This window comes from Periplaneta americana, chromosome 11 (genome assembly GCF_040183065.1).
Source record: "Periplaneta americana isolate PAMFEO1 chromosome 11, P.americana_PAMFEO1_priV1, whole genome shotgun sequence".
In the NCBI taxonomy this organism is placed as follows: Eukaryota; Metazoa; Arthropoda; class Insecta; order Blattodea; family Blattidae; genus Periplaneta; species Periplaneta americana.
The window spans coordinates 171884043-171956131 of record NC_091127.1 but is presented as its reverse complement, the minus strand read 5'-3'; positions in this window follow the sequence as shown (position 1 = coordinate 171956131).

Sequence of the window (72089 nt, the reverse complement as noted above, 5' to 3'; positions counted from 1 at the left end):
TACATTTATTTTAACAATATTTCCGTTCTCGTTTTCGTTGTCGTTTCCGTTTCCGATTCATTGTGAACCAGCCTTTAGTTGTAGATCGTTCAGTAGAAATAAGACTGTGAATTGTGCTTAAGCGCGCATTAATGAAAACAGCTTCGTCTCTGATGGAATTCGATGTTTTGGTAGCATCTGAACAGTCTGTAAGGGCAAAGAGACATAAAATGTGTCACCTTACGACACGTTCGTGGTTAATTGCCTTGAATAATTATCACTGGTTTGTAATTTTGAGACTAATTGAATTATGAAATGTGCGTGTTAATTGCAAGACCAATTACGTATTTCGTGACGGCCTGTTTAGGAGAGAAATTGCGCGCAGTATGTGTTTTTCTTGTAAATAACAGCGTCGTCATAGGCAGTGAAGTGCTTGTCTTTTAAGCTGAAGCCCTGCGGTTTCCAACCATGCAGAGGGCGCTGAAAGTTGTCAGTACGACTTTGTTTGGATTGCAAGTCAAGCCGTCATGCAAGGTAAATATGCCACATAGTTTAACTATCTGTTATTGAGTAGGCAGCAGGCAAAATGTTGTCAAAAGTAATCAGACTAGACCCCTTTACCACACCGATATTTTATAGTATGAGTGTTAACCTCAAAATTAATTTACTGCAACATCGCTGGTAATGTAAATCATTGTTGATTAGGTTTTCATGAATGTCCCTAATTGGTTATGCGGATGAGAATTGTGACTTGCTTGCAGACTCTCATTCAATCCTGAAGAGATGAGAAAACTATTTTGGGCAACTACTAAATATATATTATTTTAATGTACCGAAGTACATATGATATTTCCATGCAGATATTCTGCGTCATCATACGATGAAAGAGTAATGGAACGGAGAAAAATTCTCTCCGGCGTCGGGATTTGAACCCGGGTTTTTAGCTCTACGTGCTGATGCTTTACCCTCTAATCCACACCGGATACCCACCTCGGCGTCGGACAGAATCGTCTCAGATTAAGTTCCAACTCTTGGGTGCCCTCGGATCCCGGCCAAGTAGTCACTCATAACGAGTGCACCTCAGCACATGTGTGGACTTCAGTCCTACGTTCATAGATATCTATGACGTAGTGCAGAGGGCGGCCACTAGAGGGAACCCAAGAGTTGGAACTTAATCTGGGACGATTCTGTCCGACGCCGGGGTGGGTATCCGGTGTGGCTTAGTGGATAAAGCATCAGCACGTAGAGCTGAAAACCCGGGTTCAAATCCCGGCGCCGGAGAGAATTTTTCTCCGTGCCATTACTCTTCCATCGAACTACTAAATATACATAGGCCAAATAGAAGTGATCGGGACGAAATTGAAATACAAACTGCTGGGCCTTTTATACACGAACCCACACTCTGAAGGGGAGAGGATGGTATTTTTTTAAACTTTTTTCCTATTTGGTGTAAAATATTAATTTTTTGTATGTAGAGAGCTCATAGCTGTAGGAACTCAACCAAATATAAATATTTTGAAAAAAAAATTATTTGGGGGCCCAAATTTGAAAAAAAAAAAATATATACCCAATGCAGGATTGTACTAAAACCGATATATCTAAACCGTTTTTAAAGATAGATTCAAACTTTTTTTGCAATGTATTTGCAAGAGCATGTTCTACGAACTGTCTGTAACAGAATTTTGATATTGGTCCTTACGTTTGTAAAATAAACAATTAAAATTTAATAACAATTTTCTGATTTCCTTTCTTGCAAAGAAACGAACGTATATTTAAAATGAAATCAATTAACAAAATTCTGTTACAGAGAAACGTTTCCTAATAATCTAAAGAATGTGTGTTCTAAATTTCATGCATATATCTTTAATAGTTCAGAAATTATATCCATTTTTGTCTGGCAATGTAGCAAAAAAAAATGAAGTTACTGGAAACCGATACAATCGGGCGTATGATTTAAAAATCCATAGCGCAGGAAGTTTAAAAATGACGTCTCAACATCCGATAAGGGCACACATACAAAATGTTATGCAATGCATTCCACACATATAAAAGGGTATTTTAAAGAAAAAAAAATTGTTTTTGAAAATTTAATTTACCGAAAACAACAACAAAAGTGGGCGAGTGATTTAGAAATCCATAACGCAGGAAGTTTAAAAGTGGCGACTCAACATCCGATAAGGGCACAAATACCCACAAAATGTTATGCTATGCATTCCACACATATCACAGAGTATTTTAAAGATTTTTTTTTGTTTGAAAATTTACTCATTTTTCACCAAAAATATCATCCTCTCCACTGAATTCGAAATTGCGATAGAAAATCTGAAAAATTATAAGTCTCCAGGTATCGATGAAATTCCAGCAGAATTAATACAAGAGGGTGGGAGCGCATTATCTAACGAAATTTATAAGCTTGCACTTGCTATTTTGGAAAAGGAAATTGTACCAGAACAATGGAAGGAGTCCGTAATCGTACCTATCTTTAAGAAGGTGGACAAGACTAACTATAATAACTTTCGAGGAATATCACTTTTGTTGACGTCGTACAAAATTTTGTCCAATATTCTTTTGAGAAGATTAACTCCGTACGTAGATGAAATTATTGGGGATCATCAGTGTGGTTTTAGGCGTAATAGATCAACTATTGATCAGATATTTTGTGTTATAATTAGTTCTACAGTCCACCATCGCCTTTCTCAACTAGACAGGCTAGTCTTAGTAGAATATTCTTTGCCCAAAGCCCTGAACTTGCATTTCTCTCGATTTCACCAATAATAATAAGAATAATAATAATAATAATAATAATAATAATAATACTTATTTATTTACAAGTGATTTTAAGGAAGGTGCATTGCCGCCCTCACATTAGCCCGCCATCGGTCCCTATACTGAACAAGATTAATCCAAGCCCAACCATCATATCCCACCTCCCAGAAATCCATTTTAATATTATCGTCCCATCTACGCCTCGGCCTCCCCAAAGGTCTTTTCCCCTCAGGTTTTCCAACTAACACTGTATATGCATTTCTAGACTCATCCATACGTGCTACATGCCCTGCCCATCTCAAACATCTGTATTTAATGTTCCTCATTAATAACAATAATAATAATAATAATAATAATAATAATAATAATGGTTTATTTAATCTGGAAGAGTTAAAGCCATACGGTCTTCTCTAACAGTCCACCAGGAGTAAAACTGTGATACTAAAAACACTACAAATTTGCAAAATACAGGGCACACAAAAAAACTGAAGTAGATAGTCATAATAATAATAATAATAATAATAATAATAATAATAATAATGATTTATTTAACCTGGCAGAGTTAAGGCCATACGGCCTTCTCTTTCACTCAACCAGGAGTAAAACTGCGTTACAAAAACCACTACAAATTTACAAAGCACACTACATTTTTACACACAAAACTGAATAAGATAATAATAATAATAATAATAATAATAATAATAGTAATAATAATAATAAGATGTAAACCACAAGTAAGTAGAAATCAAACATAATAGGCCTATATAACATACAGAAAGAAAGAAAAAAAAGCATAATAAAATGTGAACAGCTGGTCAAAATAAATTCGACATACAAAGTATAAAAAAATAAGACAATTATTGATAATAATAATAATAATAATGATAATAATAATAATAATAAGAATAATAAAAAATAAGAATAGTAATAGTAATAATAATAATAATAATATTGGTAATAAAATAGTGCAGTACAAAGCATACAATGAATACAATATTTTAGGTACACATAGTAAGGAAAAAGGTACACACAGTAAGGAAAAATACAATGTAAACAAGAAATCAGTAGAAATCATACATAATATATAATATATAGAAAGAAAGGAAATGGCATAATAAAATTTGAACAGTAAGTCAAAATAAATGAAAAACACACAAACTATAACATGGCCATACCATTTGAAACTGGTGATTTAAATATGATTCAATATTGAAAGCTCTTTCGCCACTGGAAAACGCGAACATATTTCTGGAACGTACTATACTCACTAACTCAGTACTGTTTACTGTATGCGGCCTTGGTTCTGTGTGGAGGACAGTTGGAGCTTCATTAGTAGAAGGGGTGGGAGTGAAGTACGTTCAAAAACTCAGGTACAATAAAAATTGAAGTTAAAATAAAATTATGTCCCTGTATAAGTCAAGTTCACGGTAACGGTGTCAAAGACACGCATAATAATGGCGATAGTGCGGACTTTGATAACAGAGCATGTTCTGAAATGCATCGGGACATTTAAAAGTCTCGTCAATTCTATTTTCAGCTGATGATATCCGGTTTGTTAATATGCATGAAACTGTTTTCAGACGATACTTCTTACGAATAGAATAATTTCTTCGTCTCAGCGCTGGCGAATAGAGTGGAGCCAAGGTATTGCATTATGTTCGTTGAGATTCTGGCAGTGACGCTGCCCCGGCATCCTGTCCCATTTAAATTGCTTTTGTCGGGAAAGCTACTGGTTTATATGTAGGAGAGCGGCCTTGTTCTTTACGTATTGACTTCCTTGCCGTCTTTCTAGTTGTCAATTTTCTCTTCCTTTCGACTGTTTCTGTGATTCACTTCCTTGGGTTCCTGTCTTCTCAGTAGTTATCTCTACCTCCGCTCACCGTGTCGTCCTTTTACTTGCCTTCAGCTGCAGTTTGTGTTCATCCTTCCAGTCCTTTGTAATAAGTCGTAGATTCAAGTGAAGTTGGCATTCCAATAAGCGTACGTCATCTCAAAGTTGTTTAGATAAAACTATTTTGAGAATCGGACATTTCTTTGTAATCTAGTTATTGCATTCTTATGAATGTTCACTGTACTTGGTTCTTTTCCAATCATTTGTATCGAAAACAATTACATAATAATTTATTTGGAATCTGAATATTCTAATCTGTAATCTGCAAATTATACAGGGCATATAAAAAATCCGGTAACACTTTCAGTATTTTATTACACAAAAACTACTAATGATAGCACTTTCAAACACACGTCAGTTTAAAGTCAAACTCTCAAAGTTCGTTTTACACCTTACAGAGATTCAATGTGTGAACCACGAGTGACTCGGCAGATGTCCAAACGATAATCGAACTCTTCCCATACCCTTTTCAACATATCCTCTGTGACCGTGGCGGCAGCTTCTCGAATTCTGGTTTTCAGTTCCTCTAAATCACGTGGCAAAGGCGGTACAAACACACGGTCCTTTAGTTACCCCCCATAGAAAAAAAGTCACATGCAGTCATATCGGGTCACCTTGGTGGCCATGTCATGAAACATCTGTCCCTTACTCCAGCACGTCCTATCCAACAATCAGACATCTCAATGAAGAAGAAAGGTTCGTACAGTTTTCGTTGTCACAACGCGCAGAAAACATTCACCTTTGGTGAATCACGCTCATGTTCAATGATTCTGTGAGGTTACTGTGTACCCCAAACACGACAATTGTGCTTGTTAATTTTCCCACTCGTATGGAATGTCGCTTCGTCGCTGAAAATTAAGCAGCTGAATAAATCATCGTCGTCTGCTGCCTGTTGTTGTAGCTGGCAAGAAAACTTCTTCATTGAGGCTACTGTGACTGGACATTCATATCTGGACATGTTGGAGCAATGGTTGGTGCCTCAACTTAGACAAGATCTCGATGACGATTTCATCTTTCAGCAAGATGGAGCTCCGCCACATTTCCACAATGCAGTTCGTGCTTACCTGAATACGGAGATGTCTGATCATTGGATAGGACTTGCTGGAGTAAGGGACAAATGTTTCATGACATGGCCACCAAGGTCACCCGATATGACTGCATATGACTTTTTTCTATGGGGGTTTCTAAAGGACCGTGTGTTTGTACCGCCTTTGCCACGTGATTTAGAGGAACTAAAAACCAGAATTCGAGAAGCAGCCGCCACGGTCACAGAGGATATGTTGAAAAGGGTATGGGAAGAGTCTGATTATTGTTTGGACATCTGCCGAGTCACTCTGGTTCACACATTGAATCTCTGTAAGGTGTAAACAGAATTTGAGAGTTTGACTTTAAACTGACGTGTGTTTGAAAGTGCTATCATTAGTAGTTTTTGTGTAATAAAATATTGAAAGTGTTACCGGACTTTTGATATGCCCTGTACATATTTTGTCACCTTCCGTACATCAGTGCCATAGTCTGGTTACGATTGACGTTACGTGGAAGTACCAATCTTCGTAACCTAATACTCCTCACTCTCTTCCACGCAGATAGTCTGGTAATCACGAAATACAATATTCAATACATCACCATTCTGTACCTCAAACGTATTACGTGATAAGTAAATTTTTTCAACTTTCACGTATAGGAAAAAACAAATTTCCGTCTAGTCTCTTTTCGATAGCTGGTAAACATACAAATCTGTTCCTTTTTCTGGTATAGTGGGACTATAGCATACCGCAGCCGCGGACAACCTACTGTCTGTCTCCACATTTGCAGGTGTACACGCGCTCCGTATTCGTCCAGGTGATATCTTCTTTAATGTTGAACCTGTGGTACGAAATGAAGTCACCCACCGCAAAATTGTATTCCGAGTTGGAATCCTAGCGTGACGTCCGATGTCGAAATGAGTCCTGAGTGGCGATCACAGACTCTTCATTTTTTAAAAATGTCTCTGCGATGAAAGCACGTTGTACACCAGACCAACACCATGTTCTCAACTGAAACTGCATTCTATGGCTGACCCAACAGTCGTGGTCCCCCTCACTCTATCCTTCCCCTCGCTGCATATCGATAGTTTGAAATCCATCCGTATAACAACCACAGAAACAGAGTTATGCGGGATTTGTCATAGTATATCCCAAATATCTGATAATTTTCTTTTCCAAAAAATCCCTTAAATCCTAAATCAGTCGTACCTAGGACTTAACAGAATATACCGACAGATAGACATCGCTCTAAGGCAGTGCTTCCCAAACTTTTCAAAGGTGCAACCCACTTCTGGGCAAGCCTTCTGTATGTGAATCCCTTTAAATTTGTAGCCTACGTACCTACTGATGTGATGTTGAAACTAGGCTTTTTTGCAGAGTGTAGACCAGTTGTGAATCAAAAGAAGCTCTTAAAATTTTTATAGGATTTGCAAACTCGTATTTATGCAAAATAAGTTTCTCATTTATGGCTGCCATCAAAACCAAAGACGGGAAATCTCATTGAACGTGAAAGTGATATCATTATGTGTAGGCTATATCGAATACAGATTCCAGATTAGCGAGCTACTTTCTGAAAAACATACACATTTGTCGCATTAATAACATTATTTTTTTACTTTAGTGCAGACCTGCAGAACTGTAGCTCCTCAGAGTGACTGCTTTACTACCCCTTCTTACCCCACCTTTTCTATCAGTGCGGTCATGACGTTCTAGTTACGCTCGGCTGCATCAACATTCCTTCTCGCGGCGGCAGGTATACAATACTCTATCAACAATTACATATGAACAGATAATAAAATCCTTAGGAACATACTTTTAGAAAGTAAGAGAAAAATGAATGAGGGAAATAAATAGATTAAAAGACATGTAAAATAAATTTTAAAATGTATGTATGCATATAATGTAAGAAGGTCTACCTATGTATATATCGTCATATTACTAGTAAAGCCGATTAAGTACACTCTTTGTGTAAAATAAGTTAAGTACAGTCCGCGACTTGTCTTTCTGTGTTCTCTATTCCGTAGCGAGTGGGACACCAAGTATTGTGGACAAAACGGAAACAAAAAAAGTCACAGTTCTTCATCCCTTTCATTCATTCATTCATTCATTCATTCATTCATTCATTCATTCATTCATTCATTCATTTTATTCCATAAATCTTACATGAGCAATGAAGCTTTAAGATGTGGAACAAGTCAAAATTTTACAATATTACAATTACAATTTTTACAAATTTTTACAGTTTTACAATATAGTAATTTTCTACAATTTTTACAATTTTGTGCAATTTTTTACATTTTGGCGAGATGTAGTGAGATGAGGTGAGGTCCGAGGATTCGCCAAAATATTACCCGGCATTTGCCTTTTGGTTGGGGGAAACCTCGGAAAAACCCCTACCAGGTAATCAAATCAAAGGGGGGTAATCAAATCAAAGAGGTTTATGCCAAGGACTCGCCATAGACCATCCGGCTTCAGTCCCACGGCTGTGGAAAACCTCGGAAGAAACCGAACACCAAAGGTGGAATCCAATCCAAGCCCGAACGCAGCTCCGGATCAGCAGCCCAGCGAGTCTGCCGACTGAGCTACATCGATGGCTCTACTAAAAGTATACAATACATAGCCAATCAGATTATTAATTAAATTTACAAACGCAAACGATCATTCTTCAATTGAGCTATATGTATAATACAAAACAAGTAAGTTAATTAAATTTAAGGCATAAATAATTCCACTAGTTGTGATATACAGAAATTGATAATACATATCATGCAGACTATTTCAAATTACAAACACAAACAATTTATCAATATAGCTATATTGTTGTATTTGTGCAGAATTACGCTTCGGACGAAATAAGATTTTTATGAAAAATGTCTTTCAAGAACTGGAACTGCTTGTGATTTCATTTTCAGCAGTGGGGCATTAAAGAGCTTAATGAGTAGCAGTGATACCTGCAACCAGTTTTAGAATTCCATATTGTTTCCACATCGTGCCCAAGGACCGATTTAAGGCACAATATGGCGTCGGTGTATTGAAAGTGACATAAGCAGCAATTTGCATTGGCAAGCGAAGCGGTAAATGACGTTAATTGAGTACAGTGTTTTGCGTGCAATTCACATTTACATTCGCAAACAGCTCGTTTGTTTTGTCTCTCTTTTTTTTTTTTAAATAAACTGAACTAGCAATGCAATTTGCAAATGTTGTGTCATGAAATGACGTGATATGTAGAAATAGCCGAGGCTTAAATTACCCATGTATACTTTTTACAGCGATCCCCTTCTCACACACATAGTTGTTAAATTTTGTTTGTTCTCGCGTCCATAATGCATTTTATTTTGATGGTTAGGTAGAACACCTAGTAGCGGAAGTGGGTACAAACAATACCTTTAGAATTGCGTTTTCATTCATATGAAAACATGCTTACAGGATTTTCGTCGCTCATCTGTTCGCTCTAGCGCCTGCTTTATTCATTCCAAAACACTCAAGCGGGTGAACCTTCCATTTTGCACATTATTCAAGATAGTTTTATTCAAACGGTAGTTTAGAAACTGGATGTTGCACACAATGGCTTGCTGGGACATTATATGCAAAATAAGTTGCATAATGCCTATTTTTAATATTGCCGTGTTTATGAACAAGTTAATGCGTAGATTCATTCAGCTCGCTGACTTGATTATGTGCTCGCTGTATTTATTTGAATATAGTGAGTAGGGTTGGCACTTTATCCTATACATTAGCTTTATAACTTTGCTTTCTATTTTTTCATATATATTACTTAAAACAGTAATATCAAAGCCTACGGATCGCATATTATAGTACGCATAGACCTGCATACATGTATACATTGAAATTAAAAATTTGCATAGAAGATAATCCTATCTTTCCTTATCGTATAGCAGTGATATCAAAGCAAGCGCATTTTTCTCACCTTGACGTCGTGCGCTTGCAGCAAGCGCTAAGTATGGAAAGAGGAAGGGTTGTGTATATGAATAAGCAGCCTGTTGGATTAAGAAAACAGTGGTGCACAAACTTCAAACGGAACGTGAAATTTTATGTCGTTATTTTGAAATGGTTTCTTTCTGTTTAATATTATCTACGAGGGGGATCCAGGAAATAACGACCGTTTTGTTGTAATAATTAAAAAAATATATATTTATTTGAAAAAACAAAGTCTGTTGCATAACTGAAGCTTCCTTTACTTCTCTACATAATCACCACCTACATTTAAACATTTGTCGCATCTGTTCACTAGCTTTAGAATTCTCGTGTTATACTCCTCTGCCGCCAGTTCATTAAGCCAGGTGTTCACTGTCTTCTTCAACTCTTCATCACTTCCAAAACGCGTGCCACCCAGAAAGTCTTTCAGCTTAGTGAAAAGGTGAAAATCGCTAGGAGCAAGGTCTGGACTATAGGGCGGATGATCAAAGATTTCCCAACCGAATTGATCCAGCAATTCTCGAGTTGAAGCAGCAGTGTGCGGGCGGGCACAGATTTTGTGGTAGCCAAGATGTTGCGACACAATTTCACCAAGCAAAGAACGAGAAATGTCAGGAAAGGCAATATGCAATTCGTCGAGTGATGTGCGCCTGTCTTGCAAGATTCTGTCGTTCACTTTAGTCTTCAGGTCTTCTGTGATGAGTGATGGGCGTCCGGGTCGAGTTTCATCGTGGACATTTGTTCGCCCATTGTTGAACATTTCGCACCATTTTCTCACATTTCTTTCATTCATTACAGTATCACCATACACTTCTTTCAATTGCCGGTAAATTTCTGCAGGATTCAAATGTCGGGAATTCAAAAGTCAAATCACACTCCTCACCTCACAGTCGGCGGGATTATCAATCACGTAGTTCATTTTGAAGTAACACAAAATGCACAATGGCGACTTGTTGCAACCAGTACTCACAACATTATGAGAACACATGTTAAGGAAGTCAGTTGACCTTCAAACAAGGAAGGGGAGTCAGCTGCGCGGCGGGTATGCGCGAACGGTCGTTATTTCCTGGATCTCCCTCGTATATTGTCTGTAAAACAAAAGTACTAACACTGATTTCTTAATATTGCACTTGTGTTTTAAATCTTAATAACATAATAGAGAGTTAAGAAGGAATATTCACTTAAATTCCATAGTAGTATATTATTATACTGTATTAAGTGGATGAAACACATCATTAATAAAGAAAGTGATATTCCAAAGAAAGAGATTGAGTATGACATGATAAGTTAGAATTTATATTGATAGTATCTTTAGTCTTACAAAGGTAATCAATAAACTAATCAAAACAATATTACAGTACAAAGCAAAGTTACCTACGTACTGTATCTGTTTTAAGTGTAACTAATGTTACATAACAAAACTCTTATCGCATTATGCTTTTCAGGTGATATTTGTGAGCAACTTCCTATCATCAGAATATTAAATTATTTTCTCGAAATGTGCTGAAGCTATAGAGCTGACATTTTTACAACACATGGGTACGTATCTTTTGCTTATGATGTAAGAGTAGTTGCTTTGTTAATTCATTTCCTTACAAACAATTTCCATGCGAATATTTTCAAAATTTTCAATACAGTATCTTCAGTAATACGTATATACGGTATATTAGATTTACGAAAACATTCTGTAAGGCTACTAAATAAATAGGCCTATACCTGAAAATTTCACTTTTCTATATACGAAATGTTGAGAAAATATTTCTTTTGAATAAAAAAAAATCAAACTTGTGAAAAATGAGCATTAAAATTAAAACTTGCATTCTTATAATGCATGGATACAGTTTTAATAAGTTCTCTTCCCTCTATCTATTGAATCAGCGCTGGCCATCCCTGAATATAGCTCGACCAAGCAGCATATACTACCTCTTTCGTCTGTCTCTTTCCTTTCCGCTGTAAAGCGCTCAGGATCTCCTGGGCTCTAATGCACGCGCTTGCTCCTGTGGGCATCAATAGACATGCCTGTCGTATAGAATCACAATACGTCGTGTATTCATCTACTGGCACTGTTATTAATAGTATATTATGCAACAAGCCTTTAATGGTATTAATTCAGACGCGAGTATGTTTATGAAACTAGCGTAAGCGATACAACTATTTTTTTTTCGACCGTAATTAAATGTCTGAGTTTCGAGTTTTTACAAATATCTTATCTTGTTACTTTAGTGATAATGAAATGGTGAACATGCGTGTAACATGACGGTGCAATTATCGTTGGATGAACGTAAGTGGATACTGAAATGTTATTGGAAAGTGGAGAATGTAATGAGGTTCAACGACGTTGGAGGGTTGAATTTGGAACACAACCACCAACAAGGTTAGCTATCACAAGAATCCGAGACAAGTTTGAAGTCGCAAAATGTGTTGAAAGGGCGGTGCGGAAGAAAGAGAAGTTCCACCGATAACGAGAGTGTTGATGCAGTCATGCAGGCTTTTGCACAATGCCCAAAGAAGTCAACGAGGCAATGTTCTCGTGAGAATGGTATCAGCAAATCCAGTGTTCATCGAATTTTGCGAGCTCAAAAAATGTCAAAAATGGAATCCTTGCATTGCGAGAAACAACATATGGCAAACACTGGAGAAGGGGTCTATCAATACCTAACGGACCAAGAAGATTGGCACTTGCGCATTTCCGCCTTGCAACTCGACATGACTGCTTGGCGCAGCATCTCCACCGTTTCGGTATTTATCAACATCCAACCTGTACCCTTTGTGACCTTCAAGAAGCGATGAATAGGGATCATATGCAACGCTGCCCAGCTCTAAAATCACTGACTGAATGTGCCAGATACTGGGAAGCGAGAAGCCTCATGTCTCTGTTTAGTTCTTAGTTTTTAGTTCGTTAAGGTTTTTGTTTAGTTCCTTTATTAGATTTAATTTTAAGTTGTATTAAGTTAATTGTTTTAATCTTGAGGTTTTGTTTAGGTAAAAGATAAGTTATCTATATACCTGTCATTCGAATAAATAAATAAACATTCCGAGACTTGTCCACGCATTACCTAAATGAGAACGACCCAGTAATGGATAGGACGAAGAGGAAGTGCTGCGGAGTTCCCGCGGTCTTCGGATTTAACCCCTTCGGACTTCTACCTATGGGGAGCCATAAAAACCATAAACACTGGAGGAACTGAGAGTTCGGATTGAAAATGTCTTCAATGATATTCGATCAGCAACAATCCATTTGGTATGTCGCTCTGTTGTACGTCGTTGTTGGGAGTGTACTGTATCGGAAGGGGCCATTTTGAAAATGTACGAGCTTAAGGAACACGAAATCGCAAAAACCGTATTTCTGTCTCATATCGTTGCTGAGAAACAGTGTTTTAAAATGTGTATACATCAATTTGGGACACTCTGTACATAGTGACAAACGGCTGCATTTTGTTTCCTTAATTGTTTTCTTGCCAAAGACCTCACAGTATAGAAGATATGCTACTCTTACAGTGATGGTAAGCATTTTGCTCATTACTCAGAAGATATTAATTTTATAACCCATGTTTGGAGAACGTATATTTCTTGTTTTGATGTATACTACCTCCTCTATAAATATTGTAAACTTTTTTCAAACACTCTGTTTGTAAGAGCTAATAGCGGAGGGAGGGTGGGCCTAAACAAAATTTTATCGTTCGTATTTTCCTTTATTCATGAACAGAAATATCTTTTATAAGGAGTAACTTTACTAGATGATGTCCTCGGCCTTGTATCCTCAATCCCTTATTTGTTTTTCCTGTAGGCCTAACTCCATCACCTTTGGCTGAAACCCAATTCGTATTTTGTGGTTGAGAGGCAAGTGGAGTGTCAATAACAGAATACCGTATAGGCAGTTTCCTTGTTCTGTAAATATATAAAAGCTCTACCTGTTCCACAAACTCCTGGTTCATATACGGGTTTTGAGTTTTTTCGGGAGGGTAAGGGAGGATACGTTGATGTTCAGTATTGACAGATGCAGGTTTTCAGTCGAACTTCAATGGAGGGGATTTTTTGTATTCATTGTAGACATGGATTGCAAATCTGGCTTCATTATAGATTTATAGATTTTAGGCGTATTTTGCATCCTCTGCGGTCCATCACTACCAGTTCTGTCTCTGTTACAAATGAACGACTTGAGAACGAATGAGCGTTTTGTGCTGAGCGAAATTAATTCCCGTTCGATCAATTTATTAACAGTAATCTCACTAGACGTTTTGATTTATCAAAACTCGAGTGGGATTTAATTGACTATTACACGATTAGAAGAAAGTATATAAAGATTAGAAGTAACGAAGTACTCCAATACAATACAATATTAATTGACCTACGAAAATACAACTGTCTTCAAATGTATTATTGTACCATCTCAACATTACAAATATTACGCTAGATGCATGCTAGATGGCAGTAGTGTCTTTATACAGACACTGTAATGATTACTATTCAATAAATCTTAATATTAAACAATCTCTGATACGTGACTATCCATAATATCATATAGCAGAAGTTCTTTTTATCCTCTCAGAGCAGAAGCTATAACATACCTAACTAATATACACAAGTGTTAGAAAATTTTTAATTAACGACGATGACATAAAAAATAAACATGAATAATTTTAAAAGGAATAATTATTGAATGTACAATTTTCAAATTTGAATGTGGTTGGTGGTTCAATTGATGTTATATTGGACGTGTGCGTAATAGAAGTGGAACTCGTTGATTTAGGCCTACATGGTGTATTCAACTTATTCGGAATTTCCGAATGAATAATTTTAAAATGAATAATTATTGAATGTACAATTTTCAAATTTGAATGTGGTTGGTGGTTCAATTGATGTTATATTGGACGTGTGCGTAATAGAAGTGGAAATCGTTGATTTAGGCCTAAAAATAAACAAATGCTAGGGACGCGATAAAATTAAACAAATGCTAGGGACGCGATAAAATTGTGCGATAAGCAGCCGTGATTGGTTGAAATACGTCCTTTCGTACCGTTTTATTGGTCAAAAGTAGTATGACGTAGTAAGAGTGTAATAGTCATCCAAGATATGTTCATAGGCACCAAAACTACGTACCTATTCGCAATTTAGAGACAAACGTCCAGTCCTGAAGAACAAATTTGAAGCGAAACCCATCAAGGATTTCCCCTTTTCCTGTCTCTTCGTAAGATGGAGCCGATGTGTAGTTCCGAAACGTTGCATATTTCAGTATCTTTGACACGATGCAAGATCCCAGAAACATTGCACACGTTGAACACCGTGAAAGTTTCATCGTACTAAATATAGAGTTTACCCCTTGCCGTTCTATTCTACCAGCGTATTAAGATATACCCCTCTACACTAACAAACAAACGAAATTTTCATTACAATCCATTCATCTTAGAAAGAAGATATTTCGCACACGGTTAAACCTGTAACGCTCTGTTTAAGATTTTCATTGGCTCCAGGCTTTCAGCGAATGGACTTACCCTGTTTACATTTTCTTCTTGTAACATTTCTCAATCAAGAAACTACTTCAGTTAATTAAAATGTGTCTCAGTGAAACGTACAACAGAGTCGCTATAGGTCAATTTCTGTCAGATGCCTTTCCAATTCACTGTGGGCTAAAGCAAGGAGATGCACTATCAGCTTTACGTTTTATCTTCGCTCTAGGATATGGCATTAGGAAAGTCCAGGATAACACAGAGGGTTTAAAATTGAACGGGTTACATCAGCTGCTTGTCTATGCGGATGACGTGAATATGTTAGGAGAAAATCCACAAACGATTAGGGAAAACACGGAAATTTTACTGGAAGCAAGTAAAGAGATAGGTTTGGAAGTAAATCCCGAAAAGGCAAAGTATATGATTATGTCTCGTGACCAGAATATTGTACGAAATGGATATATAAAAATTTGAAATTTATCTTTTGAAGAGGTGGAAAAATTCAAATACCTGGGAGCAAGAGTAACAAATATAAATGATACTCGGGAGGAAATTAAACACAGAATAACTATGGGAAATGCGTGTTATTATTCGGTTGAGAAGCTCTTATCATCCAGTCTATTGTCAAAAAATCTGAAAGTTAGAATTTATAAAACAGTTATATTACCGACTGTTCTTTTATGGTTGTGAAACTTGGACTCTCACTTTGAGAGAGGAACATAGGTTAAGGGTGTTTGAGAATAAGGTGCTTAGGAAAATATTTGGGGCTGAGAGGGATGAAGTTACAGGAGAATGGAGAAAGTTACACAACGCAGAACTGCACGCATTGTATTCTTCACTTGACATAATTAGAAACATTAAATCCAGACGTTTGAGATGGGCAGGGCATGTAGCACGTATGGGCGAATCCAGAAATGCATATAGAGTGTTAGTTGGGAGACCGGAGGGAAAAAGACCTTAGGGAAGGCCGATACGTAGATGGGAAGATAATATTAAAATTGATTTGAGGGCGGTGGGATATGATGATAGAGAATGGATTAATCTTGCTCAGGATAGGGACCAATGGCGGGCTTATGTGAGAGCGACAATGAACCTCCGGGTTCCTTAAAAGCCAGTAAGTAACTAAGTAATAGTAAATATAACAATAATAGTACAAATTTAATGATATACAGGTTAAAATGGCATAATAACCAATTACATGTTTGTAACTATCGTATATGAAACAAATATAACTGGGGAATTGAAACTAAGCCAAAAAGAGGACAGAAGAAGTCATCTTACAGTTTTAAATGAACATAAATGATAGGCTAAGATAACATATAACAGACAATGAAGCTACAATCATTATCATCGTCTGCAAATGAAGGTCTCAAATAATAAGGAGAAATAAACTTTGTACATCATGGAAACTTTTACGTTACTATTAAGGAGGCAATTGTTCTCTATATTCTTTAGAGATGTCACCATGCTTGGAAGTATTATTGCCGTAAAAGTTGTTTTAATACACTATTAGCAGCACAAAATGAAGCGCCTTATTGAAGTTACGAAATCTCATTCACTCCATTACGTCTACATAACTTCTGAAGTGACTCAATGATATGAAAGCGAGTAAATGAACAAAGGATAATTTCATTTCCAACAGAGGATAGCGACACACTATTTGCTTACCTAATATGATAGCAAACCGAATTCTGCATAAAAAGGCTAAACTTATATGTTATCACTGGATAGCGTGACTCGTAGGCTAACTCACACCTTCTAGGTTAGGGTACTTATCTACCATTGGGAGAAAAGTTTGCAATTGTAATGCAGTTTTTAAAACTCTTCTTTCCCTGATTACTTGATACAAAATTGTGGATTTTCACAGAAAATGAACACTTCAAATACTTTTGGGGAGCAAGGTGGCAATTTTTAAAGCCAAAACTGAAATGTGTTTTAGTCCTTGGCCAACGGATTTTATGTTATAGTCTACGTAACTTCTTTCAACGTCTTATTCCTTTAAAAAAAAAAAACAATAAGCTGTGAAAACAGTTTTTCCTAACTTATCCCATTAAGGAAAAATGTAATTTTATTTTATTTTTTTTTTTTTGAAAATTTGAATCATAAAAATAAAAAGATCTTGGAATTTTCAATTAACTTTCTTAAGCAAGAAGGATATTGTACATTATTCTGGTCACGAGACATAATCATATACTTTGTCTTTTCGGGATTTACTTCCAAGCCTATCTTTTTACTTCGAGTAAAATTCCTGTGTTTTCCTAATCATTTGTAGATTTTCTCCTAACATATTCACGTCATCCGCCTAGACAGGCAACTGATGTAACCCGTTCAATTCCAAACCCTCTGTGTTATCTTGGACTTCCCTAATGGCATACTCTAGAGCAAAGTTATGTTTACTACTAGCTGTACCCGTGCGCTCCGCTGCACCTGTTAGAAATAAATATAAAGTAATTACATAATTAAAATAGGACGTTTGATCAGGGAACAACTTTTACAACAGCGCAAGATTATCTGCTTCGCTCATTACCCAATTTTTTTTTCCATTGCATTTATTGCATATATATTTTATGTGTTTTAACACTATTCAATTGAGCATAGTTAAAATTTGAATTATAAAATAATGGATTGCTAAGCTAACGTACTATTACTGCATACTAAATCAATAAACCCTCGTTGTTCGTTAATTCTCTGAGATTAAAATGAGTGTCCATAATTATTATTTTAATCTTACCTGTCCTAGATTTACTCAGACGTTACTGTAATAACATTATAGCATTATGTCCATCTAGAGAAACTACACTTTCCAATGGTGAAATAATAATTAATTATACAAATCGGTTAATTTAGCTTCTGACATTACTTCATACAAACACACAAACATTCTCTGTAGGCTATGTTTAATAGCTTTCGATTGTTGTTGTCCAAGGCCCCTTATAGACGAAGTCATTTGTTCTTAATTCATTGCACCGTCTCAGATGGCGTTATTTTAATTTTAAAACTCATTTATCTCATTAAATATCAGTCCTATCAAAATTTTGTAAAGAATAAAACTTATCGGAAATCATTTTTAAAGAAACTTTCGTTATGTAACATTTTTCACAAAAATCAATAATAAGCGAGATATTTCGATTTATTTAATTCAGGTCCCCTTATAACCCCCCTTTTAAATAAAGCATTTTGAATGCCATATAGCCTAAAATCTAAGTTACAACGAACTTAATTTATATTCCAGTTTTCATATAAATCGGTTCAGCCATTATCGCGTGAAAAGGTAACAAACATACAGACAGACATACAAACAAAAATTTCAAAAATTCCGATTTTCGGTTTCAGGGTGGTTAATTATATATGTTAGGACCAATTATTTTTGGAAAATCGAAAATTACGAGAGAAATTTCGGCTACAGATTTATTATTAGTATAGATTATCGTCATTATCTTTGTCTTTTTCGTCATCAAATTTGTGACTAGAGTAAAAGTTATTACACACGTAGTATTGTAGTTCTTTTCATGTATCTAATATGACACAAGGACCCTATTATACAATTTGCTCATAACAAGAGGTAAAGGACACACATGTAGTCGTGACAGTTTAAAAAATTCTCTTTTGTCATGGAAATAAACAAGATCTCCTATTTTTATAGTTACAAACGGTGTTGTTTGATCTACAGAGGAGGATCAATTCTTTTAATGCATGATCTTTATAAAGTCGCAGTTTTATATAAATATCAATCCATTGATTACTTTCGTGGAAACTGCATTAAATTTAACGATTCTTGACACTCAGTTCAGTACAAGTAAATGCAAAGGAATACTTTTAAAATTGCTAAAATATTAGCAGTATCCCATTCCGCTAGGATATGTAACGTTAATAACATAGACTATCCTGTTAATCTACCATGCTTGAGACGAATAGCAATTAGGAGGTTTTTATTTCGCTTTAGAAGCACGCATCACAAAAGCAAGAGAGCGGCGAACACAAAGGAAAGAGTATGTGATATGACGCGTTTGTGTCGGGCTTACTTTGAGGGAGTCTGTGTTATTCTTGTTGAAAATAGGAACTGTAATTTGGTGCCACGAGTTTGAACGTTGTGGAATAGCTCTTTGTTGGTCAACAAATTGGTTCGCTTGTGTAAGTGTAATCGTATTAAACTGTAACATCGAATAGGGCATTCATCAGTTCCGACACCTACACACACGCCCCCAATCCCATGCGACGCGTGTGGCCATGCGTACAAATTATGAGCGCGTCATCTCAGGTCGTATTCTGGTTTATTATTCTTTTGTCACATACTTTAGATCACACGCTTATTACATGGTAATATTTTGTGCCTGTTTGCAATATTCTCTAGAAAATAACCACACTTCATGCATTCGATGTATGCTATGGACCGTGGAGGGAAGACTTTCAGAAACATAATTATAATATAATTATCTAAATACTACTGTACTCCAACCACGAGAAAGTCTTTGCGGAATGAGACGAATGATATGAATGAATGTTGATGTCGTAAGGTCACACACATGGGTGCTCTTATCTCTATTGGCTAGCTCTCACAGCACAAACAACATTGGTACACACATATTTACACTACCCTAGTTACAAAATTAGATCACTGTTAATCTCCTGGTCTTTTAACCCCTCCATATAGGAAATAACATATGCAGGAGAACGCATGATTTTTAAACTCACGTTATAACGGTAATATTATCTATCTACTTCGCTCCAATAGATGACGCAATAGTAAACACATTCCTTTCACGGTCGATCTCCTTGTTGCAGAACAGTATAAGAATTGCTTCAAATATAAACACTTGATATTCCTTTTTAATACAGTCATAAATAATGTTACTGTGTTGTATTTCCAATAAATTAGATTGAATAGATTTAATTATGTCATTTTAAAATACGTAAATAACTTATTTTAGTTACATTACAAAAAGGGAGGATTTCCGATAAGAAAGCGCCTATACAGTACTCCAACCACGAGAAAGTCTTTGCGGAATGAGACGAAGCGAGGTAATGCTGTGAATGAATGTTGATGTCGTAAGATGTCATAAGGTCACACACGTGGGTACTCGTATCTCTATTGGCTAGCTCTCACAGCACAAACAATAACATTGGTACACACATATTTACACTACCCCAGTTACAAAAATAGATCACGGTTAATCTCCTGGTCTTCTAATCTCTCCATACAGGAAATAACATATGCAGGAGAGCGCATGGTTTTTAAACAGACGTTATAACGGTAATATTATCTATCTACTTCGCTCCAATACATGACGCAATAGTAAACACATTCTTTTCACGGTTGATCTCCTGGTTGGAGAACAGTATACCCAAAGGTATTTTCTAAACTCCGAACGATCTATAGAAATCGGGAGCGAAGCAGAGATCAAACTAATAATAATTCTATACCTACATTGCAAATGTTTTAAGGGGTTAGGTACAGATTAAAGGCGTAAAATTTGGAAATATTCCAATTTTTTCCCCTCCATTACTGTATCTTGTACAATAATGAAAATTGGTATGTGGAAAACACTGTCCTTCTGCTATATGATAAACATTTTTACGCTTTAAAAAAAATACTTATATATTTTTTAAAAATTCAGAGTTCACTGTGCAGTGATGAAGCGTTTCCCTCATAGCTCAAAAAGTATCCAACATTCTGTGATGAAATTTTTTGTGTGTCTTTATGCATATCATAGCTACAATATGATGCAAAATCACTTTTATACGTTTGATAGATTGTCTGATAAAAACAAAATTCATTAAAAAAAATGGTCAAATATCTAACACAAAATAAAAAAAAAATTATTTATTAAGGAATGTGGTTGAAAGAGCATGATATTGTAAACATGAATTTCAGCAATAAAATAAAAGAGAGAGAGAGAACATGCTGAAGTTAACAAGTTTATGAGTTATGAGGGAAACGCTTCATCACTGGACAGTAAACTTTGAATTTTGAAAAATTAAAATATTTTTTTTTTTCATATAGCAGATGGACAGTGTTTTACACATAGCAATTTTCATTATTGTACGAGATACAGTAATGGAGGAAAAAAGTGTTGAATATTTCCAAAAAAATTATTGCTGTAAGCTGTACCTAACCCCTTAAGGGTATGTTTGGCTTTTATGTACAGGGTCATTCACAAAGTGATACAGACAAAGAAGTTATTTCTGAATATTTTGTAATTAAGGAAACAATTACGTTGCTATAACAATTCGGATCTTAACAAAAAGAAGGAATAATTTTGTTATTGTAAACCAAAGTAAAATATACCAAATTCTTGCAAAAAAGTTGTCTCAAGTTACCATATTATACCGGTACATAATCTTTGCACGATAACTCTCAGACATATTGTCTGCTGTATGTAATTAGAGATTGAAGAATCAGTATTTAGAAAGTATGCTTCAATCCGTCTCTTGTTCATGGATCTGTATAGGCCTACTATTTCGTCTGAGTGGGTCTTTCTATCTTGCTGCTCTGATTTCGGTGCTTTTCCGTTTTCTGTTTCCATATATATATATATATATACACACACACACACACACACACACACAAGGTGTTTCCGGGCTAGTGTTACAAACTTTCAGGGATGATGAGGAAAGGCACATGTATCAATTTGAGATAAGGAACCATGGTCCGGAAATGACTGAGTCGAAAGTTATAAGCAAAAATAGTTGTGTGGAAATGGAATAATAAAACGTGCCCTCCTTCCCTTAACCTTTGGAACAGTCGTGGAAAGATGGTATGGGCCGGATGTCTCCTACGTGGGCACTTGTTCCGATACAATCTGTGAGCTTGTCTACTGTTCCCATTGGCTCATCCGTATTCGAAAATCAGGTCTGCATATTCCGCTCTCGTGTACTCCTCCATTTCACTAGGACTGATGGACTGGACACTGCAACTTGTACACATACACAGCTGTCTACAGACGTGCATATAAGGACCGACCATGTCCGTTACACATTACGCTATCTGCATTGCTTTAGTGTAGTTTCCTGTCCCCATCCCTCAGACAGCGCACTGAATGGAATACTGTAAGTAGACAACGTAAACAACGTCAGATGAATACAGTATGTGTAAGATATACAGATAAATACACATAAATAAGGTGTACATAGGAATAAAATTATTTGATTTCCACAGAACTATTTTTGCTTGTAACTTTCGACTCGGTCATTTCCGGACCAGGGTTCCTATCTCAAATTGATACATGTGCCCTTCCCCATCATCCCTGAAAGTTTGTAACACTGGCCCGGAAACACCCTGTATATAATATATAAATTGTGTGCAATGTATATACACAGAGTAAGTGAAGGTAAAGGCAGTAAATGAAGAGTAAGTAAATAGAAAGGGAGACTTCACTTACGCCAGAAAACGTCTTTGAATCAGTGCGACCCTCACAGTTCGTCTCTGTCACTCATGCATGATATAGAACAGCCGCTGCGAAAATGCGACTCACGAGCACATTGTGGCTCGCAGTGCTTTTCTCTCGCTTCCTACCTACAACCCCCACCCTCTCACTCACTGGAGTCAAACTCCGTTCTATTTATCTTTGTCTCGGACCTGCGAGTGGCGTATCGTCGCAATATCTCTCTCGAAACCATGTACCTCTATAAAAAACGAAAGTTTCAAGTAGGATGGGAGGATGCATTCTTTTGCTTACAATATGATGAAAATATTAAATGTATGATTTGTTCACAAATATTAGTAGCAAAACGGTTGTATAACATAAAACGGCATTATAAGTTACTACATGTTACTGATGAAACATTAAAAGGTTAAGTGTTATTATTATTATTATTATTATTATTATTATTATTATCATCATCTCTGTACGTCGATTCTTTTACAGCAGATGTAAGAATAATGCGGTTAGATTTTCAATTTAAACTCACAGATTTACAATGTGACGTTAAATGAAAGCTAGATGTAAGGACTTGACAGATATTGAACTTTTCAAATCTTTGGAAAAAAATAAATATTTGAAGCTTCGTTCTTTCGCTTGCTCTGTTGAAGCCATGTTCGCTGTAACTTACGTTTGTGAAAAATTATTTTCAACAATGAAAATAGTAAAAATCAAATTTAGATCACGACTGACAGACAAATACTTTCGTGATCAACTACGATTGGCAGTAAGTGACATAATTCCTGATTTTGAAACTTTGTCGCAGAGACATTCTGAAGACAGTTAATTTTAGGTTGTGATAATGTGTCCTATGTTTTCTTGTTCATTTCTTTATTCGTTACACGTCCTAAACATTAACTTCCTCTTCGGTTGTCCGCCTCCCTCCATAGGTGCTATGCACGTTGCGGCTTACACAGTGGCTCGGCGCACCATGGCCTTTTCGCCACGGCTGATATAGAATAAACACAGCACTTTCGTACAGCGAACGTAGAACTTACTTTCGTTGGAACGAGTAAGACTTTATTACCTTGTGACGTCAGAGGGCCACATACCACTAGCCGTTATTGGACAGGGTCTGCCTCACTGTCACGCAGGGAAAACAAGGTTCATGACTCTGCTCAGATTATGCGTCAGGGTCCAGCGTCCCTCACGTGCTTAGAAACGTTCAGCTTTAATGTATGCAGCGAAGTATCGAAGAACGCTTAGCAGATTATTAACCTTCCGGATTGGGGTTTAGTAGTACATCACTTTGCATGCAAATGTGATTCATAACAATACATAAATAGTGTGTCACGAAACTTGATCAGCAAATTTTGTGAATGCATTTTGCTCAAAATGAAAGGCCTAAATGCAGTGTGCTACCTTCCAGGTTTCGAGCTATCGAGCTGCGTTTTTTGTACATTACCTGGAGTTGTTATGAGATATGACTTAATATTTACAATATTATTAAATAGTAACTTCGAGTTACAAATTACCAGAGGTATTGCACCGAAAAATATGGCAGGGAATTAGTAGTATACCTGTATCGCATAGAACCTTTAAGTAGTTGTTGGTTGTGTGGATGTTTGTAGGTTATGATGTCTAGCAAATAAATAAAAAATCATTACGTATTTGACATTACTAAGAATTATTTTATTTATATCCCTTATGATGTGTTGCGGGTTGCATCGGCGCAAGGAGCAAGCTGGACATGGAGAATTACAGAAATGATAACATATAGTTTTCTCGAATATGTGTTCACGTTAAAGAAGGGGTGTTTTAAGGAAATCCTAATTATTGCGTGAGACATCTATACTCGAATTAAATGAAATAGAATAGGCCTATGTACTTTCTTTAACACTATAATGTGTGTATTTGATATCTGTTGCCTGCACGATCGAATTTAAACTTCATTGCGCAGATTTGGACAAATTATTAACAAAATTGACGATTTTTATGATAATTCTGTTTACAAAATTTGACTTTTCAATTTAGGCTACAGTTGACAATTTTTCATATTTCTATCATTATAGTAGACAGAAATATGCAAAAATGTCAACTGTAATTTAAATTGAAAAGCCAAATTTTCTAAAAATATATAATAAAGATCTTTAATTTTGCTCAAAATTTGTAAATATGCAAAAATGTCAACTACAGTCTAAATTGAAGAGTCAAATTTTGTAAAAGTATAAAATAAAAATCTTCAGTTTTGCTAATAATTTGTAAATATGCAAAAATATCAAATGTAGTCGAAATTGAAGAGTCAAATTTTCTAAAAATATACAATACAAATATTCATTTTTGCTAATAATTTGGAAATACGCAAAAATGTCAACTGTAGTTTGAATTGAAGAATCATATTTTCTAAAAATACATAATAAAAATCTTCAATTTTGCTAATAATTTGTCTACGTTTGTAGTTGTTGTTTACTACATGCAGTAACATGAGCTATTGTCAGAAAATCAAAATAAGGATAACAATGGCAAAGGAAACTTTTAGTAGAAAAAAAGAGCATCTTCTGCGGACCTCTGGAAAAAGAACTAAGGCTAGACCAGTGAAGTGCTTTGTTTGTAGTGTGGCATTGTATGGTGCAGAAACATGAACATTACAAGGAAGTTAAGATAAGCGACTAGAAGCATTTGAAATGTCAATATGGAGAAGAATGGAACGTGTGAAATGAACAGACAGAATTAGAAATGAAGCTGTGTTGGAAGGAATGATGCTGAAATCTGATCAGAAAGAGAAAAAGGAATTCACTGGGTCACTGGCTGAGAAGAAACTGCCTGCTGAAGGATACGCTGGAAGGAATGGTGAACGGCAGAAGAGTTCTCCTAGTACAGTGGAACTCCATAAATAGACACAGCAATGGTCCGTGTGCGAGACGAGGTACGAACTCTGTCTTTATACGGAGTACTGCGGACATTGGTAAACATAAGGGCTGTACAAAGTTTTTTATGGCGTGCGGACCGAAACATAAAGAATTAACGTACATAATTTTAAATAATATATTGCAGTATATGCAAAATATATAACAAAACAACTTCCTGATTAAATATAATATACGTGATACATTTGAAACATAAAACAAACTTCTGGAGGAAAAACTGTAAATGTATCTACATACAGGGCTTTCATTTCAAAACATCCCACTCTAAATAACTAGTTAATTAAATTGAATTAAATTTAAACTAAAAAAAAAAACACGTAAATTTAGATATTGAGGGGAAGTCTTAAACCAGACTTAATTTATTTTAGATTTAACCTCCTACCCCCAGCCATCCCCACTTTGAAATTTCAAATGGCACCCCTATATTTTTATACTTAAATATTAAAGAGCATTCAATTGTTTATACACCTCATTCATTTCTTTTCGCATCTTTTCTTTTCTATCGTCGCCTGCTAACCTGCATTTTTGTTATTGTTGATTAGAGCTGAAGAGAATAAAGCTACAAAAACTTATTGAGCATTTCTTGTAATAGTTGTGTTTGTGTATTAAATTATTTTAAAATCGTGTATACCCTTCAAGAGAGAACATAAATCATCCTCATTGATTAAATTTAGGAAATTACACAAAATAAGCTGTGTTTTCATCCTACAATCAACTGATAATAACAACGCTTCTTATAATCATTACAGAATGCCTTCTATTTAGATGAATTTTGTTTTATCCCATGCACTGTTCTGATCGAAATGTCAAATTCTGGAGGGATGGCTCTGATTGGTTCACCTTTTTTAAACCGTTCCAATATTTGTAACTTCTGCTTCAACATAAGCACACATTTTTTGTTCCCTGCCTTACTGCCAACGTGTACGAGTATCTGCACTCTACTGCACTCGTTCAACTCAGCCCAGTGCAGCACGGGACAGGATGCGTTGAGTTACCGTGTATCGTGAAGTATACGAGAGTGAGCGTCTATTTGTGGAGTTGCACTGTAACACAATAATTATCTCAACGACGCATGTTAGTTTAGCCGATGGGTGGGAATACTGATGTCGAATGTAAGAAGAGATTGCAATATAACGGCATTATTAATTCTCGCTTGACATTTAATTCTTTGGTTAAAATGCAGTCGCGGAAACGTGAGTTACGACTTCCGGCGATTCTGTTCGGAAGAGATGGAACGAATTAATACCCAATTTTACGACAGACGTGAACTTCCCAAACGGCATCATGAAAACGTTATGAATGCGTTGTTTATGTGGTGGAAGCACTTACTACCTCGTTCATAGGCTTGGATCCATAATAATTCGCCAAGGTAATAATGTTCAGCACCAGTTTTCATAGCAGTATGAAATAGGAACTTTGCGGAGACTGGTATGATGAAACGAAATGTTTGCACCCCTACTTTATGAATCGATACTGTCCTAAATTGTTGAGTATAATCACAGTTCGATCTAATGTGTCGAAGAAATAAAAAAAAAATCATTTTAACATTAAAAACAATGGTGAAGATCAGTGGCGTAGCGTCAATGTAAGCTAAAAAGCTTAGCTTCCCCAGTTAATAATAATTTCATAATAAACCTGCAGTTTATGGAGAAAATTATTTATAAATTTTAATAGAATTTATATTTACGCGTTAAATATTGTGATGCGACAGCTCAGGATGATTTGTGATGCAGCAGTAAACAAGAAGCCTGCACACACCAGCTTCGAAGCAGACCGGTTTCTTCTGTGTAATCCACCCCGCAGATTTTCCATCCCTTTCTAACTAAACTACCCTAGTCGCAAGGCTCGCAAGAAGCTAGCTTTAACATTTAAAATAAGTAGTTTCCGAGTTATCCCTTTTCGTCAGTTGTTTTCAGTTGAAGTGTTAGTGTGCATTGTGGCTGGTATAATAAATAATGAGCGAAATAACAGTTCCTGACACTAATTTACTTGAATTTTTTTTAGGACAATTGTATTATCAAGACTGACTTACGAACAAAAGTGTGATTTAAAAAAACAAATGGCCGACTCCCTAGCTGTCAATGAAGGACACAACCAAAAGACAGACGCATACTTACTAATGATACTAATACTGTATCTATTGACCGTTAATATTGTGATTTCTCTAAGTATGACAGGGAGTGAGCTAATGTTATACGTGTACGTGTCTATTTGTTAAGAGATATGTGTAAACCGTGAAATCATATTTTACTACGTACCATTTGAGGACATGCCTTATTGGTGTTACTTACGATGTTGGAACCAATCTTCGACTGCTGACTTGAAATTGACTACTATTTATTTTAAGACTGTATTTTTGTAATGCGTTTCTCATATTGCATGAAAGACAACTTGAGTTAGTTTCAAGTTTCGTCAGCCCACGCGAGTTGTGTAGATATAAAGGGAAAAGTTGAGACGGTGTCGGGTGGAGTTCCCGGGTAGCTCAGTTGGGAGAGCGCTGGTACGTTCAACCAGAGGTCCCGGGATCGATACCCGGCCCCGGAACAATTTTTCCCTTGAAATTATTCAAATCTGCTTTACAGGAAGCTTCACCTGAAAGACTAGATTTGCATAACTTGAGTTAGCTTCCCCTGCTCAAAATTTCATGCTAAGGCACTGGTGAAGATATCCCCTTCACATGTCACGAATAGATTACGAAGTTCGGATGCCAGTGAAGGAGATACAGGTTGACTGATAGCGGAGTGTTGAACGGAGATGGGAGAACAGGCTGGGGCTTGTTTAATTTTTCCTGTCTGGTTGAAGATTTCGTACGTACTAGCACTGACGCTGGGACAGTTGGACTACGTGAAGTCATTGTGATCTCGAGAACGAAATTCAATTGGAACAAATTTTTAAGTATACATTATTAAACTCTTTCCACAAAAAGAAACTCAGAATAGAAATAAGTTTATTGTACAGGGACATCATTTTATTTTTACTTCAATTTTTATTGTACCTGAGTGTTTGAATGTACTTCACTCCCACCCCTTCTACTAAGGAAGTTCCAACTCCACACATAACCAAGACCTCAGATAGTAAGCAGTACTGAGTTACTGAGTATAGTACGTTCCAGAAATATGTTCGCGTTTTCCAGTGACGAAAGAGCTTTCAATATTGAATCATATTTTCGCACAGGTACTGTCCGTTTGCCTACGTCGCATCCCGATTTCCCCCACCTGCTTCTGCTCGCCCCTCTGTAATAGCTGGCTGTCTTAGCTCTTTTCTGAAAAGATTAATTTCTCTTAGGAATTGGAAGTTTACGTAATATTATACAGCTGTTTAATTTAACTTAAATAAAAGGGCCTCGTTAAGTAATTAACTGTCACGTGATTTCCTCCCTTTCTACAATCCTGCGGCATAACCACTTGGACGGACAGTAGATAGCATGTCTTAGTAATTTTATATTTCCGGGTCGGGCAGAAGTGAAGATTGAATTCACAGTACGTAGAGTAGGTATAGAATAATTTCAACATGAGTTACTAGTACGAAAGACGAAACTGGCAATTGGAATTAGATGCAGTAGTCTATAGTGCGATAATATGCACAAAAGAACTGAAGCCTGTATCGAAATGAACGGCCACCATTTTCAAAATTGTGTTTAAATATTCATATTATTATTATTTTTTAATTTAACTTCTTTCTCTATATTGTACGCTAATGTGCTGTAGACAGTATACACTGCATAATGAATACGTTCGCATGGATAACTCACTTCGTGAGTAAAAACACTTATTCTTAATACAGTACTGTACTTTGATTAAAGAAAAACCTAATGAAAATTATCGAACTCATAATCACGATATTTCCTAGTTTACGTAAATGGATGAACTACTTTTCTTCCATCCTATACCTAGTAGAGTGATTTGTGTTTTACGCCAGTATCATCGAACTCCAGTCTTGGAGGGGGGAGCAAGCGGTGTTTCCGGTTCTCTAAAGGTATGGACAGGTTAATATTAAAAATGTTAGTAAAAATAAAATAATGTCTGTATTTTAAATGGCAAAATACATCACAATTGCTGAAAAAAAAGAAGCCTTAATTATGGACTAGAATGTTTAATAACATAATTTTGAATTTAACGCTATATATATTAAAAAATTATACGTATAAATCCAAATTAGAAACAGAAGATATTTAGAATATGTCATTTAAATTATTATTAATATATTATTATATTCAACATGCTGTATATTTTAAATAAGTATCTTATTAATTTGGGTTATCAGTACTTCATTTTACTTGATTTGATTCCTAGTTCTTATTTGTTGTTATCAAGTAAAACTACAAAACCTTCATTTTGGTGTCTTACTAATAACTTTTTAAGTTCTTATTAAATGGAATACTTCACTTATTTTCGTTTTTAGTATAATATTATCTTCGTTTCTAGGTAACGAGTTTTATTCATACGGGGATTAGGTTTATATTAAATGGAGTATATTGTTTTCTAAATGTTTGATCTAAATATTGTTTCTTTTATAGTAATCTAATTAGTTTCAGACAAGTTTATTTCTGTGACCTATGTTTTATAATTACCGAGTTTATGTCGCTTCTCTTTCTTATTTTGTAAATTATGTAGGCCTACAGTTCAAATAGAGTAGTATGTGTTCTGATATTCTAATTGTTACAAAGTACCTTCGTAAACAGTACTTCCCGACATGAACTCTTCATAAACCTAAGAATAATATTACTTTTCTACAACCTAGACACAATAATGCGATGTATTCCAACCAACATAATATTTACGTTTGTCCTTCAAGCGAACATTTAATTTTTCCCTTGCTTGGCCTATATTTAGAGTCGGGCAAACAGCCTCTTACTCCCGCTCGTCTCGTAGGCGAGACTGGCTGGCCGATAACGCCAGTTCCGAGAATCGTAATCTCGAGATTGGCACTCTCGGGAACGAGGAATACCGGGTCCCGGCCTGTTATCGCACGGCCGACTTATCGTTACGAAATGCGTACACTGACTGCCGGCTTAATTGCCGCTCATCACTGAAATTCGTGACTCTTTCTGAAATATTAATGTTCATAAAGTAATTTAAGAAGGCACAGCAGTGTGGTATGCAATAATACAGCACATTATGATTGTCGACATTCTTACAGAAGTCACACTATTTTAATGAACTACTTATTGCCTTTCTGGAGAAGCAAAATAATGCAGCACTTTCAGTCGTTACCTAATCCTAAGCTAGTCTAAAACAATAACACGTTATGGTTGGAGCTATGATATACTTTCTCGCTATCAGCATTTCGTTGACATTGCATATTTAATCATTCGATAGTGTTTTGTATACGCTATAGTAATGGATAACACACGACTGTATTATTATATTGCGCGTTCACATCTGGATGTTTCGTTGTTATGCAACGGCATCTTCATCAGCATGGGTAATTATTGTGCTGTGTAAGGACGAAATGAAATAATTAATACTTATTTATATTATAAAGGACCAAAGACTCTGACAAAAGATATTTTTGTTTCCCAACTGATAAAATGCTGCATGTGAAATGGAAACACTTTTGCAAGAGGAAGGACAGAATTACGAAATAGAGTAGATCCTTTCACAAATTGATCATAATTACTTACAAATGCATTTTAAGGAACCCGGAGGTTCATTGCCGCTCTCACATAAGCCCCCCATCGGTCTCTAACCTGAGCAAGATTAATTCAGTCTCTACCATCATATCCATTTTTATATTATCTTCCCATCTACGTCTCTGCCTCTCCAAACGTCCTTTCCCTCCGGCCATCCAACTAACACTCTATATCCATTTCTGGATTCGCCCATACATGCTAGATGTTCTGCCCATTTCAAACCTCTGAATTTAATATTCCTAATTATGTCAGGTGTAGTACAATGCGTGCAGTTCTACGTTGTGCAACTTCCTCCATTCTCCATCCCTCTTAGTCCCAAATATCTTCCTAAGAATCTTATTCTCGAACACCCTTAACCTCTGTTCCTCAAAGTGAGAGTCCAAATTTCACCACCATACAGAACAACCGGTAATGTAACTGTTTTATAAATTCTAACTTTCAAGTTTTTTGAGAGCAGGCTGGGTGACAAAAGCTTCTCAACCGAATAACAACAGGCATTTCCCCCCATATTTATTCTGCGTTTCCTCCTGAGTGTAATTTATATTTGCTTTATCATAACAACAGAGAATAAATGAGGGTTATTATTATTATTATTATTATTATTATTATTATTATTATTATTATTATTATTATTAAATTAGTTACTTTACGACGCTTTATCAACTGCTATAGCTATCTAGCGTCTGAATGAGATGATAATGCCAGCGAAATGAGTCCAGGGTCCAGTGCCGAAAGTTACCCAGAATTTGCTCTCAATGGGTTGAGGCGAGGAACCTCAGCCAGGTAAAGGCTGGTTCACAATAAACCGGGAACGGAAACGACAACGAGAAATAATCTATACTAATAATAAATCTGTAAGCGAAATTTTTCTGGTAATTTTCGCTTTTCCAAAAATAATTGGTCCTAACATATATAATTAATTAATTATCCTGAAACCGAAAATCGCTTTTTTGAAATTTTTGTTTGTATGTCTGTCTGTCTGTCTGTCTGGATGTTTGTTACCTTTTCACGCGATAATGGCTGAACGGATTTCGATGAAAATTGGAACATAAATTAAGTTCGTTGTAACTTAGATTTTAGGCTATATGGCATTCAAAATACTTTATTTAAAAGGGGGGTTATAAGGGGGCCTGAAGTAAATAAACCCAAATATCTCGCTTATTATTGATTTTTGTGAAAAATGTTACGTAACAAAAATTTCTTTAAAAATGATTTCCGATAAGTTTTATTCCAGGCAAAATTTTGATAGGACTGATATTTAAGTCTGTCTGTCTGTCTGTCTGGATGTTAGTTACCTTTTCAGGCGATAATGGCTGAACGGATTTCAGTGAAAATTTGAATATAAATTAAGTTCGTTGTAACTTAGATTTTAGGCTATGTAGCATTCAAAATACTTTATTTAAAAGGGCGGTTGTAAGGGGGCCTGAATTAAATAAACCAAAATATCTCGCTTATTATTGATTTTTGTGAAAAATGTTACATAACAGAAGGTTCTTCAAAAATGATTTTCGATAAGTTTTATTCCAGGCAAAATTTTGATAGCTCTGATATTTAAGGATATAAAAGAGTTTTAAAATAACAATACATTTCCACCGCCGCCTCAGATTGTAGCGTCGTTGTTCCGTAACTGCTATGTGCAAACTATTAAATTTTTTAGTAGGAAGAAAAACAAATTTATTCGTTCTATGGCAGTAGTGCATAGAAGATCGTGAATTTTTACATTTTTACACAATCAACTCTATTAATTTGGAGTGATTTATTAAAGGATGCATTCAAGACTAATTTAGAAAAATGTTAAACGAGTTATATTTGCACCAAATGAGTGGTCTCTGGATCAAAATGATAGCATTTTAATTATTTAAATACAATTTAAATTAAGTAACATATTAAACGATTTATTCTTCTATCAAACACGAATGTTCCCTGGACCCAATGTTCTATTTTAATTATGTAATTACTTTATATTTATTTCTAATAAGTGCAGCGGAGCGCACGGGTACAGCTAGTGTTAAAATAAATGTATTTAAATGTGAACATTCACAATTAACGAGAAGATTAACGGGAACGTGAAAGTTAATTGTGAATGCTCACATTCAAATGTATTTATTTTAACAATATTTCCGTTATCGTTGTCGTTTCCGTTCTCGATTTATTGTGAACCAGTCTTAACTTGTCCCAACCAAGATTCGAACCGGAAGCCGATCGTTTCACAGTCAGGTGTGCTAACCGTTTACTCTACAGCGATTATTATTATTATTATTATTATTATTATTATTATTATTATTATTATTCTTATTATTATCATTACATCATTATTATTAGTAGTATTACCGTTATCATCATTATCGTAATCATTAGGATGATTAAGATTATGATTGTCAGGATTATTATGATGGTTATTATTTATTACTGTCTTGTAAGTTATCATTAGGTACAAGTATTAGAAATCTGATTAATTCTTAATTTGTTATTCTCGTTCCTATAACATAGGATAATTATTGTAAATCATATAGGCCTATATAATTTTATATTGTAACATGGCTAGAATACGATAATGATTGTTCTGTAACAATAATTTATAACGTGCACACCAATAGAAAGTGTAGTTTTCTATAGTATAGGCTGGTTCAGAATAAACCGGGAACGGAAACGAGAACGGAAATAATGTTAAAATAAATGTACAGTATTAAATGTGAGCATTCAGAATAGTTAATTGTGAATGCTTACCTTTAAATACATTTATTTTAAAAATATTTCCGTTCTAGTTCTCGTTGCCGTTTCCGTTCTCGGTTTATTGTGAACCAGCTTTTAATATTTTCATGTTTCATATCATTGTGTTACAAACAATTTTTTTATTTAGTTGCTATAAAAGATAGCCTAATTATTATAAAGTGTAAACCATCTTGGACTATATAGCCTCATTTTCAACTATCTTTATTAAAATATCAATTAATACTATCCGTCCAATAACGAGTTTTCATGCGTTGAAAGGTTCCGTACAAATTTTACGGAACAAACGTTTGAGTCATGAGTCCTGCGCTAACAGGTTAACTCGCAGTTATTCGAGAACCAGTAAAAATTTTGAGTGGCCATCACTTTTAAAAGTAATTTCCATCCTTTCTCAACATTTCTCTCGCTTTGACCCCCCATCTAACGTGAAAAACAAAAAAGTTTTCAAAGGTGAAAGGTGAAGTTGCAAATGTATATTCTGAACACATCAATCTCCATCGAAGTTAATATTTTTTTCTCACTTTCCAAAAAATATTTTCAGTTCGATTTTTTTCCTATGTTTTCCTTAGACATTGAGCTATCAATCCAAAAAATTACAGCGCGATTGATTAAGTATTATAGGAGCTACGACATGATATATATTTAAAGAACCGGGAAATGCATAAGCCAATGCTTCCTATAGGAGCACGGCCCGAGCGATATTGCTTGCTTATCAGTACAACAGTCCCGCATAGACGTCCGAGACTGTCGGGAGTGATCTAGTATCGGTAATCTCGGGAGCAAGAGAATCTCGTGTTCTCTATCAATGAGTCATTTGGCTACGTTAGGTACTCGCGCACTGGGCGAGACTGCGGTGATTACGCAACCGAGAACGGGCGATAATATGAGGCAGTCTGCCCGACTCTACCTATATTGCTCCATCCAACTACAGTTCATTCCAGATGTCCTGGGAGAGAGAGTCACATACATTACGTGACCTTCAACTGAATGTCGCCACGCCATTGGCTGTCAAGCGGAAGATAAGAGTAGAGCATGATTCACTGTAACTCGCTTGTCTTTCCACCAGTTGTGTTTCGACGCTGTAATAGATTGAGCAAAATAAACGTTCACTATTATTGTTATTTTAACAACAACGTGTACAAGTGTCATTGATTTGCGTTAGACATTGAACTGCGATATTGTGGAGTACAGATTAGTTTTATATAGTGTGTTGTGCATAACTGAATGTAGAGTGCTGACATGAATGACGATTCTCAACCAGGATGTTCTGGACATTCGCCAGTCAAGAAGCACAAGCGGGGGAAAGGGTTTCATACGAGAGAAAAAATACAGATTATAAGTGTGTATAAGACTCTTGTGAAAGATAACCATGAAGTATCTCTTACAAACGTAGTTTCAAAAGTGTGTTCAACTTTGGGAGTAGGGAAGAGCAGTGTGTATAGAATATTAAAAGGAAAATATCGCTCTACGGGCCAAGTTAAATCTTAAAAAAAAAAAACCGAAAACTAAAACTATATTAAATACAAACGATGATTTTTCCAAAGGCTGCGATAAGGAGTACATTATTTTCCATCTATCTGATGGTGCTGCAGTTCAGTTTCGAACCTTGGTCCCTCTATTATATTATTTTACTCTATATTAATATTCCAGGTCCACAACTGTGGAGTAACGGTCAGCGCGTCTGGCTGCGAAAGTAGGTGGCCCGGGTTCGAATCCCGATCGGGCCCAATACGAGCAAATGCTGGATAACTTTCGGTGCTGGACCCCGGACTCATTTCACCGGCATTATCACCTTCATATCATTCAGACGCTAAATAACCTATATGTTGATACAGCGTCGTAAAATAACCCAATAAAAAAATATATTCCAGACAATGTTCATTAATAATTTCGCAAATTGAGTTTGGCAGCTTGTGAACCGCACTTTTTGTCTCTGTCTGCCTCTGTTTACTTGCATTCCCAACACATCTGGAATAGAGTTATAACACCGTTTAATGCATGATACCGAGCTCAGGGAATAAACAAACCGGATCCAAGAGTGATACTACGTTGACGGAGTAAACAAACTGGATGGTTAAACCTCTCTTGCTTTGAAACGAAGCTTCTTAGCCCATGGGTTCCTTAACGAAAAGTGTTATCTATCCGATCCAAATTTTGTCCGTCTAATTTAGAAACACCCTGTATATGTCATCTTTATGGAACTCATTTTTAGTTTATGAAATGTCTTAATTGCAGTAAGATGAAGCCCATAGTTTGTGCTGTAATTGTGTTATTTCATCCCCTGAATTGCATGGACCTCGTGTATTGGCATTGTCTTGCCCAAGGGCGTGCTTACGAAAGTCCTCCTATCAGTACCGCTATAAGTATGTTGAGTCTCGATAAAGTTGAGATGTGAACTTAGGACGAGGCTATTGGAGGGCTGTAAACCCTATATAAAAATATGCGAATGCGTCACTGCACACTACAGATCTATTAATTAATCGCCCGCGAGCAGTAATTTTTTGTAGCTTGGAAAATACATTCATTTTACGTTACGTTTAATTGAGAGTAGAAGTCCATTTTACAGTTGAATGTACTCTTACTGCAACGAGTTTCAATTGTCACCACAGTTATTTGGCTTCTGGAATAAAAATGTATTAAAGGGCAACTGGTAATTAACTGATGACGGCTCAAAGTACATAAATATTCAGTTCTCTCGTTCAAATCCATTAAACTGCGTACAGTTTTTACTCATTCCCTTGAGGATGAAATTTATACATTTCTCGTGCCGCTTTTGTGCCGCGAATGGACATATTTGTTATTTCTGTGTACGCAGTCGTCCGATAATGTTAAAAACTCTCTTCAGTGTTTGTCGTGTGACCGTGTTTCCATTAGCTAGACGTTCCTCTTGATGCAGTTTTCTATGAATGGTCTCTGTACTTTAAAATATCATTATGTATTTAATTTTTTGTTAATTGCACGTTGTAGTTCTTAAATTGTTCATACATTAATTTATACATGAAGTTCATGTTGCCTGTAACATTTCGGTCATATATGTGACTAACATGATAATTCGAGGGCTTGGTGTGAAATTAACGGAACTACAGAAATTGACATGTTTAGGTCTTTACACAAATCGATAATAGGCCTAATTCCTTATTCTACTTGGTCACAAAAAATCGTACCTTACTCTTATTCCCTTCGAAAGCAAATTTATAATTTGTGTAGCATATTTTAATACCAGTGTACTTTGTTTTAAAATAGAATTAATTAATTATAATACTTTTCTAATTATATTTTTTGTAGCCAATCACAAATTCTGTACATTGTTGATTCATCGCTTGCCTGTTAGCAGTTAGTTTGAAATCCTTCTTATGTGGTAGCTCGTAGTTCATAAATCGACCACTAGATGGCAGGTACTGCATTAGGTTATTTGAAAAAACGATCGGTCCAATTTGCATGTCGGTCCAATTTCAGGTACTTTCCCCTAGACTATTATTCATAACACTTCACTTATAAACAGGCAGAAGTCGAATTGGTTGGCGAGTTGGTATAGCGCTGGCCTTCTATGCGCTAGGTTGCGGGTTCGATCCCGGGCGAGGTCGATGGCATTTAAGTGTGCTTAAGACAGGCTCATGTCAGTTGATTTACTGGCATGTAAAAGAACTCTTGCGGGACAAAATTCCGGCACATCCGGCGACGCTGATATATCCTCTGCAGTTGCGAGCGTCGTTAAATAAAACATAACATTTTTTTAACAAAGAGGCAGAAAAAGCAACAAACAAACAAACAAAACAACGGAAAAACAGAGCGGGGCCGTGTATATAAGACATTCGTTCATGTGTAAACCTAAGCTCTCACGGAATTAACTGAAGTCTTCCGAAGGAGACTTGGCGTATGGCAGCCGATCATTTTTTTTTGTCTAAGACTGTACATATCAGCCAGATCTTCAATCAGAGGTAATTTGTAGCATATATTAATTAATTAAAGACCTGTTAGATTAGTTTGAAGACTTGCAAAAACAAGAATGTCGTACTGTTAGGTTGCCGGTCGACGCGTAGAAAGTCCAATGACGGGACAGACATCATATTAAGGACAAATTTTCTCCAACTCAGTATGGTTATACCCCATGATTCGGTCGTCACAGCCTCGTCTATAAAAGCGAGGTTCATCACGGGAAGGGAGGATGATATTTGGGTAAGAGAGTAACACATCCACAATATTCCTGTCGAATTGAGTACTTGGTCATTCCAGTGGAGTAAAGGCTGTCGGAGCCGGACACCGATGTCATAAAGCACTCACTTGAGAATTTGTGCCTCACTGACCTTCACAGAGCTTATCGCTTTGAGTGACATCATCTTCACAGTCCCCGTTCCTCCCTCATGTAGCTCCTAGGCGTGGGCAGGTTCTATATCAGTTTCATAAGCAGTATCAGTGGTGGCATAATGGCATTATCAAAGCAGTGTGTACGCGTTAGAAAACGATTATTTCATGAGAAATGGGAGGAAGAGTTTTTTTGCTGTTTAGAGGGGGAGAACATACGATGTATGTTATGCTCGAAAATCATATTAGGCATTAATAAAATTAATATACAACGACATTACTCCTTATGTCGTAAAGAACATGCTGAATTAGAAGGTAAGACAAATTAAATGTTATTTTTTGTGCTATTCCGAAGAAAATCTATGATCTTAACTTTTGCATAGTATACTAAATACGACATTATGCCTTAAACACGCTGCATTAAAAGGTACAAGGAATTAAATGTTGTTTTTACGTATTATTTCCAAAAGAAATTTATAAAAAAAATATCAAATGTGCGTAGAAAACGAAATATGATTTTCTGAAATTATTTTAGGTCGAGAACGTGCAAATCTATAAAGTAATCTTAAGAAACGCCAGAATATTCAAGAAAATAAACGTAGACACCGTGATGGAATATTATTGGCTAGTTACGCAATTTCTCGCCTGTGATTTAAATCAATTCAGCGACGGAGAAACAGTAAAGAGGTTTATGATTAAAGCTGCCGAATTAATTTGCCAAATTGAATAAAAGTTTTCGAGAGTCTCACGTTAACCAAGCGCTTTCCTAATAATTCGCCACTGACCGCCTCAGCGATTACGATAAGGTGACGCAGGTCACAGCAGTTTATATTTCCCATCCTACTCTGCAGTCTCCTCTCCTAGTAAACAAACTATTTCAAATCGAGTGCCTCACGTAACCGAAAATTGTGCCCATGTATGTCATAAAGCATAGAGCGTATTCCGAAGCTCACCGGTGAGCAATCCGATCGCATGACGGTGTTCCGAATTCCATCGAAGACGTCATTGATGCTCCACCGGTGTCGCACCGGTGCCATCAACTTGCAGAGGTGGTGGCAGTCTCCATCAGCCGCCATCAGTGAAACTGATTGGTTCTTGTATAGGGCGGGAATTAGCAGACGAATAACATCGTGCACTGTTGTGTCATGGCGGTGTGTTCTGCTGTATTGTTTGTAATGAGCACAACGTAAAAACAATATGTCAATGGCTTATGAGCGAACATGTCAACGGACCAGTTATTACTACCGGTTCAAGAAATAAATTGTTTATACTATCTTCTCTTTGAAAGAGATGGGAGTACGAAAATTTCGCAAAATTTTGCTAGCGTAGCACAGACAACTTGTACAGTCGCCATGACAGCCACCGATCCTTCCAGCAGGTTTGTTCCTTATTTCTCTGCAACGTGACGTCACTGATGCCACCGGACCGGTGAGATTCGGAATACGCTGATAGAACTCTGTGTCCGTGTGATACCTGTGCGCTTTCATGACGTCGGAAGAGGAATGGGCTACCTTTGCCCTTTATAACACTAGGAATTAAATGGGATGACACAGGTGTTCTCACTAGGGTTGCATGCTGCTATTTTTCTGATCGCTTGATGTGCAGTTTAACATAGTTTTTTGCAATAGGAAAAGCTCATCGCGACGTATTGCGGCGTCATGTATGAGCGAGTCCTTTTATTCGCCCATTTCAAATATAGAAGTTCGTAAATGTTGAATTCGCGGCGAAACGTAATGCAGTGGTTCAGGCCGTTAACGTAAATATTGATGAGGAGCGGGACAACACCCGTAGCACAGCATCCGTCATATTTGCGGTTTCCTTGGAGCACTTAAACACACACAGAGTTTGCATTGTTTTACATGCGCCCCATGATTTCCAAAGGCACTCTAATGCGGGATATTTAACCGGATAGATTTCGCTTTTCATTGTAATGAGAGCAAACGTTAATCGTTTGGATAGTAAATTTATCTGTCGTTGTTACTTTATCCCAGGGACCGTCAAGTGACTACACTCTCGTGCGTACGTACAAACCCTCAAGCCCTGACGTACGGCTGCGGGCAAGGGTAGCTGCTTCCACAGTGGCGGAGCTAAGAACTTGTATGTGAACCAAATTTGTGATAAGAATGTAAATTAATTTCAGCTTTTAATTGAAGCACGCTTTCACTGTTAATTGCACTATACTGAAAAACAGTACTCTATACAATTTTGTACAGTTAACTATATACGAAACAAATTTTTGCATGTTTGCACAATAATGAAACAAAACAAAATATACACTTTTATACAGATTAATATACTGTTTGTCTTCTTCTCATTGCTATACAATTCAATTAACAAAATAAAACAACAGTACAAACGTTGTTATTCAAATACAGTTGTCTAATAATAGTACTTTTTCTTAAACATCAGAGATCCGCTGCGATTTTTGCAGTTTTCTGTTAGTAAGCAGCTATTTAATTCTCGGAGCTATTGTTTTAGTACCAGCCAATCACAAACATGCTTTCAATTGTTCATCACTTAGTTGTTTCTGTGACGTGACTTTGTAACTTCATTAAACAAAACAGTGTTTCGCATACGTAGGTTGTCCCGAACATTTACAACGTTCTTGCAGCAAGATTGTACTGTTTAGGAAACCTTTCGCGTGGAAAACAAGTATAGAAATGGTTAATACTTTTTCTGTTTTGATACTTATCCTTTAGCTCAATATCGCTTTGTAAATCAAATATTTCTAATTGTAGTTCAGCAGGAATATCCAGGACACTCACTGAAAAAGATATTGCAAATATCTTAAATTGTTGTTCAAGTTCTCTAATATCCTCAAATCTACGTTCGAAACTTCGCACAATTGTTGCATTATTCTTATATATTCTTTCATGTCCAAGGCATCTAACAGGTTTCCCATGTACATCCATAAATAAGGCAGTTTCATTTCTAAGTGCGAGAAAACGTTCCAGAATTTTTCGACTTCACCACTTTACCTCGGTATGGTAGAGTAAATCCCCATACTGTTAATACCATCAAGCAGTGCCCTGAAGTCCCTGTGATTGAGTCCTTTAGACCTTATGAAATTAATTGTTCGCATAACAACATCCATTACTTTGCTAAGGTTCATGTTTTTAGCACATAAATATTCCTGGTGCAAAATGCAGTGCACCGGTGCCCCCAAGCGACCTCGATAGGTTCCACCACTGATAGATTGCAGTGTACAAGTGTACTACCCGCAGTGGAAGCCGTAAGTAGGCCTGTACGCCCTCTCGCGATCTTGACTCGACTTGGCGGAGCCTGCGTTATCCACAGGAACATAGACGAGCGCTTAGAAGTTTCAAATGATGACTTCATTTTAGCAGATCGTATTTAACTTCTTTTCCACAGTTCCTACTCATACAGTAGAACCCCGATTATCCGTCACCCTATTAACCGATTGTTGGATTATCCGTCTGTCATACTCTCCTTTTTTGTTGCAGAAAAAATATTGAGTACTGTACAATACATTAGTACGTATTTTTTTTTATAGAGAGTGATATTACAAGCCTTTGCCCTTACACATTATGATCTACTGTTCGAGTGACCTCTTTAATTTCTCTGCAAAACGTCTTCTAGAAGTGCCAAAAGGATACATGCTGTGCTAAGTACCGAAGAGAAGTGCATATAATTGAGAGATTTTGAAAAAGAGGAACTGTGGTTCATCTCACATCGGAATACGAGATTGGAGTTATAATTATGCGAGATTTAATAAAAAAAAAACAAGGATAAAGTGTATAAATTACTTCAATCTATAACATGAGACTTATACTTTGTCTATCTTTCCACAGAAATTCATCATAGGAAGTTTCCTTGACCCTTGGGAACCCGTCATTAATTTAGCCGTTCAGAGCAGAAGTGGTGTAAGTCAAGACTGGGTAATGAGGGGTGAAGTAAACATTCTGTAAAATACAGCGCAAAGTAGCAGTTAATATTCAATTTATTTAAACTATTAGTAGTCAGTGGATAGCAAGAAGGTGATATTAATTGCTACTTTGCGCTGTATTTTACAGAATTTTTACTTTAAACTTCATTACCCAATTTTGACTTACACCACTTTTGCTCTGAACGGCTCAATTCATTTATAGTGTTCTGTCACTGCAAACCCAGCATTCTCCAGTCTTTCCCATTTTCTGTCTTTCTCTTAATCTCCGCATATGATCCATACTTAATGCCTTCTATTATTTGATATCTTCTTCTGCTCCGAAATCTTCTCCCGTTCACCATTCCTTCCAGTGAATCCTTGAGTAGGCAGTTTCTTCTCAGTCATTGACCCAGCCAATTCCTTTTCCTCTTCCTGATCAGTTTCAGCATTCTTCTTTCTTCACCCACTCTTTCCAACATAACTATTATACTTAAAAGTTCTGATCCACTACCTAATGTGTTAAAACACTTGACCACAGAGAAAATTATGAAACTGAATTATGCAACACTTAATTTGTGAAAGTCTTCTGTGGCACGGATTATCCGACTTTTTCGATTAACCGTTTAGCCCACCCCCTTTATTACCACGATAATAGAGGTTCTACTGTTGTGCCGTTTTATTTCGGCACACTACTTTTTTATTCCCTTTTCCTTTCTTTCTTTCCTTTCTATTCTTATTATTTTATTTTTAGTATTAGTTTACCTCACTTTTCATAGATGGCTTTACTTCTTCTCCATTTTCAGTCTCCCTTTCTCCTTTAGATAGCTTGTTTCTTTTCTTCCATTATTGCTCTATTATTCCTCACGTATGAGGAGCGAACTTTAGTGATCACGTGACTTGGGTTTGGTTTGTGATTGGTTATTTGGAGCATTAACATACAGTTTTACTTTGGGGGAGAATTTCGTTTTGAGGTTTTAGTCTGGTGGAACGACTCGTTGAGGGAGGTTGGACGACAGTTGGGAGAGCTGTGAGTTGGTGTTAGGGCTATTCGCGATGGGATCGCGGGTGACCCAGTTCGGAAAGGACGTGGACTGATGTAGTCTGGGATCGAACGGGCAGGAGCGTAGCCGAGCTGCGGTGATGTATGTAGTGTGTTTATGCAGGTATGAGTGTCAAATTGAACCTATGGTTGAGTGGGTTTCGAGACTGGCATACCAGAAAGTAAACGGGTTTTTACATATTACTAAGGTTAAACTTATTATGATTCATAGAAACAGTTTGATTTGAGATAGAGTGAAAGAATTAGCTGGCATTCGTCAAGGGTTTTACATTGAATGTGTAATAGTGATTTCCGCTACACCAGACAAGTTGGGACTTGTCTAATGAGCTGCTAATAATTACCAAACTGTGAGGATAGATGGCATTACTAGTTTGTGTAATGGCGAATGCCAGTTCAGTGAACTCTAGTGGTCAGCCAGTGTCGAAGGAGTGAGGGATTATCATTGATTGCACTTTACTGAAGACCTTGGTTCATTGTTATTTTTCCTAACGTGTTCTTAATAAATCTTGACGGAGAGTGTTAATGATTTATATGGAGTGTTTTCTGTGTATCACCTCGCCAAAAAGACAGTCGACCCTATCATAGCTTTCTACGGCAGGGCAATACTTTATTATTGAAGTATTGTTTAGTCAGTATTTTTTTATATACTACAGACGTGGACAAATTATTAGCAAAATTGAAGATTTTTTATTAGGCCTACATATTTTTACAAAATATTCTTCAGTTTACACTACAGTTGACATTTTTGCGTATTTCGAAATCATTAGCAAAATTGAAGATTTGTATTGTATATTTTTTTTACAAAATTTGACTCTCAATTTGGACTACATTTGATATTTTTGCATATTTACAAATTATTAGCAAAACTGAAGATTATTATATATTTTTACAAAATTTGGCTCTTCAATTTGGACTAAACTTTAGATTTTGGATATTTCCAAATTATTAGCAAAACTGAAGATTTTTATTTTATATTTTTACAAAATTTGACTCTTCAATTTAAACTGCAGTTGACATTTTTGCATATTCACAAATTATTAGGAAAATATGAAGATTTTTATTACATATTTTTACAAAATTTGACTCTTCAATTTAAACTACAGTTAACATTTTTGTATATTTCTATCTATTGTAACGATAGAAATATGCAAAATTGTCAACTGTAGTCTAAATTGAAAAGTCCAAATTTTGTAAACAGAATTATCATAAAAATCGTCACTTTTGTTAATAATTTGTCCACGTCTGTATATAAAGCAGAAGAGGCCCACCGTTCCAGTGGTAGCAGAGCGTGTACATACACGATTTTTCTATTTTGGAATGTTACCTTGTATCGTTCGTGATAGTCTATATTTTGTTTACGTTAATAGGTGTCATTACTAACTTCAGTGCCATCGTGAAATTCCTTACCTTTACGCAGCTAGTTCCTAAGAAGCTGTATACGTCACTCTAATAACAACACGACAGACTTGGGGGTGATCATTTTTTATTAAACTTCTAATTAATGCATCATTGAAATAAGTTGCTTCTACGTAATATGTTTTACGTCGTAAGCAGTATATTGAGTCCCGCGACGTTGACGTGTATGATTGAATTTCCCGAATAAGTAGTTAATCTTTGAGAAGTTGTTTCCCTTAGTTGCCTTTTATACGATCGCGAGGACTCAGCTGTTGTAATTACTGGAGTTAACGTGCACCGTGGCGCGGAGTTGTAGCAGCTATTAAAATTTATACGTGACGTAGTCGAAGCAAGACTCCGTAATAAAGTCCAACCACAAATTGCACATTAACGCCTGGAGTGCTACCATTGCAATCCTTGATTGTGCTGTTGTGGCCTGCAGTTTAACGAGCTGTGTGAACAAAGCCTTTCAGACGTCATCACGTACCTTCATAATAGTTTGTGTCGTGTTTATGTTCAACAAACGTTTGGTTAAAGAAACTCTGGAATACGTACGTCTCGTACATTGTTTACGATGTGAGGGCGATCCTGTTCAGACACCAAGTAATACTAATCGTTACTAATTTTGTGAACCACTGGCTATGCGACGTATCCCAGAATGCACTTTGCGTACAAGCCGTGTCACATGTAGACTATGCTGTTCATGAGCGACAAACACTCGGTGTGTATGCGCTGTCTATGGGAACAACATTAGCATAATGAAGTGTGCTGCAGTCTATGGTAAAATGCATGTCGGCATTTGGACAGGGTACAGGTAGATCTACTTGCTGAATTTGATTTAATGTCTCTTGCCAGTCGAAGAGGAAGAAAAATAAGATAGTAACGAAATATCAGATGTACACCATATAACATGGGAAGAATTTCTAAGAATTATATTTTGCACAAAAAAAGGAAAACTCCAGGATATAATGCAATAAATTCAGAACTATTAATGTATGTATGTATGTATGTATGTATGTATGTATGTATGTATGTATGTATGTATCCGCATATCATCAGCTAAGTACAAGATCTCATTATAACAATTTACTCATTATACCCTACCACAAGACATCTTTATATTCTTCATCCTATACAGTTTCAGTTGCTAGAAATTGGAACTCGCTTCCGAGTGATATAAGGGGTTGTTGGACAATAGCTTCATTTAGGTCAAAATTACATAAATTCTTACTTAACAGATGAATTGCTGATTAATATTTGTTACTTATAATGAAACTAACATCTGTCCATTCTTATTATTATTATTATTATTATTATTATTATCTTTAATTTCTCTAAATAGATTTACAAAACCTCTAATGGCAATTACATTAATATTCTCATTATAGAAATAGAAATATATATATTTTCCCTGTAACATAGTCCTAGTAAGATTATATTAAATTAATTTTCATCATTTTACTAGCTATCTCAAATATTAAATTAATTATAATTCATTGAATTAAATTAGCTCATAAATTAAGTTACTACTTTACCTTATAGATTTATCTAAATTTAAATAAATGTGTAGTGAAGATTATTGCTGGAGAACCTTTTAAGTGTAGTGAAAATATTTGTAATTTAAATTTATGTATTGTATTGATTAAGGCTGGTTGAGTGGAAGAGAAGGCCTTATGGCCTTAACTCTGCCAGCGAAAATAAAACATTATTATTATTATTATTATTATTATTATTATTATTATTATTATTATTATTATTATTATTATGTATTTACACTGCAAGTGGGCAAGCACCCAGTGGCAGTGCTATACACAATACAATTATACAATACACAATACAATAAGAATATACAATACAATTTAACACAATAATTACAATTAATAATAAAACATAAAATACCTAATTTTACAATACATCCTACATATGTATAGGCCCTACAAAAGTTTCAATAGTCTTTCACTTTATTCTCATCTCACTCACTGTAGTGGCACTATGACGCATTTCATTGACACTCTGTAACACATTTAATACTATTATACAATACACAATACAATAATATACACAATACAATAAGAATACAAAATACAATTTAACACAATTTACATAAAATAACCTAAATACAAATACAATTATATACACAATACAATAAGAATACACAATACAATTTAATACAATTCACATAAAATAACCTAATTAATAAGTGAACCTAATTTTACAATACAACCTACATATGTATAGGCCCTACATAAGTTTCTCATTGGTAAAGGTAAAGGTAAAGGTATCCCCGTAACATGCCATGAAGACACTTGGGGGGGCATGGAGGTAGAGCCCCATGCTTTCCATGACCTCGGCACTAGAATGACGTGGTGTGGTCGGCACCACGCTCTGACCGCCTTTTACCCCCGGGAAAGACCCGATACTCAATTTTATAGAGGGCTGAGTGAACCTCGGGGCCGTTCTGAAAGTTTGGCAACGAGAAAAAATCCTGTCACCACCTGGGATCAGTTTGTCATTGACTCATTGGTCTGATAATCTTTCATTTTACTCTCTTCTCACTCACTGTAGTGGCACTATGACGCATTTCACTGACACCATAGAACACATTTCATTTACACTATGAATTATCACTGATCGGAACTGTTCACAGCACTGTAAAACCATAACTTCACTGACTCACGACGCTTCACTGATACAACAGTTCAAATAAGAAATAATTACACCCTTATGCATACTTATAAACAGAACTACATTTAAACTAAACATTTCTAGTTCAAGGCCCTCTTACACGCCATTTTTAAATAATTTACATTTCAAACCAAGGGAGTAACTCGTCAGGCTAAATAAATACATGTCACCTTAAAAAATTAAATGTTAAATATCACTTTAATTTTAATTTGCACTTTATACACAACATTTTAAATTATTCTTGAATCTCCTTAAGGAAGGACAGCCCTCAAAGACCGCTGCAGGAGGTCATTCCAATCATTTATAGTTCTATTTAAAAATGAGAATTTACCTACATCTGTTTTCTGTTTCCTGCATTTGATTTTAAAATCATGATCGTTCCTACCATAGTACGTTGGCTTTTCTAACCGAGCGGTTATGTCTACCCATGCTTTCTGACCTAGATGTGCTCTATGATGATAATAATAACAATAATAATAATAAATAAAATTATATAACTGCGGTGTTTCTGGTTGTTCTAGATAATTTTGATCTTTGCGTATTTGCAGTAGGCCTATAGTTCAGTATTTGAAGATTGTTCTGATGTGTGAACATATTACGAGTATACCAACTGTTCATCGCCTAGGATGGTACAGTATTTACATTTCTGTGTTATTTTGAAATTCGTATGGCACTGAATCATAACTTGTACATGTAAATGCTAAACAATTGAAGGCAAGACGTCATTTCATTTTACATCTTTATATCCCTTGTTGTTGATATAATAATAATAATAATAATAATAATAATAATAATAATAATAATAATGATTTATTTTAGCTGGCAGAGTTAAGGCCGTAAGGCCTTCTCTTCCACTCAACCAGCAAAAAGTGTATATACATAGGCATGAACTTACAAAGAATCCAACAATTTGATTTAGATGAGAGTTACATGTATATAAAAGTTATTTACAAATTAAACAACAAAATACTATGAACTATTAATTAAACACTGAAATAAACTGTGTGGCAGAATTAAACTAAAATACATATAATGTTAATATATTTCAAATAATATTAGATAATAGAAAGAGATTATTACGAGACAATTAAAATACAACACAATCAGGATGATGTCTAAAGAAAAAAGTAACAATGTAGTCAGTGATAGTTTAAATCAGTATGATTGGAGTGAAATGCTAATAAGGTTATCTTTTAAGCTGTTCTTAAAGGTGTTTATTGTCTTGCAGCCCCTAATACTTTGTGACAAGGAATTCCATTGACGCGAGGTGGATATTGTAAAAGATGATGAATAACAAGATGTTCTATGAAGAGGTATACTTAGCGTGCCACAGATAAGTGATCTGGTATTTACGTCGTGGTTAGAGTATAGATAAGAGAAACGAGACGAAAGGTAATTTGGTGTTGAAGTGTGCAGAATTCGAAAGAGTAAAGACAAAGAGTGTAAAGTTCTACGTTCTTTAAGTCGGAGCCACGAGAGACTTGCGAAGGACGGTGATATGTGATCATACCGTCGGATGTTGCACACGTATCTGACGCACATATTCTGAGCTCGCTGTAACTTGACTGACAATTCAGAACTTAGGTCACTTAACAAAACGTCACAATAATCGAAGTGCGGCGTTACTAGGGTTTGCACTAGGGTAAGTTTTAGTTGCTGGGGCAAGAAGTTTCTCAAGCGACTCAAACAGTGAATGGAGGAACAGATCTTTTTTTATCGTTTCTTTAACTTGAAAATTCCAACTTAGATTATTATCAAAAAAGAAGCCAAGATTTTTTACGACAGATGAATATACTCACGCTCTTTATAGGCTATTACCATATTATTCTTGTTTATCATCTGACTTCGCTTTGATACCTTCACGTCTCTTATGACTGTGGAAAACATGGCACAAAACATGGGTCATAATTATTTGAGAACTGAAAATCGTGATCATCTGCGTTCTGTCGCCCCACATCATTATGCATGTAGGAGTTGCTATTGATTTATGAATCGACTGCATGCGAGTCACGTCATGGGTGCATCACAGGCACGATGCCCCTCATTAATTTGCTGGGTAGTAGCTGCCGGAACTTTTTGATGCACATGTCAAAAGTTTTACGTATTAATTGCTGTCATTCGCAGATAACAGCGCTCGTTTGGAGTACAAATAGCAACGCTACTCCGGGGGAGTTAACGATCGTTTTGCGGGCCCAACGGAGATGAATGTCATACAACTGCAAGATGGCAGATGTTTGGGCTTGTAATAAACCTGGAATACAACAGTCAGGAATGGAGAATAATTCATACAGTATGCCTGTGCAGCGTCGAGAGAGCGTATTCCCTGCCATATGGTGCTTTCCTTTTCATATTAAATCCACTAGTACTACTTCCACTTTGTCTATTTGAGAGGTTCACATTCGTATCTTGAATGTAATCTGATTTAAAGTCATAAAAGATATTTAGTACCTTACGTGAATGTAATTTTCGTGTTTCTAAAATAAAGAACATTAAAGTAATGTAGGCTACATCTTGATTACACAGCTTTTAACACTGTATCACTTTGGAATATGTATTATTTGACTTTCTTGTGTTAAATTCTATCTTACCTGGTTTACATGTTTCGACATTTTACGGGTCATCCTCAGAACTGGTCGTTGTTGGTCTTGGCGCCTCTTGTTTTGTTTCCTGTGAGGGTGTGTTCGTGTTGTGTAATGTAGAGTCAAAGAGTTTGTGTGTTCTGAAATTGAGTTGTGTGTTGAGAATTTCATTGGGGTGTGTTTTTGTGTGTCTGTATATTTCATATTCTTCTAGTGTGTTTAGTTTCTGGCTTTTTGGTTGGATGTGTAGTATTTCCATGTCTGTGTTAATGTCTCTGTAGGTGTGGTTAGCATTTGTGATGTGTTCTGCATATGTGGAAGTGTTATATGAGAATATGGTGAAAGATTCCCTTACGGGAACAATTAGACTAGTATGTTATATACCGGTTGTTCTGTATGGTTGTGAAACTTAGACTCTCACTTTGAGAGAGGAAGAGAGATTAAGGATGTTTGAGAATAAGGTGCTTAGGAAAATATTTGGGGGTAAGAGAGATGAAGTTACAGGAGAATGGAAAAAGATACATAACGCAGAACTGCATGCATTTTATTCTTCACCTGACATAATTAGGAACATTAAATTCAGACGTTTAAGATGGGAAGGGCATGTAGCACGTATCGGCGTATTCAGAAATGCATATAGAGTGTTAGTTAGGAGGCCGCAGGGAGTAAAACCTTTGAGGAGGCCGAGACGTAGATGGGAGAATAATATTAAAATGAATTTGAGGAAGGTGGAATATGATAGTAGAGACTGGATTAATCCTGCTTAGGATAGGAACCGATGGCTGGTTCATGTGAGGGCGGTAATGAACGTCCGGGTTCTTTAAAAGCCGTAAATATGGTAGACTATTCAGTTTATCTCAAATTAAATCTGTAACTCTATTGCTACAGTACACTGTTATGTTCTATGTCAGACTGCGTACTTGTCAGTCAATGCCTCGCGACACAAATACTACACAGACCTTGCCTTCTTCCGGCAGGGCTTCCGAACTACCTAACTACTACTAATATTCGAAGTACTATTTAACTATCTTATAGGTCGAAGATGGAATTTTTTCGTAGAAAATTTGTTTTAAATGCGACCTTTCAGTGTACAGTAGTGACAAAAAAAACCGGACCGACCCTTGTAGCTATTTGAGAGCCTTGTTCACTCCAGAGCACGATAGACTGGTAACTAAGACTTTCGTGGTTCGAATCCTGCCTCGAAAGAAAACTTTTTTTGTTCCTTATTCAAATTTATTCCCGTTACTTTCATGTTCTGAGAATAATACGCTTTAATTAAGTAGTGAAATATCGCTGCAATCGAAAAGTATTGGGAATAAATTTGAATAAGGAACAAAAAAAAAGTCTCCTTCCCTGGCAGGATTCGAACCACAAAAGTCTTACTTAACAGTCTGTCGTGCTCTGGAGTGAACAAGGCTCTGAAATCAGCTACAAGTGTCGGTCCGGGTTTTTTTTTTACCACTACTGTACAAAATTTGAAGGTCTTACCCAACCTTCCAGTGTTGAACGTTCCCTTGTCAGTGCTAGAAGACTATTCGCCTTTTGCAGGTATAAAAGCAAAGATATTGAATTACAGCTCCTGAAAGACCCTTACAGTGGCGAGATGTTAAGACTCTCATCTTACAAGAAAATCGGCACTGAGCAGTCTAGAAGGAGGAATATAAGTCCTAAATCTTTGCTTTCAAGAAAGCAACCCGGTACTCATTTCTGTTGAATGCTGAGTGAATCACAGGGCTACAGTACTGCCGGAAGGATTAAATCAATAGGAAAAAATCCTCGATTCCATTGGGAATCGGAAAGCTACAGGCACAGATACTGACGGTGTGTGAGATGTGGTCATTAATTGTCAATATGTTGGTGAACTGGTCAGTAGCTGGCAGGAAAATGGAAATCTGACGTATTATTTCAGACAGTTGCGGTATGATCTGGCAGCTGAAGCGTTTTTAAAATAAACCTACAGGGAAAGAAAAAAATGTATTTAAAATAATCGTTAAAAGTTGCAGTTTTAAAATATGTGAGTGACACGATACTCAGGAAAACTCTAGTAGAAAATGAAGCAGTTACTGTCACTTATTTTTGCTGTGAAACTTTACAGCAAACCCTGGATGAAATGAAAAAAAAAAATGGGAATTCCGTATTTACTCGAATATTTCACGCACTTTTTTTCCCGCAATTTCGATCTATAAATTAAGGGTGCGTGAATTAAGCGAGGAATTTCACAAGCTGGTATTTTTAAGGGTAAAAATGACAAAACTTCGCAGTTCCCTTACATATCCTAGTAACTTGTCTTCAAGATCAGGGAATTTTCCACTTTCTGGCCCACGAAATGCTTTCCTTGATGCATTTGTTTCTTGAAGAGCTTGTTTTTGTTTCCTCCAGTAGCGAATATTAAATTCTGGAACTGTGAATTCACATCCAGCTGCTCTGTTGCCATGTGTTTCTGCATACGCAATAACTTTTAATTTGAAGGACGCAGTATGACTCGAATATCGGGATTTACCATTCATTGTTAAAACTTTTAACAGACGGCTTTTGACAGGTTTCCCTTTTCGAGTCTCAAACTCAACTGATGCGATCCAACACAAAGCTTTCAAACCACCCCCATTCAAATGGTAGGGGGAGGCCAATACCCTATACCGGTATTTTTAAAGAACTTTCATAGGCGAGAAGGGTGCGCCTGTAACCGGTAGCTGTCCGGTCCCAAATACCGCTATGCACTGTCTCGTTACGGCATTTAAGATACCGTACATTCAGGGCTCCTCAACTTAACACACCTCATTACTTCAAGTTTCAGTATGTACTTGTTACAGTATTTCACGAATATTAAATGCGTGAAATATACGAGGAAATTAATTTATTAAATTATATAGTAAATAATTTGGGTGCGTGAAATATGCGATGGCGTGAATTACGCGAGTAAATACGGTAATAAAATAATAACAAGGAGCATCCTAAATTAAATGAAGCATGGTCACTTAAGATAACATTTAAAGTAAATCTAATTTGTATCTTAACCCTAAGTTTGAACTAATACCCACGAGTGTGACAGGTTCATACCTGCACAAGTACCTTTCGGCACTACACTTATTTCGCAGTCAACTCACTCACTGCACTAATTCTACCTGATTTCACTAACACTTCTAGCCATTTCACTGTTCAAATACATTGCACAGCCACTTCACTGACACAAACACACTTCACTTACACAATAGACTTCACTGACACTACACACTTCACTGACACAACACACTTCCTCACTGATAGAACACTTCAAATAACAAGATATCAATTACTTGCGGTTTTATAACGGTACAAAGCTGACTTGTCATTGGCTGAACACATATAAGCTGAGTTATCATTGGCTGAAGACCTGTACTTTAATGAGTAGGTGTACTTTAATGACATGCACCAGGTGTATAATTAGTACATTTCGGCATGGTCGAGCATAAAATACAGTATGTGAGTGACACGATACCCAGGAAAACTCTAGTTGAACATGAAGCAGGTGCTGTCATTTATTTTTGCTGTGAAACTTTACAACAAAGCCTGGATAAAATGAAAAAAAAAAAAGGGAATTACTGATGAACGTTTTCATACAGGTGACTATAGAGCGTGAACACTAAAGGCAAAGAAGCTGTAGGAATAGAGTTCCTTAAGAGAACTGTAAGTTATGTACATTTCTGAGCAGAAAACATAACGAGAATATAAGGGAAGGACTAAACGACAGAAATATCAGGCTGTCTCAAAAACCGACCCACAACACAGAGTAAGGAAACCTACCAGTGAAAAACCCCCACGTCTATTTTAAGTATTTTCCACTTTATCATTCTGTGAATTTGTTGAAGCCCAGTCCAAATAAGAAGATTAGACAATCTCTGAAAGGCCGTAAAAGGGAAAAGGGTAAGTGTTATTTGTAGGAAAGCCATTCCCCATGTTTTTGTTCCTTTTCGCTCAGATTTCCACCCAACTCAGCGATTAGACAGTGTATTAGAGTGCTGGTCTCTGACTCCGTGGCAAGTTAGAAATTTAACAGTTCGATGCCAGGGGCCTGTTTCTCAAAACTCACGGACTAGTAATGCTAGTCTGTACACTAGTAATATTAGTTTATTGTACAAGTCTGTGTTTCTAGAAACTACAAGGGTAAAGTAGTAGTTACCAGTTCACAGACTAGTAATATTGGTCGATTTCACCAGTTCATAAGTGATTCTGTTTCTCAAAATGCTAATCTAGTTGATTATACTAGTATTCCACAGGAATATTCGTACAAGACTCTAAAGACTGATGATTTCTACATTATCAGTTACCAGTGACAACCTTTCTCAGACAAAACAAAATATTGTAGTTATTTTCTTTTAATATCTGGTTTGGTGATTCCAAATGAAGTGATGAAGGTGTGAGAAGAGCTAACTCTATATCGAGAAAGAACAATTATTATTCCTTCATGGGAGCATTGTTTAAATATAATGAACGGTTTAGGTAAAGTACTGAAGAGCTTGAAAAGTTGTTAAATATAGTGGGACCTGCCATAACAAGACAAAAAAAATAGAAGTCTTGCATTATCAGCAAAACTTCAAATACAAATTGCTCTACAAATCGGGATGTTGATTATTTTACAATGCCGTCTAGTCTTTCTGTCCTAGACCTGCAACACTTGCAGAATTTTTTCCTAATAATATAATACCAATTCATCAACTGTAGTAATTTTTACTGGCTTTCCTCCTCCACTGCCAGTTCTTCTGGGATTGTCAACATTAGCTTACAAATTAAATATGAAACGACAATAATTTATGAATAGATCAAATATAAAACTGAAAAAAAATTAGCGAATTTTTCATCAAGTCATAAGTGGCATTCATGTCGGCAGTAGACCCACTAGCTACATCATGTGTTCATATTATGATACTGTGAACTTCAATTGGTACTTATCAAAGTTGCTTTCTTAATGTTGGGCCAGTAAGTGTCCCTAACGTATGCATAATCTTTGTTCTGAGGTATCAGTTCCATAGCCTCACACATTACAACACTTTTTGTCCATTCGTTTACTTCATCATTTTTTGTTAACATGCTTGAAAAAGCACCGAATAATAATCCTTTGATTCATTAATCATATTGAGTGTAGTTAATTTGCTTTCAACTGATGGAATTTCAACCGAAAAGAGAAATGAAAACCAAAACACAAACAACTTAGCCTTCTAACCTCAAATAACAATACCTACTAATGGCTATAAACAAATTAACTCAATCAGCTGACTAGTGAAACAGATCATGTGACTAGTGAACATTGTCACAAGTTACTAGACTGGTAGAATAGTTTGAGAAACAGAATCTACTAGAGCTGGTGAAATATACTCTGGTAACTAGTAACTGGTGAACTACTTAACCAGTATTTTTGAGAAACAGGCCCCAGGTAGTAAACAATTGTCGAATGCATATAATGTTTACCTACACGGTCTAATAACAAATATTTATTTGATATTTCATGAATTATTTGAATTAGAAGATTGAAACGTTTTGCTTTTGTGTGTGTTTTTTCTTCTACATTAAAGAACAATCCAGAAAAACTTATCGCCTTATTTTTAGACACCTTATATGCTGTAGAATCCACAATTAATGCATAGCAAGTATACTAGCATAACGCAACGTATTTCAGCCCGCAATCAAATTGAGGTTTGAGAGATTCGAGTAGGAGAATAGTGCAAATATTCTGAGGACTGAAAAGAAGACTATGATCATAGTATGTTATAATGGTTTTGACAGTATTCTTGTATAGAACGCCATATTTATCAATAATTTGGGAAACATCCATTATATAATCGAAAATGTCTTCATGTAGGCCAGTGATGTCAACTGATGCCCATAGGAGCAAGTGCGCGCTTTAGAGCCCAGGAGAGCCTGAGCGCTTTACAGCGGAAAGGAAAGAGACAGACGAAAGAGGTAGTATATGCCGGTTGGTCGAGCTATATACAGGGATGGCCAGCACTGATTCAATAGATAAAAGGAAGAGAACTTATTAAAACTGTATCCATGTTAATTTTTAGATTTGTCTGAGAAGTATAATTGCATTATAAGAATGTAAGTTTTAATTTTAATGTTCATTTTTTACAAGTTTGCTTTTTTATTCAAAAGGTATATTTTGTCAACTTTTTTACAGAAAAGTGAAATTTTCAGATATGTTTGTTTAGTAGCCTTACAGGTACTAAAACAATGTTTTCGTAAATCTAATATATCGTAAATACGTATTACTGAAGATAGTGTATTAAAATGTTTGAAAATATTCACATGGAAAATGTTTGTAAGGAAATGAATTAACAAAGCAAATACTGTTACATCACAAACAAAAGATATGTGGATGTATGTTGGTAAAACGTCAGCTCTATAGCTTCAGCAGATTTCGAGATAATTTAATATTCTGATAACAGGAAGTTGCGCACAAAATATCACCTAAAAGCATAATGCGGTAAGAGTTTTATTATGTAATATTAGTTACAGTTAAAACATATATCTACTATAATATTGTTTTGGTTACTTTTATAAGGCTAAAGATACCATCAATATCAATTTCAACTTATCATGTCATATTCAGTGTCTTTCTTTGGGATAACACTTTCTTTATGAATGATGTGTTTAATTCACTTAGTACAGTATAGTTGTAGTTATTATGGAATTTGTGTGAATATTCCTTGTTTACTCTTTATTATGTTATTAACGTTTAAAACACAACTGCAATATTAGGCTAAGAAATAGGTGTTAGTACTTTTGTTTTACAGACCATATGAATGAATTTCAGTGAATTATGGAAGTAATTCTAAAATTTTGGCTAAATTGGTAATTGTATTTCCTAAAAATTCTAATAAAATCGAGATAACTTCCTGGATGAAAAACGGTTATTTGATCTTTGTGGTTCCTTTTGTTTTCTGTTGCTAAGAGATGGGCTTGCATCATACTGGCCACATGATCGGGCAGTTCTTCTAACTAAATGGATGTTTTAAGTATACCAAAACAAATCACAAGGCGTAGATTTGAAGCGCCATTTATTGCCTGTAGCCTTCTTGTACAGTCAAATCATATTCCGATGTACATTTTTGTCACAAATACGTTCTAAAATTTAAGATGCAGAGAAATTTAATAAAGGGACAGTGAAGCAAGCTATAATGTACTGCACTAACAATGTAGGCCTGTAATACAGTAAATTTACTTTTCTTCTTGAATTTGCTCTACAAAAGTAGCTACCCTACTGTTGTAACTTGTTAAATGTTGTTTTTTAAGAGAGAACAGTCTTCGAAGGAACTCAATGAATCGCATTTGAATATTTTGTGGACAGAATGACAAGTAATTTATTCTAAAGACAAATGGGTAATTATTTAAATAAATACAAACTTGTAAAAAGAAAAACTTAATTAAAAAACGAATACATAGATTTCACCTATTGATTCTTTCAAAACCTCAAAATACGTCATCTGAAGGGAAATTAATAATAATGTGTGTCAGACGCAAGCGGCGCTGAATGCCCATCTGAAGTCCTCTCTTAGAGCCATTAAGTAGGAATATCTCCTTGACCTGTTCGGTAGCAAAATATAGTCGCGTCGCTTACGACACACCCGTTCCATTAAATCCAATTAAGAAACCGCCTGACGGAGAAAACTAATGTGCTTATATCCATTCAAGGAAAACATCTCTAGAATTACTAATGCTTGAGTAGATGCAAAGCAGAAACAATTGCACCTCTCATTAACATACACATGGTGTGTTTCATGCAGTTCGTATACTGTGAGAGTGCAGCAGCAGTTTCCACTTCGTACTTAACTTTTTTGCTGAATAGACAGACACTCACTGCCATTTCTACCTTCTAGTATAGGAATATCTTGAACTAGCACCAACAGATAGCGCGCGTGTACTTTGAGGGATGCGCTTTGCGTGTGCATTTGTTTTCCGGTATAGGCTATAAACATTCAGGATTTACGTAGTGTATTAGTATATTAAATACTCTTAAAAACAACTAAAAATGCCAAATTTTTGTAGTGTTCCTATATGTAAAAACCAGGGAAAGCCTTTTGTCTTCATTCAGATCCCGAAATATTCTGAATATATGCTTTAAACCTTAAAAAAATTTAGCCAATTAAATTGCACCTCGAAAGTGCTGGCTATTAAACAAAGTAACTACATCAAGTAAGGAATTGCTGGCTACAGTTTCATTTTGGAAGAGGGAAAAGGAAAATTAATAAAAACATAGGCAACCTCGACAGCAAGCTATGTTAGCTTAGAATATATTCAGTACTTCTAGAAGTCTCCGAAGTTTACGCCTGCAGTAAACTCTCGGTTAACTGGAATGTTTATTATCCAGGACGATCCATAGTGAAATCCTTTTCGTGAATAATTTTTAATGTGCTGTAGACTAATTATATTAAAGCTATGTTTTTACTTCAAATTTTCAAAATCATCCTACATAGTATTCAGAACTGCATATCCTTAACCTACAAAACACAGGAATAATCGTGATACTACTGCGATCATATTATATCATCTTATCTAACATTGCATTTGATCTCCCTGCAACTAGAGAAAAAAATATGAGGAATTCAATCTCAGTAGTCCCTTCCCTATATAAAAAAGAACACATTTATGGCTGCATATCCCGTTTTTGGCGTACAGAACTTACAGTACTAATGATTAATTAAAGAGGTAGTATTCACCTTCGACAAAGTTCCTATTTTTTGTATTCGTGCACCTCGTTCTCAAAGTTCTCGTTTATGTTCATGAATATTCAATTTACTCGTATCTATATTCTGCATACTGCAGATTCCTTCATCCATCTCTTAAGGGGTATCGCTCAGTATTATGCAAGTTTACGCTATCATTTATTGTAAATTAAATTATGAGGTAAGAAAATACTGAATTATATTAAATTATACTAGGTTATACAAAATAAATGTAATTTTGACATGCACAGAAAACCAACAAGCCGGAGAACTTAATCAATTGCAGCATATGACATAATACAGCCCTACAACAAGTTGTGCCGCATGGAACGCTCATGCCATCTAACTGTAAAACTTCGCATAAGATATCCCTATTAATGCATGAATGTGTGTGGTATGCAATGCGAATATTAGGGATGCGTGGGAAACCCAAGTGATTTGGAGCAAAGTCATGTTCTTCCATATTCCACATATGTCGGATATTTTGATATAGTAGATACTGTTTTCATTCATTCATTTATTATATTCCATAGATCTTACATGAGCAATGAAGCTTTAAGATGTGGAACAAGTCAAAATTTTACAATATTACAATTACATTTTCTGCAATTTTTACAATATTTTGGCGAGATGTAGTGAGATGAGGTGAGGTTCGAGGATTCGCCAAAAGATTGCCCGGCATTTGCCTTTTGGTTGGGGAAAACCTCGGAAAAAACCCAAACAGGTAATCAGATCAAAGAGATGAAATGAAGTGCTGCCGAGGACTCGCCATAGACCATCCGGCTTCAGTCCCACGGTTGGGGAAAACCTCGGAAGAAACCATTCAATGAGACCAAAGGGGGATCCAACCCAAGCCCGAACGCAGCTCCGGATCAGCAGCCCAGCGAATCTGCCGACTGAGCTACATCGATGGCTCTACTAATACATAGCCAATCAGATTATTAAATTTACAAACGCAAACGATCATTCAACAGTTGAGCTATATGTATAATACAAAACAAGTAAGTTGATTGAATTTAAGGCATAAACAATTCAATCAGTTGTTATATACAGAAATTGATAATAGGTATCATGCAAACTACTTCAAATTACAAACACAAAGAATTTATGAATAGAGCTATACAGATTACTATTCAATTTAAAGCATATACAATTCATCGGCCAGAACTATACAAACATAAACAATACAAAGTATAACTTACTATCGCAAAGAAACCATTTATGATAAAGATGTTTTCAACACAAGCCTCAAGCAAAATGCAGATATTTATTCCGATCAGCTTTTAATTTTTCCCCTTGGCAACGGCGCATCTATTACAGCATGTGTAGTATAGAACGGGAAGAGAGACACAGTAATATGGTGGATAAAGTGAGCTTGATTGAAAAGAAAGAGGAAAGATGAAAGACGAAAAGATGTAAATCCAACTTGTGTATTCAAAAAACGAGTCGGATATACGATAACGGCGAATTATTCCTAACCGCCTCTTCTGCCATTAATACGAAAGTTGAACGAGATGCATTTATGTGACACGCTGTCTGGGAAGATCGCATAGCCGTCAGAAATGGTTTTTTATAATATAAACTACAATATTTGAAATTGAAATATATAATTTGCAGCAAGTAGCAGCCACATACAATATGGAAATTTCAACAGATAAAACAAAAATGATGGCATTCTGTGGGAAATGCCCAATACAAAGTAAAATTTGTCTCGATAATAAAATATAAGAAATTTGTAATAGTTTCCCATATTTAGGTTACAATCTTTCCATTTGTTTTTAAGAATTAATAAATACACAAGAGCTATGGGCATTATAAATAGTGTGATGAAACCATCCTTGGTTCAGAAACACACCCGCAAACGTCTCTACAACACATTGGCACGACCGATGCTCAGCTATGGCAGCGAAGCATGGACACTGAGGAAAGCAGATAAAAGCTGAATAACGGCTTGTGAAATGCGATTCATGCGAAGAACAGCGGGCTATACTAAATGGGATCTGAAAAGAAATTGTGAAATTTTAAAGAAACTAAAAACTCAACCAGTTTTAGATTACATTGTTCAATATCAGTCTAATTGGAAACATCATTTGGAAAGAATGAGTAATAGTAGACTCCCAAAGGCAATTTATGATTATGTACCACATGGCCAAAGATCTGTGGGTCGTCCTGCTAAGATATGGCGTGAAAATTTTATGTCAGACCGTAACAGGCCTTGTGGCCTAACACTTGTCAGGCAGAAGAACAAGAAGAAGAAGCATCTTATATTAGCTAAAGTCAAGATATATTATTTGAACGTGTATTCTCAAACCAAACGTCATAACCAACACATTTAATCTATTAAAATGCATAATTCCTTAGCGACGATGTCTTTTTTTTTTTTTTTTATCAATCTGCTTTTGGATTACTATTGCGTCTCATTTCTCTGTTCTCTGCTTTGTCCGTCAGAGGCCTCTGCGAACTAAAATCTTCTGCAGCAGGGACATGCAGACAATTATTATTTTCTGTGCCGCAAATTATACAATGAGAGACCTTTCGTTTGACGTTTCTAAAAATCCATTGACCGCCTCTCCTCCAACGGAAAGCATGTCAAATACCGGAGATGGTAATTGTACAGTTAATTTTATCTACCGTAAAACGTAGCAAAGTTTTCACAGTAAGATCGTTGATACGGCAAAATGACGATAGCTACACCATCGTATAGCTACTCATATCGTGTAGTTATTGTTAAAGTGTGCCATTGGCAATTGAATTTTATTAATACATGCATTTTTTATTTTCTTATATATCCATAATTTCACAATAAAATTATCAGAACCTGAGTGAATGACGATGTAAGGTTTCGAATAAACTGAGCTACCTTTCTAGTACCACTTGCTTACCTTTTAACCAAGTTAAATTTTATTAATGGTGCATTTTTACTTTCTTAAATATCCATAATTTCACGAAAAAAATACCAGAACCTCAATGAATGACGACATAAGGTTTCGGATAAACTACACGTCTTGAGCTACCTTTCTAGTACCACTTGTTTACCTTTTAACCAAGTTAAATTTTAGTATTGGTGCATTTTTATTTTCTTAAATATCCATAATTTTACGAAAAAATTACCACAACCTCGGTGAATAACGAAATAAAGTTTCGGATAAACTACACGTCTTGAGCTACCTTTCTAGTACCACTTGCTTACCTTTTAACCAAGTTAAATTTTATTAATGGTGCATTTTTACTTTCTTAAATATCCATAATTTCACGAAAAAAATACCAGAACCTCAATGAATGACGACATAAGGTTTCGGATAAACTACACGTCTTGAGCTACCTTTCTAGTACCACTTGTTTACCTTTTAACCAAGTTAAATTTTAGTATTGGTGCATTTTTATTTTCTTAAATATCCATAATTTTACGAAAAAATTACCACAACCTCGGTGAATAACGAAATAAAGTTTCGGATAAACTACACGTCTTGAGCTACCTTTCTAGTACCACTTGCTTACCTTTTAACCAAGTTAAATTTTCTTAATGCTACATTTTTACTTTCTTAAATATCCATAATTTCACGAAAAAATACCAGAACCTCAGTGAATGACGACATAAGGTTTCGGATAAACTACACGTCTTGAGCTACCTTTCTAGTACCACTTGCTTACCTTTTAACCAAGTTAAAATTTCTTAATGCTGCATTTTTACTTTCTTAAATACCCATAATTTCACGAAAAAATACCAGAGCCTCAATGAATGACGACATAAGGTTTCGGATAAACTACACGTCTTGATCTACCTTTCTAGTACCACTTGCTTACCTTTTAACCAAGTTAAATTTTCTTAATGCTGCATTTTTACTTTCTTAAATATCCATAATTTCACGAAAAAAATACCAGAACCTCAATGAATGACGACATAAGTTTTCGGGTAAACTGCACGTCCTGAGCTACCTTTCTAGTACCACTTGCTTACCTTTTAACCAAGTTAAATTTTATTGATAGTGCATTTTTATTTTTTATATCCATAATTTCACGAAAAAAATACCAGAACCTCAATGAATGACGAAGTAAGGTTTCGGATAAACTACACGTCCTGAGCTACTTTTCTAGTACCACTTGCTTACCTTTTAACCAAGTTAAATTTTCTTAATACTGCATTTTTACTTTCTTAAATATCCATAATTTCACAAAAAAAAAAAATACCAGAACCTCAATGAATGATGACATAAGGTTACGGATAAACTACACGTCTTGAGCTACCTTTCTAGTATCACTTGCTTACCTTTTAACCAAGTTAAATTTTCTTAATGCTGCATTTTTACTTTCTTAAATATCCATAATTTCACGAAAAAATACCAGAACCTCAATGAATGACGACATAAGTTTTCGGGTAAACTACGCGTCCTGAGCTACCTTTCTAGTACCACTTGCTTACCATTTAATAAAGTTAAATTTTATATTGATCACAGTATTATAAAATTCCTGATTTCTTATCATATTTTATCCGATTTAAATTTTATTTCCCTTATTCTGTGTCATATGCCAACCTCACAACTCGGGAAGACATGAATTCAAAATTATACTTACATAGGTATTAGAGATGAGAAATTGAGACCTTGGCTTCATATCGGCATATTAAGGTACATGTACACAATAAGAATGTAATTATCCTCCCGTCTGTGATACTGAAGTCACAATCTGCCTTCCCTTTGTTCAGTGACTGTTTCTTTTCCAAGGCAGTGATAACAAATGCAAGACGTAGTGTGTAATGTACTCGTAAATTGTCGCCATAACTAACCCCACGCTTGTTAGAAGAGCGCAAGTAGAAAACAATCGAACCTTTATAAAATACTGCCACTTTAACTTCACAAAAGCATTCGTAGAACTATCCGACTTGCTTACCAATCGAGTCACAAGAAAATAAAAGCACCAAGTAGCTTTTGTTTGCAAGTCCTTTCTTTTCAGTAAAGACAATCGATTTTCTTTCAGAGTGTGGGCAGTAATATGTTACTTCAACAAATAAACACAAATTCATCTTTCACGTATCGTCACTGTAAGGTAATGTAGCTTGGGCAGGGGAAAACACACGGCCCCATGCATAATACGATTGAATATGATGAAAGAATGATGGAACGGAGAAAAATTCTCTCCGGCGCCGGGATTTGAACCCGGGTTTTCAGCTCTACGTGCTGATGCTTTATCCACTAAGCCACGCCGGATACAACCCCGACGCCGGTTAGAATCGTCTCAGATTAAGCTCCATCTCTTGGGTTCCCTCTAGTGGCCGCCCTCTGCATTACGTCATAGATGTCTATGAACGCAGGACCGAAGTCCATACATGTGTTGAGGTGCACTCGAATGAGTGACTGGTTGGCCGGGATCCGACGGTATAGGCGCCGTCTTAAATCACAAAGTGATTTATTACGCATATCATATATATTTTGATGTACTGAAGTACATATGATATTTCCATGCAGATATTCTGCGTCATCATATGATGAAAGAGTGATGGAACGGAGAAAAATTCTCTCCGGCGCCGGGATTTGAACCCGGGTTTTCAGCTCTACGTGCTGATGCTTTATCCACTAAGCCACGCCGGATACAACCCCGACGCCGGTTAGAATCGTCTCAGATTAAGCTCCATCTCTTGGGTTCCCTCTAGTGGCCGCCCTCTGCATTACGTCATAGATGTCTATGAACGCAGGACCGAAGTCCATACATGTGTTGAGGTGCACTCGAATGAGTGACTGGTTGGCCGGGATCCGACGGTATAGGCGCCGTCTTAGATCACAAAGTGATTTATTACGCATATCATATATATTTTGATGTACCGAAGTACATATGATATTTCCATGCAGATATTCTGCGTCATCATATGATGAAAGAGTGATGGAACGGAGAAAAATTCTCTCCGGCGCCGGGATTTGAACCCGGGTTTTCAGCTCTACGTGCTGATGCTTTATCCACTAAGCCACGCCAGAATTTTTCTCCGTTCCATCACTCTTTCATCATATGATGACGCAGAATATCTGCATGGAAATATCATATGTACTTCGGTACATCAAAATATATACGATTGAATATGTTAATTTTTTATGTTTTACTAGACCGCCATAAATCTCCATCATTGTGTGTGGATATTCAAGATTACTAGTGGCTTGTGCAGCAAATACTGCTGCAAACTAAGTTCGTTAGACGTTCAAATAAAAATTTTTCAGATTTATTTTCAATGAAGAATACTCGTCTTTTTGATAGTTATTTGCTTCCATAATAATGAAACATACTCCCTCTGAATGGATTTTTTTAGGCCAAATACTTTTCCTTGAACCTATCCAACTTCAGTTTTTGAGTTTCAACGCGAAAACGCAAGTATCAATGTCAGGACGATAGCAGTAGCTATTTCAGGTCATTGTGGATTGTAGGCAAAAGTTAAAAAAATGTCAGGTTTGCTAAGCTTTCGAACAATAGCATTTTCGTATAACTGCTGCATGTAGAACTTGAAATGTAGAGCGTAAAATGATTTTATCCTACTAAGAGATCTTGCTGAAATGATCTGGAGACTACAAAATTTTCTAGGCCTCTTATTTTATCAGTAAGTAATACCTTTTGATCTTTCCTTAGGAACTGTAATTTTTGCGCTCTCTCGAGCCAATACTGAAGACAATGACACATATGAATATCTACACTACACCGCCATTAAGTATATGAAAAAGACCCAACCCCACTGGGTTAATAAGTATAAAAATATTTTATTTTTAATAACAATATTATTATCTTACTTAAGTTATGTAGTTATATATAGCAGCCACTCAGTAAATTATAGAAATGAAGATCTAAATTAAGATATTCTCTACATTTACTTACATAACCACAAAACGTTTCACTTTCATGTCATCAATATAGCATCAATATTATGTACAATTAATGAAAAATAGATGCATCATGATATTAACTATAATAATATTTCATTTCTAATGGTAATAATGTCATCAAACCACCTCAAGTTTCGTAGATTTGAATATCCAATACACAGCTGTACTCAGAAAATTATTATACACTGCAGAATCAGTTTTTAATAACAAATTGAATTGAGCTCTAAATATGTCGGCAATCCTGCAGGTCATGGCCTTCGTGTAATAGCCTATTGTTTATTGTAGTGTGTGTTTTGTTCTGAAATTCAATCAAGTCGGCCGTGATTGAATAAAATTAGTTCTCAAAACTGACAACAGATGGATTTTGGAAAATAGGAAAATTATGTAGGAAAATTGACATTTCACTGAAAACTACTACTTTTCCGAAAAACTTTAGGTTCCAAGCTTCAAAATGAGGGACCATTTATTAAAATCCGTTCAGCAGTTTTCCCGTAATTTCCATTACCAGTTCAAATTATATATATAGATGTTTGTTGCATCAGGCAAATGCTGTACATAAGGAATGATTCGCTCTTATGTAACAAGAAGCTTTTTCACAATTAAACATTCCCAACAACGCAGAAGCACATTCCATGACAGGCCGAAGTTTAAGGTCTGAGTTACGGCGGAGGTCGTTTAATAATTGGTGTCGTCTTCCACAAAAAGGCAAAGGAGTGGTAACTTACAGTGAAGATCCAAAAAAACAACTCTTGGATTAGTAATAGAAGAAGGATATCATCCTCAGAGTCGACCAATGCCATAAAGATGTCCACAAACATCGCAGCAGTACGATCGGTGCCAGGTCGTTCCTTTCAAGTTCAAAACTGTCGTCATCCAGGATGCAGCGAAGTAGAAACCCTTGGACATGTTTTGGGTTATTGCCCTAAAGGAGAACTACTGAGGAACAATCGCCACCATAAAGTGAGAAGCTCCATCGCAACCACTCTTTGGAAGGCAAAGTGGGAGGTTTACGAAGAAGTGCACTGCTTGGCTGAGAATGGGTCAACGAGAAGAGCAGACATTATAGCCATCGATCGCCGGAATCAAAGAAGCCTCATTCTTGACCCCACTGTCCGTTTTGAGAAGGATGATCAACAAGCCAATAACGTTAACGATGAAAAGAAGTCTATTTACAACCCATGTATTCCTCACTTCAGTGAGAGATACAAAATGAATATTAATACATGGGAAGTGAAAGGACTTCTTTTTGGCGGTAGGGGAACTTCATGTAAGTTAACCTAAACCATTCTCATTTCTCTTAAATTTTTTAATGAGGACATTAACAAAATTTGTCTAATGGTATTGAGAGATTCATTATCCATTCTACACAATCACTTGTATAATATTATGTAATTTTTTTTCACTTCATTTCATTACTCTTCAATATATTTTCACCTCATGTTTCTCCGAAATCAAACTGTACTTTATTTTTAAATTTATCATTGTTCCGTATTCTCTCCGCAATCATATTGCATTTTTAATTTAACCTCTGCTTTGTATTCTGGATCCTAGTGGTCAGCCGTAGATTTCGGCCAGATGACCCAAATTGTGGAATTTGTTGTATGAACGCCTATTTTGTTGACATACGTGGTGTAGTATGTCACGCCTCAAATGAAAACATGAGAGAAGTTTAATATTGTTTTTTTTTTTCTTAACCGAATGATCTTAAAAAACTTTCTGGATGTCACTGCTCTTCTTCCTATGATACCTACATCAGGAAAACTATAAGAATAAAGTCTTGCTTTTCTTTAAGTTCTCAAAAGAGTCCGTACGCCAAGGATTAGCCATTAGTGAAAGGATAAAGTAAAATATTCGGAAATTTGGAACGCCGGTTCGCGAAGTGTTTGGATAATATGTGAGAGAGATCTGTTATGCAAGGTTGAAGTTACGTATCTAGAAGTTTTCATTCTAAACTAAAATATATTACTTTATTGCAAAAACTTTGTGGCCTCTGGAGTGTGTTGATGGAATTAAAGTTGTAAAGTTGAAGACGGGAGAACTTCGGAAAAACTCTCATCTTTCATTCTTATCCACCTCAAATATTGCTCCAACGACGGGAAACGCCATTTGTATCCCACTCGGCGACTTAGCGTTGTACGATACACCATCACAGATTAATTTGCACGTGGTTATCAGCTGTGACGAATCTATTATCTTTCGACTCATTGGAATTTGTCCACCTTCTATAATCTCTCGCCATCCACTATTACATATGAGAACAATTTAAAACATACTTCAATGCTATTGCGTAACAGGTTCTGAAAAGAATTTGCACATTATCTCTATTTAATTAACTTCAAGAAGTAGGTAAAAGATTAGAAGACCTGTCTTGTCTGAGGACCGAACACGGTTGCTTTTTAATTTCGGTTTTTTATGAATGTTGTTCACATATTGTTGTATTTGCAGATCAGATCAGAGAGAAGTATTCCCGAATTAAACATTATAAATCCATAGTATCTACAACAAAAGAATAAATAAAAATCTCGCATTCTGTGGAATATATCCAGTACGATGCAAATTAATTTTAATTGACACGGTTTAAGTCTTCTTCTTCTTCTTCTTCTTCTTCTTCTTCTTCAGTCCCTTCTGCTGCTAAGCGTCGGGTTCGCCCCTCTCCGTCCATTTCATCCATTTTTCCCGGTCTCTACACATTCTCTTCATCTGTACCATTGTTTTTCCTTTCTGTTGGCCAATTCTTTCAATTGTATCCTCCCATTTAATCCTTGGTCTTCCTCTTCTCTTTCTTCCTTCCACTCTCATTTCCATCACCTGTTTAACCTTCCTTTCTTCTCCCATACGATATACATGCCCAAACCATTTCAACTGCCTTTCATTAATCACCTCCGTTAATGCTTTTCTCATTTTAACTTCTTCTCTTATCCTGTCATTCCTTATCCTATCTCTTCTGGTCTTTCCTACAGTTCTTCTAAGATATTTCATTTCCACTGCTGTTAATTTACTTCGATGTTTATTTAAGAGTCGGAGTCGTAAGCTTTCGGTACTGTATTGTATTATAGGTTTAATTATTGAATTATATATTTTTGTCTTAGTGGTTATTTCTTTTTTCCCAACTATTGTATTACTTATTTGGTAGTATGCTGATGTTGCTTTCTTCACCCTGTTCAGTACTTCTTGATCTACTCTTCCATCACTAGTTATTATTGTTCCTAAATATGTAAAACTTTAAGTCGATTATGTTAAATACGAGCATACAGAGTGATCCGTAATTGTATACTACAGGGACATTATTTTATTTTAACTTCAATTTTTATTGTACCTGAGTTTTTGAATGTACTTTACTCCCACCCCTTCTACTAATCAAGTTCCAACTGTCCTCCACACAGAATCAAGACCGTATATAGTAAACAGTACTGATTTAGTAAGTATAGTACGTTCCAGAAGTATGTTCGCGTTTTCCAATGACGAAAGAGCTTTCAATGTTGAATCATATTTTCGCACAGGTACTGTCGTCCGTTTTCTCACGTCGCTTCCCATTTTCCCCCACCTGCTTCTGCTCGCCTCTCTGTAAAGGCTAGTGGCTGGGCTGTCTTAGCTCTTTTCTGAAAATATTAATTTCTGTTAGGAATTTGATGTCTACGTAATATTATACAACTGTTTAAACTAACTTAAATAAAAGGGCCTCGTTAAGTAATTAAATGTCACGTGATTTCCTTCTTTCTACGATCCTGCGACATAACCACTTGGACGGACAGTAGATAGCATGTCTGAATAATTTTATCTATGCGGGTCGGGCAGAAGTTAAGATTGAATTTACAGTACATAAGGCACTCTTTTATAGAGTAGGTACAGAATTATTTCAACATGAGTCACTAGTACGAAGGACGAAACCGGTAATTGGAATTAGATGCTATAGTCTACAGTGCGATAATATGCACAAAATAACTGAAGCCTGAATCGAAATGAACGGCCATCATTTTCAAAAAAATGTGTTTAAATATCCATATTATGATTATTTTTCAATTTAACTTCATTCTCGATATTCTACGCTAATGTGCTATAGATAGTATAATATACACTGTATAATGAATACGTTCGCATGGATAACTCAATTCGTGAGTAAAGACACTTGTTAATTCTGTACTGTATTTTGATTAAACAAAAACCTGATGAAAATGATCAAACTCAAAATTGCGATATTTCCTAGTTTACGTAAATGGATGAACTACTTTTCTTCCCTCCTATTCCTAGTAAAGTGATTTGTTTGTATTTTACGCCAGTATCATCGAACTCCAGTCGTGGAAGGGGATAGCAAACGGTGTTTCCGGTTCTCAACCGTTAATCCAAAGGTATAGCCAGGTTAATATTAGAAATGTTAGTAAAAATAAAATGATGTCCCTGTACAACGTACTGCAGAGTATTCTGTACTAAAAATGAAACAAATTTTTTCATACAAACTTATGATCGTGCCCGCTTCATTATGGAGATAATGATTGGAACAGTTAGAAAAAGACAACAGTTACTTTTCTGACAGTGTTATTTAATGACGTGGTTATTTACATTGCAAGCTCACAGAGCATAATCGAAATGTCTACCATTCACTTCACTACACAATTCCGCCTCCTCTGCCATGAATAGGCTATCTTGCTCTTTGAACAATGCCCCGAATTGTATTTCCTGCAGTCACAATTGCGTTCAACAGATGGTCTCTCGTGCCATGTCGTAAAGAGTAAACTTGACTCTTCATGTGTCACCAGAACCATAAGTCGCAGGGACTGAGACTAGGCCTTCGTTCTTATTCTTTGACGTAGGAATCCACAAACGATTAGGGGAAATACGGGAATTTTACTGGAAGCAAGTAAAGAGATCGGTTTGGAAGTAAATCCCGAAAATACAAAGTATATGATTATGTCTCGTGACGATAGTATTGTACGAAATGGAAATATAAAAATTGGAATTTTATCTTTTGAAGAGGTGGAGAAGTTCAAATATCTTGGAGCAACAATAACAAATATAAATGACACTCGGGAGGAAATTAAACACAGAATAAATATGGGAAATACCTGTTATTATTCGGTTGAGAAGCTTTTATCATCCATTCTGCTGTCAAAAAATCTGAAAGTTAGAATTTATAAAACAGTTATATTACCGGTTGTTCTTTATGGTTGTGAAACTTGGACTCTCACTTTGAGGGAGGAACATAGGTTAAGGATGTTTGAGAATAAGGTGCTTAGGAAAATATTTGGGGCTAACAGGGATGAAGTTACAGGAGAAGAGAGAAAGTTACACAACACAGAACTGCACGCATTGTATTCTTCACCTGACATAATTAGGAACATTTAATCTAGACGTTTGAGATGGGCAGAGCATATAGTACGCATGGGCGAATCCAGAAATGCTTATAGAGAGTTAGTTGGGAGGTCGGAGGGCAAAAGACCTTTAGGGAGGCCGAGACGTAAATGGGAAGATAATATTAAAATGGATTTGGGGGAGTTGGGATATGATGATAGAGAATGGATTAATCTTGCTCAGGATAGGGGCCAATGGCGGGCTTATGTGAGGGCGGCAATGAACCTCCGGGTTCCTTAAAAGCCAGTACGTAAGTAAGGATTGGCAATATTTTTACACACAAGGTATCTTCGTAAAATCGATCGCTGTCTACTGTCATTTTTATAGTCTGTCTAGCCTTAGAAAGCTCTGTGTTTTATATTTCGTTTGGAATTTTACCGTAAAATTTTATCTGTAGTGTTTCAACTTGCCTTGTATCCTAGCCCTGTTCAGAATCTGAAGTAACGGAGAAACTGTAAAAAAGTTGCGAATCTCTATTTATGCAGTCAGATTCTGGGGGTGCTTGATGGCGAGAAAAAATGAGTAATGGCATTTGTCCACGTCCTCTGGTATCATGAACATCTTGGCTGCGGGCCTGGCTCTGTGCAGTTAATAGCATTGAAATCACGTCTGCTGGTCTGTTGCCTTGACGACGTCCCCTTCACTTTATATCCCCCCTCTCCCTCCCTCTCACCCACAAAATATGGGCGCTATATCATCCGAGATTTCCCTAGGTGACGCAAAAGTGTACTGCTGCCTGCGAGATAAGTTACTATGCAACGCGTTATGTTCCAGCGCCCGCACTGACTTATTAACCTATTGCCGACAAACATTGCTTTACATTTACGTCACGAATAGTGGAATTACTCTTTACACGCAGTAATACTAGATATAATGTAAACACGTTTTATTTTTAATATTTAATTTTATTTTTACTAACATTTCTAATATTAACCTGGCTATACGTTTGGACCAACGATTATAATAATGATAATAATAATAATAATAATAATAATAATAAAGTTTTATTTTCGCTGGCAGAGTTAAGGCCATAAGGCCTTCTCTTCCACTCAACCAGCCTTAATCAATACAATACATAAATTTAAATTACAAATATTTACACTACATTTAAAAGGTTCTCCAGCAATATTCTTCACTACACATTTATTTAAATTTAGATAAATCTATAAGGTAAAGTAGTAACTTAATTTATGAGCTAATTTAATTCATAGAATTATAATTAATTTAATATTTGAGATAGCTAGTAAAATGATGAAAATTGATTTATTATAAGCTTACTAGGACTATGCTATAGGGAGAATATATATATATACAGACGTGGACAAATTATTAGCAAAATTGAACATTTTTATTATATATTTTTACAAAATATGATTCTTCAATTTAGACTACACTTGACATTTTTGTGTATTTCCAAATTATTAGCAAAATTGAAGATTTGTTTCTCATATTTTTCAAAATTTAACTCCTCAATTTGACTACATTTGATATTTTTGCATATTTACAAATTATTAGCAAAACTGAAGATTTTTATTGTATATTTTTACAAAATTCGATTCTTCAATTTGGACTACAGCTGACATTTTGGATAT